The sequence below is a fragment of the Cucurbita maxima genome, unplaced genomic scaffold (genome assembly GCF_002738345.1).
Source record: "Cucurbita maxima cultivar Rimu unplaced genomic scaffold, Cmax_1.0 Cma_Scf00070, whole genome shotgun sequence".
Taxonomy (NCBI): domain Eukaryota; kingdom Viridiplantae; phylum Streptophyta; class Magnoliopsida; order Cucurbitales; family Cucurbitaceae; genus Cucurbita; species Cucurbita maxima.
Genome location: NW_019272086.1, coordinates 457,851 through 529,939, shown reverse-complemented (window position 1 = coordinate 529,939; position 72,089 = coordinate 457,851). Strand labels below are relative to the sequence as shown.

At 35.1% G+C, this 72,089-nt stretch overlaps 2 protein-coding genes and 1 non-coding gene across 4 annotated transcripts; all 3 read left to right on the top strand.

The window, feature by feature from the left end:
• Positions 1-25,328: 25,328 nt before the first annotated feature.
• TRNAS-GCU lies at positions 25,329-25,410 on the top strand. The gene has a single exon. It is a non-coding gene; the product is annotated as a tRNA-Ser (tRNA).
• Positions 25,411-40,441: 15,031 nt separating this feature from the next.
• LOC111472385 (DDT domain-containing protein DDB_G0282237) lies at positions 40,442-49,047 on the top strand. Of its 2 annotated transcripts, none has more exons than XM_023118076.1 (11): positions 40,442-40,566; positions 41,352-41,507; positions 41,646-41,818; positions 45,885-46,309; positions 46,391-46,466; positions 46,608-46,945; positions 47,067-47,512; positions 47,603-47,750; positions 47,840-48,001; positions 48,102-48,190; positions 48,481-49,047. In XM_023118076.1, exons 2-11 carry the CDS (start codon positions 41,395-41,397, stop codon positions 48,629-48,631), a joined length of 2,121 nt encoding a protein of 706 aa, XP_022973844.1. In that variant the 5' UTR covers positions 40,442-40,566; positions 41,352-41,394; the 3' UTR covers positions 48,632-49,047. The 2 variants fall into 2 exon arrangements, with proteins under 2 accessions (XP_022973844.1, XP_022973843.1); XM_023118075.1 differs by having other exon boundaries at positions 46,605-46,945.
• A 13,913-nt stretch (positions 49,048-62,960) lies between these two features.
• LOC111472379 (defensin-like protein 1) lies at positions 62,961-63,471 on the top strand. Its single transcript, XM_023118067.1, has 2 exons — positions 62,961-63,055; positions 63,151-63,471. Exons 1-2 carry the CDS (start codon positions 62,989-62,991, stop codon positions 63,327-63,329), a joined length of 246 nt encoding a protein of 81 aa, XP_022973835.1. The 5' UTR covers positions 62,961-62,988; the 3' UTR covers positions 63,330-63,471.
• Positions 63,472-72,089: the final 8,618 nt, after the last annotated feature.

Below are 72,089 nucleotides of genomic sequence, written 5' to 3'. Positions count from 1 at the left end.
CCTTTGGGCCAATAAAAAACGTACTCGTATTTTGGTCCTACAGCTCTTCTGAAGCCCTCAACTTTTAGTTTCAACTCTCGATATAAAAAAAAAAAGCTCGATAGTGCTACTCGGGAAATTTATAAATTTAAATGATATAGTGACAAACCCAAGAAATTCGAAAAGTATGCAATAATATCATCATAGCATCTCTTCAAGATGCACCAGCCGAGAAACGAACTCGGGTCTGTACCGTGGCAGGGTACTATTCTACCACTAGTTCACTGGTGCATCCAACATTAGGTCTGTCCATAATTTACTCGTAATTTGGTACTGCAGTTCTTCTGAAGCCCTCAACTTTTAGTTTCACCTCTCCATTGAAAAATGAAAGCTCCATAGGTCTACTCGTGAAATCTATAAATGTAAATGATAGATTGTAACAAACCGAAGTTTGAACATTTTGCGCTAATATCATCATAGGTATTCTTCAAGATGCACCAGTCGAGAATCGAACTTGGACTGTATCGTGGTATGGTACTATTCTACCACTAGACAACTAGTGCATGTACCTTTGGGCCAATACAAAACATACTTGTATTTTGGAACTGCAGGTCTTCTGAAGCCCTCAACTTTTAGTTTCACCTCTCGATTTAAAAAAAAGGCTCCATAGTGCTACGCGTGAAATCTATAAATTTAAATGATAGATTGTAACAAACTGAAGTTTGAACATTTTGGACTAATATCATCATAGGTAATCTTAAAGATGCACAAGTCGAGAATCGAACTGGGTCTGTTTCGTGGTATCGTACTATTCTTCCACTAGACCACTAGTGCATGTACCTTTGGGCCAATAGAAAACGTACACGTATTTGGGTCCTGCAGTTCTTCTGAAGCTCAAAACTTTTAGTTTCACCTCTTGATTTAAAAAAGAAGGCTCCATAGTGCTACTCGTGAAATCTATAAATTTAAAAGATAGATTGTAACGAATCGAAGTTTGAACATTTTGCACTAATATCATCATAGGTAATCTTCAAGATGCACAAGTCGAGAATCGAACTAGGTCTGAATCGTTGTATGGTACTATTCTACCACTAGACCACTAGTGCATTTACTTTTGGGCCAATAAAAAACGTACTCGTATTTTGGTCTTACAGTTCTTCTGAAGCCCTCAACTTTTAGTTTCACCTATCGATTTAAAAATGAAGGCTCCATTCTGGTACTCGTGAAATCTATAAATTTAAATGATAGATTGTAACAAACCGAAGTTTGAACATTTTGCACTAATATCATCATAGGTAATCTTCAAGATGCACTAGTCGAGAATCGAATTGGGTCTGTATCGTGGTATGGTACTATTCTACCACTAGACCACTCGTGCATGTATCTTTGGGCCAATAAAAAACGTACTCGTATTTTGGTCTTGCAGTTCTTTTGAAGCCCTCAACTTTTAGTTTCACCTCTCGATTTAAAAACAAAATTCTCGATAGTGCTACTCGGGAAATTTATAAATTTAAATGATATAGTGACAAACCCAAGTTTGAAAAGTATGCAATAATATATCATCATAGCATATCTTGAAGATGCACCAACCGAGAATCAAACTCGGGTATGTACCGTGGTAGAGTACTATTCTACCACTAGACCACTAGTGCATCCACCTTTAGGCTTGTCCATAATGTACTCGTATTTTGGTATTGCAGGTCTTCTTAATCCCTCAACATTTAGTTTCACCTCTCGATTTAAAAAAGAAGGCTCCATAGTGCTACTCGTGAAATCTATAAATTTAAATGATAGATTGTAACAAATCGAAGTTTGAACATTTTGCACTAATATCATCATAGGTAATCTTCAAGATGCTCCAGTCGAGAATGGAACTGGGTCTGTATCGTGGTATGGTACTATTCTACCATTAGACCACTAGTGCATGTACCTTTGGGCCAATAAAAACGTACTCGTATTTTGATCCTACAGTTCTTCTGAAGCCATCAACTTTTATTTTCATCTCTCGATTTAAAAACAAAAAGCTCGATAGTGCTACTCGGGAAATTTATAAATTTCAATGATATAGTGACAAACCTAAGTTTGAAAAGTATGCAATAATATCATCAAAGATGCACCAACCGAGAATTGAACTTGAGTCTATACCATGGCAAGGTACTATTCTACCACTAGACCACTGGTGCATCCACCTTTTTGCCTGTCCATAGTATACTCGTATTTTGGTATTGCAGTTCTTCTAAAGCCCTCAACTTTTAGTTTCACCTCTCGATTTAAAAAATAAGGCTCCATAGTTGTACTCTCGAAATCTATAAATTTAAATGATAGATTGTAACAAATCGAAGTTTGAACATTTTGCACTAATATCATCATAGGTAATCTTCAAGATGCACTAGTCGAGAATCGAACTGGGTTTGTATCGTGGTATGGTACTATTCTACAACTTGACCACTAGTGCATGTACCTTTGGGCAAATAAAAAACGTACTCGTATTTTGGTCCTGCAGTTCTTCTGAAGACCTCAACTTTTAGTTTCACCTCTTTATTTAAAAACAAAAAGCTCGATAGTGTTACTCGTGAAATCTATAAAGTAAAATGATATATTGTAACAAACCCAAGTTTGAACATCATGCACTAATATCATCATAGCTAATCTTCAATATGCAACATTCGAGAATCGAATTCGAGTCTGCATCGTGGCAGGGTACTATTCTACACTTAAACCACTGGTGCATCCACCTTTAGGCATATCCATAACGTACTCGTCTTTTGTTAATGTAGGTTTTCCGAAGCCCTTAACTTTTAGTTTCACCTCTTGATTTTAAAAAAAATAGTTCCATAGTGCTACTCGTGAAATCTATGAATTTAAATGATATATTGTAAAAAACCAAAGTATGAAAATTATGCACTATTATCATCTTAGCTAATCTTCAAGATGCTAACAGTCTGTTCTATATTGTGGCGGCAGGGTACTATTCTACCACTAGACTATTGGTGCTTCTACCTTTAGGAACATCCATAATATACTCGTATTTTTGTCATGCAGTTCTTCCGAAGCCCTTAACTTTTAGTTTCACCTCTCGATTTAAAAAGAAAATGCTCGATAGTGCTACTCGTGAAATCTATAATTTTAAATGATAAAGTGAAAAACCAAAGTTTGAAAAATATGCACTAATATCATCATAGGTAATCTTCAAGATGCACCAGCCGAGAATCGAACTGGGTCTGTATTGTGGCATGGTACTATTCTACCACTAGACCACTCGTGCATGTACCTTTGAGCAAATAAAAAACGTACTCGTATATTGGTCCTGCAGTTCTTCTGAAGACCTCAACTTTTAGTTTCACCTCTCGATTTAAAAACAAAAGGTTTGATAGTGTTACTCGTGAAATCTATAAAGTTAAATGATATATTGTATCAAACCCAAGTTTGAACATTATGCACTAATATCATCATAGCTAATCTTCAAGATGCAACAACCGAGAATCGAATTCGAGTCTGTATCGTGGCACGGTACCATTCTACCATTAGACAACTGGTGCATCCACCTTTAGGCATATCCATAACGTACTCGTATTTTTTTCATGTAGGTCTTTCGTAGCCCTTAACTTTTAGTTTCACCTCTCGATTTAAAAAAAAAATAGTTTCATAGTGCTACTCGTGCAATCTATGAATTTAAATGATATATTGTAAAAAACCAAAGTATGAAAATTATGCATTATTATCATCTTAGCTAATCTTCAAGATGCAACAGTCTGTTCTATACTCAGGTGGCAAGGTACTATTCTACCACTAGACTATTGGTGCTTCTATCTTTAGGAACATCCATAATATTGCAGTTCTTCTGAAGCCCTCAACATTTAGTTTCACCTCTCGATTTAAAAAATAAGGCTCCAAAGTGATACTCGTGAAATCTATAAATTTAAATGATAGATTGTAACAAACCAAAGTTTGAACATTTTGCACTAATATCATCATAGGTAATCTTCAAGATGCACCAGCTGAGAATCGAACTGGGTCTGTATCGTGGTATGGTACTATTCTACCACTAGACCACTGGTGCATGTACCTTTGGGCAAATAAAAAACGTACTCGTATTTTGGTCCTGCAGTTCTTCTGAAGCCCTCAACTTTTAGTTTCACCTCTCGATTTAAAAAATAAGGCTCCATAGTGCTACTCGTGAAATATATAAACTAAGTCCTTTAAGTGAAAGAGTGGAGTCCATTGTTCAAGTAACAAGATCAACACTTAAGAAAACTACTCATCTACCGTCCTTATATGGAAATGAGTAAATTCTATCTTCAAAATTCCTATTTGGTCAAGTCTCCAAATTGGTAGATTTATTATCTTGTATAAGATACATTAGACCAATATTATCTTGTATCTCAATCACATGGGTAGAGGATTATACTAATAACCTTCCATTTTTATTACTATGTAGATAACTTTACATTGCAAATAAATATAACCAAAACTATTATTAAATAATAAATGATATATTTAGATGTTTTAGGCATAAATTAAAACAAAAAAAATTAGCATACATTTTTTAACCTATTGGATGACGTCATACTGAGAGGATGAAAGTGTCTTCTTGCTGTTCCCATTCCCACCCGACACCCACCGTTGTTCCAATTTCAACTACCAAACCAACCACTTCCTCATGATCATTATATTTGGTCTTTAAATTTTTAACTATGTATTTGTTAGATATCGACATGTTTAAAGATTTTAGAAATTAATTCATATAATAAAGTGTAAATTTAATGGTATATTTAAAATAAATTTTTTTAAAATATCAAATACGTCAAAAATTTATTAGTCTATTAAATTTCAAATTTAAAATTTATGGACATATTGTCAGGTTATTGAGCCTATTACTTATTTATAGATTGTACATAAAAATCTACGAATAAAACTATATTGTTAAAGTAATATACTAAACTATGTATGTATATATATATATATAAAAGGTATTGATGGCCATGAAAGTTACCATCTTTCAACTGATCATAGAATTATTATAAGGTTTATTTTTAATAATATAAATAGTTATTTAGTACCACATTTTAGAATTGAAAAGACTTTGTTGAGAGCTAAGCTTTTACTTGCAAAGTATTGTGTTTAAAATTTGCATGCTAAGTCAAGGGTTTAAGGTGAGTTTATAGCACATAATTGTGGAGTGATTGATAGTGCTACTCGTGTCACCTTCCTTCAAATGGTATTCATCTACAACTAATTAGTGCTACTCGTGTCATCTATAAATTTAAATGATATTGTGACAAACCCAAGTTTTTACATTAAGCAAAAATTTCATAATTGTTAATCTTCAAGATGCACCAGCCAAGAAACAAACACGGGTCTGTACCGTGGAAGGGTACTGTACTATTCTACCACTAGACCACTAGTGCTTCTACCTTTAGGCATATCCATAACGTACTCATATTTTGGTCATGCAATTCTTCCGAAGTCCTTAACTTTGATTTTCACCTCTCGATTTAAAATAAAAAATAAAAAAAAGCTCGATAGTGCTACTTGTGTCGTCTATAAATTAGATGATATTGTGAGAAACCCTAGTTTTCACATTAAGCATTAATTTAATCATCGCTAATCTTCAAGATGCACCCGCCGAGAATCTAACTCGAGTCTATACCGTGGCAAGGTACTATTCTAGAACTAGAACACTGGTGCTTCTACCTTTAGACATATCCATGTGATGCAGTAATTCTGGAGTCCTTAACTTTTGGTTTCACCTCTCGATTTAAAAAAAAGTAAATAAATAGCTCGATAGTGCTACTCGTGTCATCTATAAATTTAAATGATATTGTGACAAGCTTAAGTTTTCACATTATGCGCTAATATCATCATATCTAATGTTGAAGATGCACCAATCAAGAATCAAACTCAGGTCTATATCGTGTCAGGGTACTATTCTGTCACTAAACTACTGGTGCTTCTACCTTTAGGCATATCCATAACGTACTCATATTTTGGTCATGCAGTTCTTCGAAAGTCCTAAACTTTTAGTTTCATCTCTCGATTAAAAAAAAAAAAATCTCGGTAGTGCTACTCATGTCATCTGCAACAAATTAGATGATATTGTGAGAGACCAAGTTTTCACATTATGCACTAATTTCATGCATAGCCTAATAGCTATAAACCAAGAGGGAATAAGTCATTTCACATTATGCACTAATTATTGTGCTATAAACCCACTCTTAAGAGCTATTAGGTGGGACCACGTCGGATAGCCTAATAGTTGGTTGGGGATCACATCCTCCAAGCTTACGTGTCTCTATGATACTAAGGGATGCACCAACAACCTCCTTTAGATCATGTTTAAACTAGAAATCATCATATTGTCTTATCAGAATTTTATGAAGTCCAACCACATCCTAGGTCACCGATCATTCACTGCATATATCAAGCTCTCAAGGCCAAAAAAATGGAAAGGTTGTAGGACCTCTACTGACTCCAATGGGGTAAGACTTAGAATAGAAACATGCTCAAAGCTTTGAGGAACCCCAGATGCTCAGATAACACAAGAGACCAAGCCCGGACTTCCTGTAGTCCAGATAAAAGCTCGTGGATATCTACTATGTTAAGGAAGCGATGAGAGCCTACAAGTCAGTTGCTTATTGAGTATATTTTTATACTCACCCCTTTTCCCTTTCTTTTTTTAAGTGTATTTAAGTTGCAGATCGGGGTGGAGCTTCAGTTTGTCTTTGTTTGTCAGTCTTTTGTGATTTATAATTGTATTCCACACCTATTTCCCTTGTTATAATAAACTTGAACAATACCGTCTTTTAACATTGGATTTTATTTTGTATTTATCTTTGGTGGTGTTGTCTTTATTTCAATTTTAATTTTATCGAATTTAATCTTTTATTTTTATTTGCTTTAGCCATTTTTAGAAAAAAAAGTAAGAATGGATTAAAATTGATAAAAAAAAAAAAAAAAAAAAAAAAAAAAAAAAAAAAAAAAAAAAAAAAAAAAAAAAAAAAAAAAAAAAAAAAAACTTATGAACAAAATAAAAAAAATGTTTAAATTGTTAGTCACATATAACAAACATATCTAAACATTCCCAGACTCAAACTCATGCAAAGTTTCTAATGTCCGCATGAAGTTTAATACGAGGGTCATTGTAAAATGTAGAGAAATAGTTTTGTTTGAACTTTAAATTGAAGTAATGGGCTCACATAGGTTGACTTGGATTTCAAAGGACAAAATCGAACTTTGATGAAGGATAAATTGGTGACACAAACTTGTAATGTGTTGAGGGACCTTTTATAGTTAGATAATTGAATGATGTATGATGGTGCATGCTCCATGGACCTTGCATGCACCATATTATTTAGTGATCACATTGTTTAAATCATATACAAAAGTGGGCCGGATCCATAGTGTCCCCGGGATAAGGTACTCAGCCTTATCCATGTACTATAGATCATTTTGACTATATACCTGAACTTGATCCTCTCTAATGTCTCTGCATATAGTTCAAGTAATCATACTATAGTCAGAGAGTTCTTAGTTTATTGGATTTAGATTAATAATCCTAAAATTCACTTTATTCAATAGCAATCAACATAAATAATAACTTTATTGAAAATAGAATATGTTTTTGTTTACAAACTATGAGTTTTAGGACATAAAACCAACATGTGAGTGATCAAATTGTAAATCTACTATTTTAGAGAGTCGTGGTGTGTTCTTACAAAATTAAAATACTTGTACTGGTTTGATCCTGAGCCGTGGAAAGGATTGAGTTTGCTCTTGAACTCGTAAAAAGAGCGGTGTAGCGGTTGGGCTCTGATCCGAGAAAAGAGTCGATAAAGGTTTGTTCAAATTTTCAAGAGAACTTGGGGAGTTGGAGTAGGTCGAGTTTGACCGGACCACTATAAAACTACGGTATTATATTTTCTAACTTTTTCTTGTTTATTGTGATTTATTTTATGTTCTAAATTTTCCATAATTGATTATTGTTATTTCTTGAACTATTTTATTGTATTAATTATCATCTACTACTTATTTTTAAAAAAGTTTCATAATAAAAAAAATTAATCACGCTTAAATACTTTTATTGTTAAAAAGTCTATTCACCCCTCTAGGGTTGTCATACCAATCCAACAATTGGTATGAGAACAAGTTGCTCTCATAGAATTTTTTATGTAAACTTTATTGTTAGAGCTTATGACAAACCTACGTGTTAATAACCGTTTTTATAGACGACAATCAACCTCTAGGCCTCCTTATTTTGATGGAACAAATTATATTTATTGTAAAACTAGAACGAAAATTTGTTTGCAATCGGCTGATTATCAATTATGGTTAAATATTATTAAAGACCCTTACACTTCAATAAAAATTGTTAATAATACTAAGGACCTTAAAATAGGGGATAAATTTGATGAGCATGATATGATAAAGTGTTCCTTTTAGTGCTAGTGCTACAATATCTTTATTGTGCTCTAAGTAAAGATGAATTTAATAGGGTATCTATGTGTTATTTGGCATATAAAATTTGAAAAACTCTTAGTAACTCATCAGAGAACAAATCAAGTTAAAGAAACAAAGATTAGCAGGTTAGTTCATAATTATGAACTATTTAAATGGGATGCAAATGAATCAATAGGTGATATGTTTACTAGATTTACTAATATTCTAAATGCTTTGAAAAATCTTGGAAAAGTATATTCACTTCCGAAAATGTAAGGTAAATTCTCAGGTCTCTACCTAAAAGTTGGGAAGAAAAGTGAGGCAATTCAAGAGGCAAAAGATCTTATAAATCTTTCTTTGGATGAACTTGTTGGTTCTCTCATGACACATGATGATAAGAAAAGGAACCACTACAAGGGGAGTAAGATTCGGATTACCTTGTTGATCGAATATCTCAAGGCAAGAACATTGTTTGAGATTCGAATCACTCCACAAGCAAGATCGATCATGTCTAGCTTGAATGATTCTTGTTGATCAAATATCTCAAGGCAAGAACACTTCCATGAGATTCGAATCACTCCACAAGCAAGATTGATCATGTCGAGCTTGAATGATTCTACATGCAACCTAAACTACATAGAATTGCAAAGAAACTTAGCCATTGGCTAAAGAAGAGCACAAATGCTTCTTTTTACTATATTTTTCCAAGTCCCTTACACATACAACATGCATGGCTTTATATAGCCTCAAAATGAAACTGCTAAAGTCAATCCAAAGAGCACAAATGCTTCTTTTTACTATATTTTTCCAAGTCCCTTACACATACAACATGCATGGCTTTATATAGCCTCAAAATGAAACTGCTAAAGTCAATCCAAGAGTTGTAACATTGATACTTAATGACCATAATTAACCATTATGTAATTGTAACCTATAGTAAATAAAGTCTTAAAATACATAAATGAAATACAATAACTCTAAATTGTAACCCACCCAAAATTTATAACAATCAAACTTCATTCTTCTTCAATGTGGCATGAATTGAAACATCTTTTGATAATTTTGACAACCTTTTCTTCACATCTTCATTGAAGTATATTGTATGATTGATGTCTTTTGGTTTATATCACATGAGATTACAATGAAGAAGCACATGAAAGAGGAATCCAAAAAGAAGAAAAGAATAGCCCTAAAGTCCATCACATTGGAAGTTGACTCCGACGATGAGGAAGCCCTTGATGAAGATGATGTTGCCTATTTCACACGTAAGTATAAAAAATTCATCAAAAAGAAGAAACAATTTAAGAAACATTTCACCAACCAAAAAGAGTCAAAAGGTGAAAAGAGGAAAAATGATGACATAATATGCTATGAATGTAAAAATCCGGGTCATATAAGAACGGATTGTCCTCTCCTCAAATCATCTAAGAAATCCAAGGAAAAAGCAATAAGGGCTACTTGGGATGATTGTGATGATCTCGAACTAGTGAAAACTCGTTCTTTTATTAATTTATTTAATAATCTTGCTTTTGTTTCTCAAATTAAACCAAAAAGACTTAGGATGCCGAAAATGATGAGTTTTGGATTTTATGTGTGCAAGAAGAACTTAATCAATTTTGAAAGGAACAAAGTTTGGGAATTAGTCCCTAAGGCCTCTAATATTTCCATAATTAGAAGTTTTTAGAAATAAAATTGATGAAAGTGAGAATATCATTACAAATAAAGTTAGGCTTGTAGCTCAAGGTTATTGTCAAGAGTAGGTATAGACTATGAAGAAACTTTTGCACCCGTTGCTAGATTAGAAACTATTAGAATGTTACTTGTTTTTACTTCTTATGAAAATTTATACTGTATCATATGGATGTGAGAAGTTCATTCTTAAATGGTTATATCATGGAGGAAGTTATATGCACCCTTTGCATGTGATAGTTTTGCGTAAAATCACACATGAAAAGCCTTTCCCGGTGCGTTTAAGTTTGTGTGAGTCTCTCCTTCCCCCGTTTGACCTCTATTTAACAATTTTTCATTTCAATATTAATACTAACCATGATAGTGCTTGAAATAGGACCTACAGGAGAAATTTAAAAAATTTTGGAACTTCTAACATGCCAAAAAGCTAGCTCACGCAAACATATATCATCCAAGTAAGTAACCACAAGAACTTTAGGCAAATAATACTTATAGGGATTGCTACAACGTGCTAACATGCGAGCATTCCTTACTTTTGGTGGTTAGAAAATGCATGTTAGGACTTCAGAAAGGTGTATTTGGATAAGTATGTACTGTACGTATGCGATGGTAAAATTACTATTATACCCTTGGTCGATATTTCTGAGAAACATGTTGTTTTATGTATTATGTAAAGCTAGATAGGCGATATGCATGACTAGAATATCAATTGAGCAATAAGGATGAGTATGTTTTTTTTAATGTTGTTTTATATGCTTTCTATTGTGTAAGAAAAAAGGATGGACTATTATGATCTATGTTGTGGGTGATCAATGGATGTTGTCTCCCCATTGAGTTTTTTTACTTGTATATATGTATTATACAGTATGTCATAACTCCAGGTGTTTAACTGTGTGTTTTCCTTGTAAAGCGTGTTTATCTACACAAAGCTGGATGTTAGATTTAGGTGTTAGAACAATTTGATTATGTAGAATACGGTTAAATAAACATCCTTTCTTTCCTCATAGATAGAGTATTTTTACTTATTTAGTTTATCTACTCTCTATTTCTCTTAGTTATTCACAAGGCTATAAAAGTCAAGTTCAGTATTCAATAATATCATCAAACTCAAATGGTTTATGTTTCTGGCTTTGTCATTCTTCGGTCAAAATTGGACTGAGAAAAATATTAAAATTTATGAGAACACAGCCGAAGAAGGAGAAATCACAGGGGAAAGGACAAAACCGATTGCTGAAACAATTGAACCAGTTGCTGAAAATGAAGAGGGAGAAATCACGGAGGAAACAATTGAACTAGTTGCTGAAAAGTTGAACTAGTTGCTAATAACACTTTTCCAGCAGCTATTGCACAAAATTTGTATAAAGGATGTGAGAAATCGACATCCACCTGTATGGTATGCAGACTATAATTTCGGTGAAGGCTTATCTGAAGAGGATGAAGAAAAGGAATCCTTAATGATTTCAGATCCTGTGCATTTTGATGAAGTTGTCAAAAGTCCAAAATGGAGATTGGCTGTGAATGAAGAAATCAAATCCAATGAAAAAAAATCAAACACAAAACTTAGAGGTTCTACGAGCAGGAGGAAAGAAAATAAGAGAGAAATGGATTTATAAGAGCAAGCTAAATGAATCTGGAGCAGTTGATAAATACAAAGCAAGATTGACGGTAAAAGGCTACACACAAGAGTAATGAATTGATTATACGAAAGTGTATGCACCTGTGGCCAGAATAGATACTGTTAGAATGATAATTGCTTTTGCAAGGTTGGAAACTCTATCGGTTAGATGTCAAATCAACTTTTTGGGAATTAAAAGAAGATATTTTTTTGAACAACCAAAATGCTAATTCCAAATGGGAAGTGAGGACTTTTTGGTGAGTTAAAAGAAGATATTTTTGTTAAACAACCAAAATGCTAATTCCAGATTGGTATGTTAGAGTTAGTAATTTTCTTATTCGAAATGATTTTAAAATGGGTAAACTCGACACTACTCTTATATTAAAATTAAAGAAAATGATATGCTATTAGTGTAAATATATCTAGATGGTATCATATTTTGTTCTACTAATCCTTCCTAATAATTTTCTAAATGGATGCGTAATGAGTTTGAGATTAGTATGATGGGAGAGCTTAATTTCTTTCTTGGACTTCAAATCAAACAACTCAAGTATGGTATCTTAAGAGAAATACACTAAGGATTTACTCAAAAGCTTCAAGTTCAAGGGAGGTAAGATTACAAAAACTCTAATGAGCACATCCATGGAGCTTGACAAGGATGAAAAAGGTAAATGTGTGGATATTAAATCTTATTGAGGTATGATTGGATCTTTAGTTTACTTGACCGCTAGTAGACCAGATATTATGTTTAGTGTATGTCTTTGTGCTAGGTTTCAATCTTGTCATAAGGAATCTCATTTACATGCGGTTAAAAGAATATTTAAATATTTGCTTATGACTAATAATTTAGGATGATGGTATCCTAGAAATGTTGAGTTTAAATTGGTAGGATATTCTGATGCGAATTTTATGATGATATATTAGAATGCATTGATATGATTATTTGGACATTTGTAATATTTTAGGTTTTCTGAGTATCATATTATTTGGACATGGCCAAAGCGACTTTTCTATTTTAGGAACGAATCTCAAAGAGGCACTAGGGACAACAAGGGTAGATGATTAATTAGGAATCAATTAGAACTTCGGGACCTACAAGGTAGCTTAAAGCGCAGTAAAGGGTTGGCCCGAACTTTCTATAGACCAAAGGAAAGTCGTGGAGATCTAGTAGAAGAAGGAAGCAATGAGAGCCAACAAGTAGGTCGGTTACTAAGTATATTTTTATACTTATACCTTTCTCCTTTTCTAGTTGGTCAAGGTGGAGAGATGCTCTGGAGCTCTACTATCATAGAGGGGTGTCGACCCGGAGTGTATGTTAGTTATATTCGACCTGGGACATCAATTAGTTGTATAATTTTTTCCGCTTGTAAATATTTTGAAATTTCTGACACAGGTGTTGTTTTAAATTTATCTTTTCATTGCAGTTCGATTTCTCGAGATCCAACATCGGTTTGAGAGGGGAAGGAAGCATTCCTTATAACAAGAGTGTGAATACCTCTATGAGATCGTGAGGTAACCGGCCAAAGTGGACAATATCTTATAAAAAAGTATTCTTTATAAACGAGTTGCTTTGCTAGTACAAAAAAATGAACTTTTCGTCGCCTAGGAGAGTCAAACTCTCGCGAGGAAATCCCATGTACCTAGTAGGCACACGCCTTAACCACTCGTTCAAAGCAACTTTTTTGTTTTAGGATTGAATCTCGAAGAGATACTAAGGACAACAAAGGTAGATGATTAATGAGGAATCAGTTAGAACTTCGAGACCTACACGGTAGCTAGAGCGCAGTAAAGGGTAAACCCAAACTTCCTGTAGACCAAAGGAAAGTCGTGGAAACCTGGTAGAAGAAGGAAGCGACGAGGGCCTACAAGTAGGTTGGTTACTAAGTATATTTTTATACTTACAACTTTCTCCTTTTCTAGTTCAGGTACTTGTCAAGGTGGGGAGATGCTCGGGAGCTCTACTATCACAAAAGAGTGTCGACTCAGAGTTTATGTTAGTTGTATTTGACCTCGGACATCAATTAGTTGTAAAATTTGTTGGGTTAATTTTGAATTCTTTTGTATTCCAAGCCCTTTTTCGAGTTTGTAAATAGCTTTGAAATTTCTAACATAGGTGTTGTATGTCTTTTGAAGTGTAAAATTTTTTATCTTTTCATCGCTTCCATCCCAGATCCAACATCGGTTTGAGAGGGGAATAAAACATTTCATATATAACGGTATGAATACCTCTATGAGATCATGAGGTAACGAGCCAAAGTGGACATGTTTTAGCAGTGGCCTTTGGCTAGTACAAAAAAATAAACTATTCGTCTCTTGAGAGATTCAAACTCTCGCGGGGAAACCCCATGTACTTAGCAGGCACACGCTTTAACCACTCGACCAAAATAACTTTTTTGTTTTAGGAACGAATCTCGAAGAGGCACTAGGGACAACAAAGGTAGATGATTAATGAGGAATAAATTAGAATTTCGAGACATACACAGTAGCTTAGAGCGCAATAAAGGGTAAGCGCAACGTCCTATAGATCCAAGGAAAGTCGTAAAAACTTAGTAGAAGAAGGAAGCAATGAGGGCCTACAAGTAGGTTTGGTTACTAAGTATATTTGTTTACACCTTTCTTCTTTTCTAGTGTAAGGGCCTACAAGTAGGTTGGTTACTAAGTATATTTGTATACTTACACCTTTCTCCTTTTCTAGTGTACTGGTCAAGGTTTCTCCTTACACCTTTCTCCTTTTCTAGTGTACTGGTCAAGGTTTCTCCTTACACCTTTCTCCTTTTCTAGTGTACTGGTCAAGGTTTCTCCTTTTCTAGTGTAAGGGCCTATACAAGTACGTAACCTACAAGGTCGGGAGCTCTACTACCACAGACGGGTTTCGACCCGAAGTGTTGTTTAAAGTATAAAATATTTATCTTTTCATCACCTGAGAAATTCGAACTCTCGCAGAGAAACCCCATGTACGCAAGCACACGCTTTAACCACTCGGGCAAAGCAACTTTTTTGTTTTAGGAACGAATCTCGAAGAGACACTAGGGACAACAAAGGTAGATGATTAATGAGGAATCAATTAGAACTTCGGGACATACACGGTAGCTTAGAGCGCAGTAAAGGGTAAACCCAACGTCCTATACACCAAAGAAAAGTTGTGGAAACCTAGTATTATAAGGAAGCGATGAGGGCTTACAAGTAGGTTAGTTACTAAGTATATTTTTATACTTACACGTTTCTCCTTTTCTAGTGTACTGGTCAAGATGGGGAGATGCTCGGGAGTGTTGGCTTTTTGGCCCTTAATCTCAAATTAATTAATTAATTAATTAATTGATGTTTTGATGATAACAAACCTACCTTCAATTATTAACAATTCTCAGTATTTTTGTCTATCGTGTAAGGTTGGGAATAACAATTTCAACGTTTTTTTGGTTCTCTCAAATTAGAGATAAAACGAAGAAGTTCCCGTCTAAACAAGATACCCGACATGATGATGTGGCAACAAAATTGACATCATGGACTAATCAAATTCAAAACAAGATACCTAAATTGATGATGTAGCGACAAAATTGACATCATGGACCAACACCAAAATTGACATCATAGACCAATCTAAGTATGACATTTATAACTTTGTTAACCTAACCCAGGGTGGAGTTTTCAATTACATTTATAAAAGTTTTTTATTCTTTTAATTTAAAAGATAAATATTTGAATTATAAAATCATTTCATTTAGATTAATAATGATTTCAATTAGATTTATACCCCTTTTCAATTACTCTTAAATTGTTACTCACATGTTTTTCATTAACGTTCTTTTATTATATTATTACATTTAAATATGTTATATATATAATAAAAATGAATTTAAAACGTTTTTAATATTTATTTAAAATTATATATATATATATATATATATATATATATATATATTAAATGAAACATGTGGTCTATAATTTTTTACAATAAATTTAAAAATAAATAAATATTATTTTTCGTGATCGACGTTTCAGTTGATGTTTTATTGGTCCATATCAATTCCTATTTTATCACTATTTATACTCTATCACCCCTCATATTTTTCAGAAAACAACACAGAACATTTCACAATACACAAGCGATCTAAACTTTTTTTAAAAAAGCCCCCATTGTTGCTATCTCCAAGTTTCCAATTTTATTTCTTGTTATCTTATTCTGAGAGAGTTGTCTATGGTAGTGTGAGAAAATTGTAATACTATTTCAGAGAGTTGTGATGTGGTGTGTTTCTATAAAATTTCAGACAGTTGTACCAGTTTGATCTTGAGCAATGGAAAGGATTGAGTTTGATCTTGAACTCGTAAAAAGAGCGGTGTACCGGTTTGATCCTAAGTCATGGAAAGGATTGAGTTTGCTCTTGCACTCGTAAAAAGAGCGGTGTAGCAGTTGGATTCTGATCCAAGGAAAGAGTGAGAAAGTTTTATTCAAATTCCCAAGAGGCTATTGGGGAGTGGAGTAGGTCAAGTTTGACCGAACCACTATAAAACTAAGGTGTTATATTTTCTAATTCTTTTCCTATTTAAATTTTAAATTATTGTTATAAAACTAAAGTGTTATATTTTCTAACCATTTTCTATTTAAATTCTAAATTATTGTTATGTTTTATTGCATGTATAAGTTTTATTGTTATTAATTTTTTTTTTTAATAATTAAATGATTGAAACCCTATTCAGCCTTCTAGGGTTGTCATATTGATCCAACAATTGGTATCAGAGTAGGTTGGTTTTATTGATTTCTTTTTATAAACTTTATTTTTAGAGTTTATGACAAATCTACTTGTTGAAACCCCTTTTTGTGAAGGACAATCAACTTCTAGACTTCCTTATTTTGATGGAACAAGTTATATGTATTGGAAAGCTAGAATAAAAATTTATTTGCAATCGATTGATTATGAATTATGGTTGAATGTTAGTAAAGGTCCTTTCATTCCAATAAAAATTGTTAATAACATAGAGGAGCTTAAATTAGAGAATGAATTTGATGAACAAGATATTAAAAAATGTTTTTTAATGCTAGTGCTATAAATTATCTTTATTGTGCCCTAAGTAATGATGAATTTAATAGAGAGTATCTATGTGCATATGAAATTTGGAAAACTCTTGAAGTAACTCACGAGGGAACAAATCAAGTTAAAAAAACAAAAATTAGCATGTTAGCTCATAATAAAATGTATGCAAATGAATCTCTAAGTGATGAAAAAAGTAGCAAATTTTTGTTTCATGGCTCATGGTGACAAAGAGGATGAAGTCATGGCTCAGGGTAACAAAGAGGATGAAGAAGACGAGGTAATTCTTGAATCTCCTTCTTACGATGAATTATTTAAGGTTTTTGAGGAGATGCAACTCGATTCAGAAAAACTTGGCTCAAAGTATGTTATGCTTCAAAAGAAATATAAGACTTCAATTATTAAAAATGAGTCTTTATTAAATGAAATTTCTTGCTTGAAAGAGAATAATCATACCTGTGAAAAGCATGTAAATGATTGTGATGAGAAAACTTCATTACTTATAAAATTAAGTTTCTTGAGCATGATTGTTATGAAAAAGATAATTAATTAAATTACTCAAAGAAAAGGAATTAAATACTATACAAGAACTTGGTAACTCTAAAGAGTCTATTCAAAAGTTAAATATAGGTGCTCTAAAATTAGATAAAATAATTGAAGCACGTAAGAGTTATGGTGATAAAAGAGGATTAGGCTATATTGATGAATATTCTACTCCTTCAAGTTCTAAAACAATATTTGTTAAACCATCCCCATTATGCCTAAGTCTAACACATGCAAATTTGTATCTGAGTATGATAAATTTAGATTTGTGCCTATATGTCGTTATTGTGGTGTTGAAGGTCATATTAGACCTAATTGCTTTAAATTGAAAATTTCTCAAAACATTACTTCCGGAAGAAAATTTTCTCAAAATATAAAATTTAACAATGTTTTAAGAAATAATTTTCTATTGAAAATAGAGTACATAAACTTAGTCCAAGAAATAAATTCCTGCATGATGTTGATTGTTTCTCGTGTGGTAAGTTTTTTTTAATATGAATGCAAGCATGATTCCTAAATTTGTGAAAACTAACTTGTTAGGACCCAAACAAATATGGGTACGAAAATGTCAATTTTGAATATATTTATTTATAGGTTTATTTGAAAACCTCCAAGAAAAAATAAGTGGTATTTGGACAGTGATTGCTCAAGACACAGGACGGAAACCAATCCAAGTTTGTGAGTCTTTCCAAGAAGGATGGTGGCTTAGTAACGGTTGGTGACAACAAGAAGGGTAAAATAATTGGAAAGGGTACTATAGGTAATGACTCGAGTATTCTATTTGAAAATGTACTTTTAGTTGATGATTTTAATTACTTGTTTTGATGTTAAAACATAAAAATGATGTGTGAAAAGATTTGCTAGTTTTGTAAAACTAGTTCAAAATGAAAAAAAGTTTTCTTTTACTAAAATTAGGAGTGACCATGGGGAGAATTCCACAGGGTAGCGTTTGAAATTTTTGTAAAGATAATGGTTTTTATAATGACTTCTCAAGTACTCCTCAACAAAATGGTGTGGTTGAAAGAATTTTTTTTTACAAGAATGTGCTAGATGAACATGATTTACCTAAATCTGTTATGTTTCAAATAGAGTTTTAATTAGACCCTGTTTAGATAAAACTACTTGTGAATTTTGGCATAATAAAATTCAAAATATTGGGTATTTCAAAATTTTTTGTTACAAATGTTTTATTTTGAACCACGAAGAAAAGCTATGAAAATTTGATTCTAAGAAGGATATTGGAATTTTTCTTGTTATTCATCCACCAGTAAAACTTAAGAGTTTTCAATAAGTGAACTTTAGTTATAGAAGAATCTATACATGTGTTATTTGATGAATCTTGTAATGATATTTCTAATGAGTCTATGTAGGGATGATTTAGAAAGAAATTTTTGGAGATTTACGTGTTAGTGGCAAAGGAAATGAGACTCTTTTTCAAGTAAAGAAGAAGTGAGCTTAATGAAAAGAAGGAAGAAAGTTCTTCATCAGTGCCAAAAGTATGGAGGTATGCCTCATCTCATCCCAAGGACTTGATTATTGGTGATCCTGAACAAGGTGTGAAAACTCGTTCCTCTATTAAATTATTTAATAATCTTGCTCTTGTTTCTCAAATTGAACCAAAAAGTCTTAAAGATGCCGAAAATGATGAGTTTTGGATTTTAGTTATGCAAGAAGAACTAAATCAATTCGAAAGAAATAAAGTTTGGGAATTAGTCTCTAGACCCTCTAATATTTCCATTATTGGAACTAAATGGGTTTTTAGAAATAAAATTGATGAAAATGGGAATATCATTAGAAATAAAGCTAGACTAGTAGCTCAAGGTTATTGTCACGAGGAAAGCATAGACTATGAAGAAACTTTTGCACCCGTTGCTAGATTAGAAGCTATTAGAATGTTATTTGCTTTTGTTTCTTACAAAATTTTATATTATATCAAATGGATATGAGAAGTGACATTCTTAAATGGTTATATTATGGAGGAAGTTTATGTAAACAACCTCATGTATCTGAAAATTTTGATTTTCCACATCATGTCTATAAGAAAAAGGCTTTTTATGGCTTAAAACAACCTCCAAGAGCTTGGTACGATCGACTTAGTAATTTTCTTATTGAGAATGATTTCAAAATGGATAAGTTCGACACCACTCTCTTTATTAAAATTAAAGAAAAAGATATGCTACAAATATAGGTGGATGATATTATATTTGGTTCTACTAATCCTTATTTATGTGAAAATTTTCTAAATGTATGCCTAATGAGTTTAAGACGAGTATGATGGGAGAGCTCAGTTTCTTTCTTGTTGGTATCTTCCTAAATCAAGAGAAATACACTAAGGATTTACTCAAAAGGTTCAAGTTCAATGAAGGTAAGATTACAAAAAAAAACTACAATGAGCACATCTACTAAGCTTGATAAGGATGAAAAAGGTAAATGTGTAGATATAAAATCTTATCGAGGTATGATTGAATCTTTACTTTACTTGATTGCTAGTAGACCTGATATTATGTTTAGTGTATGTCTTTGTGCTAGGTCTCAATCTTGTCCTAGGGAATCTCATCTACATGCCGTTAAAAGAATATTTAAATATTTGATATTATGTTTAGTGTATGTTTTGTGCTAGGTCTCAATCTTGTCCTAAAGAATCTCATCTACCTGCATTAAAAAAATATTTAAATATTTACTTAGGGACTATTAATTTAGAATTGTGGTATCCTAAAATTTTAAGTTTAAATTGGTAGGAAATTTTGATGCGGATTTTGTGCGGAATATATTGCGGTTGCTAGTTGTTGTGCTCAAATTCTTTGGATGAAACAAACTCTTTGTGATTTTGAATTAAAATTTGATAGTGTGCCTATATTTTATGATAACAATCATACTATTAATTTAACCAAAAATCCTGTTCATCATCCTACAGCTAAACATATTGACATTAGACAACATTTTATTAGAGTGCAGGTGCAAAATGGAAATATTATTCTTGATTTTGTAAATTCTAATAATCAATTAGTAGATATTTTTAACAACCCCTTTGATGAAGAAATTTTTTTTTTTTTTTGCAAAATTAGGCTTGGGCTTGGTATTATTGGGTGTGATATATCTTGAATTTTATAATCTTAATTATAGGCATGTTACTCGGGGAGCATGTCATTCTTTTATTATTTTTTTATTGTTCTCTTTAATGATGATAAAGGGAGAAAATTAGGAAAAATATGCTCTAAGTTTATTATTTTATAATTAATGAATCACTTTGTTGTTGTGATGTTTCATAATTCATTGAAGTATTAATATAGGGGGAGAATATGAATGTGAGTAAATTTCAAATTTCTGATGATATATTAGAATGCGTATGATGATGCATCGATATTGGTATCACGATATTATTATTTGGACATGTTCATTATTTTAAGTTCTATGGTTTTATGGATTTCATACTATTTTTCTTGAAATGGTTTGTCATCATAAAAATGGGAGATTGTTGGCTTTTTGGCCCTTAATCTCAAATTAATTAATTTTAATTAATTAATTGATGTTTCTATGATAACAAACTACCTTCAATTATTAACAATTCTTAGTATTTCTTAGTATTTTTGTCTACAATGTAAGGTTGGGAATAACAATTTCAACGTCTTTTTTTGTTCACTCAAATTAGAGATAAAACGAAGAAGTTCCAGTCTAAACAAGATATCCGACGTGATGATGTGACGGCAAAATTGACATAATGGACTTATCGAATTCAAAACAAGATACTTGAATTGATGATGTGGCGACAAAATTGTCATCATGGACGAACAACAAAATTGACTTCACAGACCAATCAAAATATGACATTTTTTAACTTTGTTAGAGTTCTCAATTACATTTATAAAAGTATTCCATTCTTTTAATTTAAAAGAGCAAGTATTTGAATTATAATAATTTCAATTACATTTATATTGATTTTATTAAATTTATACTCTTAAATTGTTACTCACATGTTTCATTAACCTTCTTTTATTATATTATTACATTTAAATATGTTATATATATATATATAATAAAAATGAATTTAAAATGTTTTTAATATTTATTTAAAATAATATATATATATTTATATATATATATATAGATATATATATAATTATTTATTTAAATGAAACGGGTGGTCTATAATTTTTTTTACTATAAATTTAAAAATAAATAGATATTATTTGTTGTGGTCCAAGTTTTAGTTCTCTAGTGGTCCGTATCAATTCCTATTTTTACAACTTTATCACTATTTAAACTCTATCACCTCTTCATATTTTTCAGAACAACACACAGAACAATTTTTCAGAACAACACACGGAACATTTCACAATAAACGAACGACCTAAACTTTTTTAAAAAAGTCTATCTTGCTGCTCTCTACAAGTTTCCAAGTTTTCAATTTTATTTGAGAGATATCTATATAAATTTTTTTTAAAAAAGTCTCCCTTGCTGCTCTCTACAAGTTTCCAATTTTATTTCTTGTTTATCTTATTCGGAGAAAGATGTCTACTGTGAGAAAATTGTAAAGCTACTACTTCAGAGAGTTGTGGTGTGGTGTGTTTCTATAAAATTTTAGACTGTTGTACCGGTTGCTCTTGAACTCATAAAAAAAGCGGTGTACCGGTTTAATCCTGAGCCGTGGAAAGGATTGAGTTTGCTCTTAAACTCGTAAAAAGAGCGGTGTACCGATTTGATCCTGAACCGTGGTAGTGTGGTGTACCAGTTTGATCCTGAGCCGTGGAAAGGATTGAGTTTGCTTTTGCACTCGTAAAAAGAGCGGTTAGTAGTGTGGTGTACCGGTTTGATCCTGAGTCGTGGAAAAGATTGAGTTTGCTTTTGCACTCGTAAAAAGACCGGTGTAGCGGTTGGGCTCTTGATATGGAAAGAGTAAGTTGAGTTTGGCCGAATCATTATAAAACTAAAACTAAAATTAAGTGTTATATTTTCTAACCCTTTTCCTATTTAAATTCTAAATTATTGTTTTTTTATTGCATGTTATAAGTTGTATTGTTATTAATTTTTTTTTTAATAATTACCTGATTGAAACCCTATTCACCCCTCTAGGATTGTCATATCGATCCAACAGGGAGCTCTACTATCATAGAGGGAGTGTCGACCCAGAGTGTTGTTAGTTTATTCAACTTGGGCCATGAATTAGTTGTATAATATTTTGGGTTGATTTTGAATTCTTTTGGTCAAATCTTAGAGAAAAACACGATGTGATTAGAAAGCACACACCTTGACCACAAAATGACTTAATGGTTTTATGAATAGTAGTCTATTACTTGTATTTTGTGGAACATCAATTAGTTGTATTCTTTGAACATGTGTTGTTTGTCTTTTTAAAATTTATCTTTTTGCCGCGGTTCGATTTCTCGAAATCTCAAAAATTGGGTCGTGACAAATCTAATTCATGGATTATTTCTAGTATCTACATTATCCATTAACTCTGTTAGTTCTAATTCATGAATTCTCTATAGTGAAGCTTCGAATCATATAATATCCAAAGCTTTTGTTATGACTTTACCAAAGGCGACAAACATTTGCAATAAAATTGCCTAACGGAGGAACAACAAATGTGTCACTTACAGTCAATTTTTTCTTTAATCATGACCTTAAATTAAACAATATTTTATGTGTGTCTTCATTCAATTTAAACATGTTGTCCATTAGTAAACTTACCAATGACTTGAAATGTTCACCTACTACCCTGATTCTTGTGTTATGTAAGACTTGGCTACGGAGAAGATGATTGGCTCGGGTAAACAATTTGGAGGTCTCTATCATATTTCTTAATCTCCAATCAAATCTTTAACTAATCAAGTATCTCAATCATCTAATTTGTGGCATTTACGACTGGGTCATTCTTTTTTTCTTGTTTTAAATTTCTAACCGATCAATTTCATCTTAATAATGCTACTTTTTCTCATAACGGTAGTATTTGCCCGTTAGCAAAACAAACTAGGTTGTTTTTTTCAAGAAGTTCAATAATAACACATTCTACCCTTGGCATGTTACATTGTGATGTTTAAGGATCTCATAAAATTCCTACCCATTCTGGTTTGTGTTTTCTTCTCACTATTGTTGATGATTTTACTTGATGTACTTGGGTTTTTCTTATGCAACATAAATCAAAAGTACATCATTTGTTAATGAACTTTGTTAAATTCGTTCAAACTCAATTTCATACTACTATCAAGATAGTACGATCAGACAATGGGACTGAGTTCCTGTCTTTACAACCATTTTTTACTTCTTGTGGCATTGAATTTCAGTGCACTTGTGTCTATACCCCACAACAAAATTGAGTCGTAGAGCGTAAGCATCATCATATCCTAAATGTAGCTAGGTCTCTCCTCTATTAGTCACACGTTCCACTTCATTTTTTGGGAGAGTGCATTTTAATTGTTGTTTATTTTATAAATAGAACAACATCACCATTTTTATCTAACAAGACACCACTTGAAGCACTCTACAAACAACCACCTGCATTTCATCATCTTAAACTTTTTTAATGTAAATGTTACACCCACTCCTGATGGTCTCTTTATCAGTCAATTAAAATATGCTCGAGATATTCTTACTCGTGTTCAGTTGCTCGATAGCAAACCAGTTCACACTCCCATGGTTGTTTCTCAACACCTGACTGCTGATGGTTCTTCTTTCTCTGATCCTACTCTCTACAGATCTCTTGTTGGCGCCCTTCAGTACTTGACTATTACGTGACCAGATATTGCCTATGCTGTCAATTCTGTCAGTCAATTCTTGCATGCCCCTACTGCAGATCACTTTCTTGTTGTCAAACGTATTCTTCGCTATGTCAAAGAAACACTCCACTTTGGTCTTACCTTTCGTCCATCCACTGTTCCTAGTACGCTAGTCGCTTATTCGGATGCTGACTAGGCTGGTTGTCCCGATACTCGTCGTTCTACATCCGGCTATTCTATTTATCTTGGTAACAATCTCATTTCTTGGAGTGCCAAAAAGCAACCTACTGTATCACGCTCCAGCTGTGAATCTGAGTATCGTGCTCTTGCCACAACTGCTGCTGAACTTCTTTGGGTTACGCATCTTTTGCATGACCTCAAGGTCCCTATTTCATAGCAGCCCTTACTCTTATGTGACAACAAAAGTACTATTTTTTTGAGCTCTAATCCTATTTCTCACAAGCGGGCCAAACATGTTGAACTAGATTATCATTTCCTTCGAGAACTTGTTATCGCTGGCAAACTTCGCACACAATATGTACCCTCTCATCTCCAAGTTGCTGACATCTTCACAAAGAGTATTTCTCGACCTCTCTTTGAATTTTTCAGATTCAAGCTTCATGTTCGTTCAAATCTGACGCTCAGCTTGCGGGGGGGTGTTAAGGATAGTTGACCGTTCATTATAAGGCAAATATCTAGATATTTGCCTTACATTACGGGTGACCATATTTGCCCTTTTATTAAATGCAAATATATTGTATTCATTTATTATTCTTTCCTTTTATCGCTATTTCCTTATTATTTGTAATTTACCTTAGTTCTGTATTCTGTAAATGATTATAAATAAGAGAACTCTCACCACCATTTGGGTGTGGTGGATTAATCAAACATTCACAGTCACAAATTTCAAGTTATTTACAAAAGGAAAAAAGGGCATGGGATACAAAAGAATTCAAAATCAACCCAAAAAATAATACAACTAATTGATGTCCTAGGTCGAATACAACTAACATACACACTGGGTCGACACCCCTCTATGTTAGTAGAGCAACCGAGCATATCCCCACCTTGACTAGTATCAAAACAAGAAATGGAGAAAGGTGTAAGTATAAAAATATACTTAGTAAACAACCTACTTGTAGGTGTCATCGCTTCCTTCTTCTACTAGGTTTCCACGACTTTCCTTTGGTCCATAGGAAGTGCGGGCTTACCTTTTACTGTACTCTAAGCTATCGTGTAGGTCTCGAAGTTCTAATTGATTCCTCATTAAACATCTACCTTTGTTGTCTGTAGTGCCTCTTCAAGATTTGTTCCTAAAACAAGAAAGTCGCTTTGGCCGAGTGGTTAAGGCGTGTGCCTGCTAAGTACATGTGGTTTCCCCGCTAGAGTTTGAATCTCTCAGGTGACGAAAAGTTCATGTTTTTTTTTGTACTAGCCAAAGACCACCGTTAAAAGATATTGTCCTCTTTGGCCCGTTACTTCACGAGATATTCACGCCCTTATTATAAGAAATGCTTCGTTCCTCTCTCCAATCTGTCATGACCCAATTTTAATTTTAGAGGTTTCGAGAAATCAAACTGCGATGAAAAGATAAATTTTGCACACTTTAAAAGACATACAACACCTTTGTCAGAAATTTCAAGTTCTTTACAAACGGAAAAAGGGTATCAAAATCAACCTAAAAAATTAAACAACTAATTGATGTCCCAGGTCGAATACATCTAACATACACACCGTGTCAACAGCGTTTTGTGATAGTAGAGCTCCAGAGCATCACCCCACCTTGACCAGTAAATGAACAAGGAAGGAGAAAGGTGTAAGTATACAAATCTACTTAGTAACCAACCTACTTGTAGGCTACCATTGTTTCATTCTTCTACTAGGTTTTCACGACTTTCCTTTGGTCTATATGAAGTTCGGGCTTACCCTTTTTTGTGCTCCAAGCAATCATGTAGGTCTCGAAGTTCTAACTGATTCCTCATTAAACATCTACCTTTGTTGTCCGTAGTGCCTCTTCGAGATTTGTTCCTAAAACAAAAAAGTTGCTTTGGCCGCGTGGTTAAGGCATGTGCTTGCTAAGGACATGGGGTTTCCCCACGAGAGTTCAAATCTCTCAGGCGATGAAAAGTTCATGTCCTCTTTGGCTCGTTACCTCACGAGGTATTCACGCCCTTATTATTATTATAAGGAGCTCGCCCTTATTATTATTATAAGGAGCGGCTTGACTTTCCCCCCTTTGTTTACTGTATGAGAATCAGGGAAAGCTATTCCATTGCCTGAACTCCGGAACAGGAAGAAAAGAGATGAATGATCCTCTGAACTTTGTAACCTATCCTATCGGTCTCATGGCTTCGCTCAATCACCTTTACGAAGCAAGATTAATGATCCTGAACCTCGGCTTCTTTTGGCTCCCTTCTTTCAAAGTGGCTTCGCACCTTCAACAGATTGAACAAGGTCAAAGAAAAAGAGAAGAAAGACTCCTTATTCGTTATCTTTCACCTTCAAACACAGTAAACAAGGTCGCTTCGTTCCTCTTTATTCAAAGACTCGGTAAATAGGTTCAGTAGCTCCTCGGAAAAGCCAAAACTCAAGATTCATTCTACTTCTTTCACTCGGTAAAGCATATGAAATTCATTCTCTTTGTCTTTTACCTTTTTCATAAAGCATATTATGTTTCAGTAGCTCTTTTCTTTCTAGGATTTGTAGTGAATCCACCAGTTAAGTAGTCATGCATTACGATAGGAACTCCCAATTCTCGAGCGTCTCTCCAACCCACGTTGGATCTGTCATGACCCAATTTTAATTTTAGAGGTTTCAAGAAATCTAACTGCGACGAAAAAATAAATTTTGCACACTCTAAAAGACATACAACACCTTTATGAGAAATTTCAAGTTCTTTACAAAAGGAAAAAGGACATGGGATACATAGAATTCAAAATTAACCTAAAAAATTAAACAACAAATTGATGTCCTAGGTCAAATACATCTAACATACACACCTTGTCGACACTGTTTTGTGATAGTAGAGCTCCCAAGCATCACCCCACCTTGATGAGTAACTGAACAATGAAAGAAGAAAGGTGTGAGTATAAAAATCTACTTATTTACCAACCTACTTGTAGGCTGCTATCATTTTATTCTTCTACTAGGTTTTCACGACTTTCCTTTGGTCTATAAGAAGTTCGGGCTTACCCTTTTTTATGCTCTAAGCAATTATGTAGGTCTCGAAGTTCTAACTGATTCCTCATTAAACATCTACTTTTGTTATTCGTAGTGCCTCTTCGAGATTTGTTCCTAAAACAAAAAAGTCACTTTGGCCAAGTGGTTAAGGCGTTTGCCTGCTAAGTACATGGGGTTTCCCCGTGAGAGTTTGAATCTCTCCAGCGATGAAAAGTTCATGTTTTTTTTGTACTAGCCAAAGGCCACCTCTAAAAGATATTGTCCTCTAAAAGATAATTTTTTCACACTTTAAAAGACAAACAACACCTTTGTTAGAAATTTCAAGTTCTTTACAAACGGAAAAAGGGCATGGAATACAAAAGAATTCAAAATCAACCTAAAAAATTAAACAACTAATTGATGTCCCAAGTAGAATACATCTAATATACACACCGTGTCGATACCGTTTTGTGATAGTAGAGCTCCAGAGCATCACCCCACCTTGATGAGTAACTGAACAAGGAAAGGAGAAAGGTGTAATTATAAAAATCTACTTAGTAACCAACCTACTTGTAGGCTGCCATCGTTTCCTTCTTCTACTAGGTTTTCACGACTTTCCTTTGGTTTGTAAGAAGTTCGGGCTTACCCTTTACTGTACTCTAACCTATCGTGTAGGTCTCGAAGTTCTAACTGATTCCTCATTAAATATCTATCTTTGTTGTTCGTAGTGCCTCTTCGAGATTTCTTCTTAAAATAAAGAAGTCGCTTTGGTTGAGTGGTTAAGACGTGTGCCTGTTAAGTACATGGGGTCTTCTGCGAGAGTTTGACTCTCGGGTGACGAAATTGTTCATAGCCTTTTGTACTAGCCAAAGGCCACAATCCTCTTTGGCCCGTTACCTCACGAGGTATTCACGCGACGAAATTGTTCATAGCCTTTTGTACTAGCCAAAGGCCACTAGTAAAAGATATTGTCCTCTTTGGCCTCGTTACCTCACGAGGTATTCATGCCCTTATTATGAGGAAATGGTTCGTTTCCCTCTCCAACCCATATTGAATCTGTCATGACCCAATCTTAATTTTAGACCGTTACCTCACGAGGTATTCACGCCCTTATTATAAGGAAATGCTCCGTTCCCCTCTCCAACCCATGTTGAATTTGTCATGGCCCAATCTTAATTTTAGAGCGTTACTTCACGAGGCATTCACGCCCTTATTATAAGGAAATGCTTCGTTCTCCTTTCCAACCCATGTTGAATCTGTCATGACCCAATCTTAATTTTAGAGCGTTACCTCACGAGGTATTCACGCCCTCATTATAAGGAAATGCTTCGTTCCCCTCTCCAACCCATGTTGAATCTGTCATGACCCAATCTTAATTTTAGAGGTTTCGAGAAATCGAACTACGACGAAAAGATAAATTTTGCACAAGTTAAAAGACATACAATGAAATTTCAAGTTCTTTACAAACGAAAAAAGAGCATGGGATACAATAGAATTCAAAATCAACCTAAAAATTAGACAACTAATTGATGTCCCAGGTCGAATACATCTAACATACATACCGTGTCGACACCGTTTTGTGATAGTAGAGCTCCAGAGCATCACCCCACCTTGACCAGTAACTGAACAATGAAAGGAGAAAGGTGTGAGCATAAAAATCTACTTAGTTACCAACCTACTTGTAGGCTGCCATCGCTTCATTCTTCTACTAGGTTTTCACGACTTTCCTTTGGTCTATAAGAAGTTCAGGCTTACCCTTTTTTGTGCTCTAAGCAATTGTGTAGGTCTCGAAGTTCTAACTGATTCCTCATTAAACATCTACCTTTGTTGTCCATAGTGCCTCTTCGAGATTTGTTCCTAAAACAAAAAAAGTTGTTGTAAGACCACTAGCCAAAGTGATGAGATATCCTTGTCCGAGTTATCCTCTGAAGCTTCTTTAAAGGAATCAGAGCATCGATCTTGGTGTTCTTAAATGTTAAAATTACCTTTATGGCGGAATCAACCAAATCGCACTTCAAAACTTCAAATTTTTATTCAACACATCCTTTTTATATTCATCACTCTATTTAACCAGGATATTCATTTTGTTCCAATCAAATTAAATGGGACAAATAACCAATGGTGGAGTAAATCATTTAGGTATAAACCAAGAAGCAGCTCTTCAAGTTCTGAGATACATCAAAGACAGTCTATTTCGGGTTTTGCATCTTTCTCGTGAATTCAATAATTTCTTGAAAGTCTAAAAAGCAAACCAATCAAAGTCCGTCTATTTCTCGGTTTTGCATTTTTTTTTTTTAGGAAATTCAATAATTTCTTGAAAGTCTGAAAAGCAAACCAATGTTCTCGAAAATTCAATTTTTTTTTTGAATTCTAAAAAGAAAACCAATGTTTCAACTTTTGTATCTTCCCCTGAAGTTCGTTTATTTTTAGAAGTCTAAAAAGCAAACCGATGTGTCCAGATCATGAGCAAATACTGTTTATAATTAACTTGGCACTTATTTTCACTATTGGGAAGACAACAATTTGATTATCTAAAACAAGTTGTGTGTTATTGACCTTTACTCTCCAACTTGAGACACTTAACTTGGGGGAGTAAAGACAAGTTGAGTGCTATTGACCTACATCCTCCAACTTGAGTTGGAGTATGTGAATATATTTTATATAGTCGTAATCAGTTAGAACTTTCAATCCCACTTATGTTTCTCATTCGTAACATGGTATTAGAGCTTTCTCATTCTTAACAGAAAGCAAGAATGAAATTTATGGTTAAATATTAGTAAATGACCTTTCATTCCAATAAAAATTGTTAATAACATTAAGATGCCTACAACATAGGAGGAATTTGATGAGTAGGATATGAAAAAATTGTTAATAATATTGAGATACCTAAAATCGTCGAGGAGGAATTTAATGAATAGGATATGAAAAAAATGTTCTTTTAATGGTAGTGCTATAAATTATCTTTATTGTGCACTAATTAGTGATGAATTTAAAAGAGTATCCATGTATTCTTGGGCATATGAAATTTGAAAAATTCTTGAAATAACTCAAGAGGGAACAAATTTGGAAAACTTTGATCCATTATAGGTGTCATGGTCATGCCTGTACAAGGCGTGTTGTTTATGACTGCATGTCGCGGGCGTGTTGTTTATGACTGCATGTCGGATGTTCGCGTCATATTTGTTTAGGACGTGTTGTTCATGGTTGCATGTCCATTACAAACCCATTTTACATGCTTTCATCTTAGATAGACCTTTACTACTTCATGTTATTCACAAAAATCATTTCTACACTCGCCAGGACTAAAAGGCCCCAAAATGTACTACAGAGAGATATGACTAGTCGTCAGTTATTCTTACTCAGGTTATATGCTATCAAAGTTGCTGTCATTGTCTAATCGCTCTTAGCTTGTAACATTACTTTCTTTCAAATTGTTTTCAATGTATTACCTCGCTCACGTTTTCGAGAACATCTCTCAAACGTGACTCGAGACTCGAGCATACACCGACGTGTCCACGAAGTCCAAAATTCTCAAGATCGACTTGTTCGTTAGGTTAGAATAAGTGTCGCACAATTTCTATAACACTGCTCCAAGAGTGCGATTGTACAATAGACATATAAATTGGGACGAATTTATGGTAAGTGGTTTCCATTGATCACGTCCATTAGAACTTCAAACCCGTTTTATGGTGTAATAGAAATTTGTATCAATTATGGATCACCTCTCATTTGACGCACATCGATCTACTCTAATATCATCAAAGCCTATTCGATTGGGTGTTTTTACTTAAATGGACTTCATCAAAGCTTGACTCAAACATTTATGTACTTCAATGGATGAAAAATTGCTATCACTAGATTTCAAAATCACAAGAAATTTATAAGTTGTACTATTAACTAGATATCCGAGAAAAATATGGATAATAGCTTTAGTCTCTAATTAGGTCATGTAGGATATGCTACCCTTGCAAAATCTATATATCTTGTAACTCTTAAATATCTCAAATTCAGCTTATACTCTGTAGATTAAAATATGCACCTAATTCTAACAACGTAACACTCTTATACATGGTAAAATAAGTTGTAGGCATGGTTATAACCATTACATGCAAGTCAATCATTCACACGATCTTCATAATTATAGTTAATTCAAAATTCAATTTTACCTTTCTAATTACATCTTACTTTTAAGTACCATTGATGCTCTAATAAATAATATGTTTATGATCAAATCATAAACTAAGTCCTTTCGGTCCATTATTCAAGTAATAAGATCAACACTTAAAAAACTACTCATCTATCTGCCTTATATGGGAAGAAGTAAATTCTATCTTCAAAATTTCTATTTGGTCTAGTCTCGTCCTCAGAGTTCATAACTCACTCAAAGTTAAAATCGAGTCACATATAATTATTGTGTGCAATAAAGAAGGATTAATTTTTTTGTGATCAAGTCTTATACAAACTTATTGTATACGATACTTTCACTCATATGTCTCTACGTGAACAATTTGAATGAAATTATTAGTAATTTTTACAAATTAGATAGTGTTAATAGTGTTATCAAGATAAAACACCCGATCATATCTATATACTATATACTATATAGACTATTTAAGTTATTGATATATTAGAACAATATTATCTCATATTTCATTCACATATTGTTCAAACTTAAACTAATAACCTTTCATTTTTATTACACTACATAACTTAACATTGCAAATAATTATAATCAAAACTATTAGTAAATAATAAATGATATATTTAAATGTTATGAAGTACAAGCAAGAGTTAATAGCTAAAGCAAAGCGAGTAGCAAGCCACTACTATCTGTTCCTATATAGTTTAGTTTCCTAATTGTCGAGGCTCAGTCACCTTCCCCATATCCCTTATGTTGAGGAGTGGGATCCGACTAGAGAACCCTCCCTTTTCAAATGCTACAAAAAGTGTTAAATATTGATTTCATGAGCTTGTGTCGAAACAACTTTATCGGAGTGCTGACTATAGTGACTTTTGGGTCTTTGAAAAATTTCATGAGCCCAATGAGAGTTCGAGAATGTTTGGGACGAAATTGCTTGATTTTTCCTTCTTTTGCACTCTAGTTCTCTTTCTCTAATTTTCCTTCTTCTTTGTTAAGGAAATATTTTTGATAAGAAGAGAATTTTACTTAACCATGTACAATTATTGCTTGTTCATTATTCTTTCATTTTCCTCATGTAAAAAAAAAAAAAAAAAAAAGGTTGGGACTTTTTTTGAAGTTAACCATAAGGAAATCGGCACACATGAATGAGTTAAATTCAATACGTCCCCAAAACACTTACAGATCTTGACGAATGCCGAAACTCCTATCTCCAACCCGAATCGACTACAACTTTCATCTCTAATTATGAGCATAATACTCTCTAGTTTAACATACTTAAATTTCAGAACCTAACTCCTAATATTTAGGTGGATATGAGGGAAATTCGAGAATAAAAATTCAAGAACTTACCTTCGGATCTTCCTCGTTTCTTGATGGTTTTGTGTGATCCAAGGGTTCAAAGTACTTCTCTTTGAGATTTTGTGAAGGTTTCTGAAGGAAGCTCAGTCGGAATCAGACTCCTCGTGACCGAACCGATAGTTACTTCCCTCTCTCTCTACTTTCTTCTCTTCTTTTATTTTCTGTTTTTTCTTTCTTTTCTTTATCTTTCACTAATTTTTTTTTTTTTTTTTGTATTTTTTATTAACATGCAATTGATCAGCTAGAAATTTAAAACAAGAAAAAGAAGAATGACCTAGGCATAAATGCCACAAATCAGATGATTGAGATACCTTGATGAATTGAAGATTTGATTGGAGATGAATAAATATGATAGAGACTTCCAAATTGTTTACTCGAGCTAATCATCTTCCTCGTAGCCAAGTCCTGCAAATACAAGAATTAGGATAGAAGGTGACACAACATTTCAAGTCATTGGTAAGTTTGCTGATGGACAACATGTTTAAATTGAATGAAGACACACATAAAATACTGTTTAGGCCCGGATTAAAGAAAACATTGTAGAAATGATTGCAGCCTTTGATTCAATCTTAACAGAAGCTTTGGATATTATATGATTCGTAGCTCCACTATCGAGAATCCATGAATTTGAACTAGCAGAGTTAATGGACAATGTAGATACTGAAAATAATCCACGAATTAGATCCGTCACGACCCAATCTTTGAGGTTTCGAGAAATCCAACCGTGACGAAAAGATAAATTTTGAAAAGACATACAACAACGGTCCAAAATTCCAAGTTATTTACAAATAGAAAAGGGCATGGGATACAAAGGAATTCAAAATCAATCCCAAAAAGAATAAACCCAATTGATTCTCACGTCGAATACAACTAATAGACATTTCGAGTTGCACCCCTCTGTGTAGTCCCTAGTGTCTCTTCAAGACTCATTCATAAAACCAAAAAGTCACTTAGATTGAGTGGTTATAGTATTTGCTTGCTAGTACATCATGTTTCCCTGCAAGAGTTGATGAAAAGTTTTTTTTTTTTTTTTTTTTTTTGTAACAGCCAAAGACCACCCTATAGAGATTGTTCAATCTACAAATGAATTCAATATGGTTGTAAGTCAACTGAGTTTAGTGGAAATTAATTTTGAAGTTGAAATTAAGGCACTAATTTTGATGTCATATTTACCCGAGTCGTGGGATACTGTTGTCGCCGCGATCAGCAGTTCCTGAGGATTGAGAAACTAAAGTCGTTGAAATCCAAGATGTAGCTCTTAGCAAAAGTTTTCACAAACAAGAAATTGGAGATTTATCTGGTGGTGCTCTTAGTGTTGACCAAAGGGGAAGAAGTAAATCGAAGGACCCAAACAAAGATCGATAAAAATAAAAAAACCATGAAAATTTTCCAAACATAACTGGTTAGAATTGTGGAGAAAAATGTCACTTTTGGATAGATTGTACAAAACCAAAAAGGGAGTAGAATCACAAATTAGAAGATGATCATGATTCTATAAATTCACCAGAAGACATTGGAGATTCCCTAATTCTCAACGTGGACAGTCTGAATGAATACTGAATTTTGGATTCAGGTGCATCTTTTCATTCATCTACCAATAAATAGTTGTTTCAAAATTTCAAGTTTGGAAATTTCGAGAAAGTATATTTTCCCGACAACAAAGATTTTGAGATTAAAGGAAAAGGGGATGTCTTCATAAAAACTCCAATAGAAAATCACTGGACATTAAAGGATGTCAGATGCATTATTAGTCTCAAGAAGAACCTGATCTCTATTGGTTAGTTAGACGGCACAGGTTATGCAACAGAGTTTGGGAAGAGTTCGTGGAAGATTGTGAAAGGTGTTATGGTGGTAGCACGTGGCACAAAATCTGGAACCTTATACACCACTGCAGGGTGCATGAACATGGTTGTTGCTGAGAGTGCTTCAAATTCAAGTCTATAACACAATAGACTTGGACATATGAGCGTCAAAGAAATAAAGATGTTGGCTGCGAGAGGAGTTTTGGAAGGTCTGAAATTTGTTGATATGAGTCCTTGTTGACTCTGGCAATTGGGAGGAAAACGTCGACGAAAAACAAACCGCTGAAAGAAAATTTCTTCGAAAAAAAAATAGCGGAAAGTAAAAGGAGAGAAGGAGAGATTTATTGAAGACTCGATTGGTTTGATTTCTGATTCATTTGGATATTTAAATAACAAATTATTTTAAAATAGAAAAGTAAATGACAACTTAACTAACGCTCATCCACTCTACATGTACTTCCCACTTACCTCAATTGTGTGGGTTTAGCTTACAAATAGTTACCTAACAAAAATGGTTAACTAAAAAACAGGGATCACTTCACTCGATAGGAATTTATCTAACAATCTTCTCCTAAAGCCCTGTCGTATATCTACCTTATTTTGTTTGAACTCCGATTTGAGCCCTATGGCTTGGTGTCCCTGGCGGTATGTCCTCCAGACTCCACCTCTTGTTCGAACTGGGGCACCGCCAGTCCAGGTGGTTCACCTCTTCCCAATAGGTCTTCCATCCTTTGGTACCTGGCCACCAGACCATCATCATAATCGGCATCTAGCGTCGATTCCGCAGTCCGTGGTGTTGCAAACTCCACTGGTTCAGGGAGTGCAGCTACTGGCGGCGGTAATGGTTCTTGATGCTGTGCTCCTCCTTCTTCCAGCTCGGTGATGAGGTACTCCACCGTGAATTGGTTTGAGTTGTGGTCTACCTTGAGCACGTCGTTCCACTACCAGAAGGTGCTCTCGTCGAAGATGACATCGCTCGACACGTGAGCTCGCCCCTCTATAGGATCATAGAACCTGTACACCTTGCTTCCGGGTTCGTAGCCGATGAAGACGACCTTCAGCTCCCTGGGATAGAGCTTGACGAGGTGGGGACACGGGTCTTTCATGTATGCGACGCAGCCAAACACTCGGAGATGACGTACTACTGGCTTCTTGTTGTACCAGGCCTCATGTGGCGTCTTCCCGTCGAGGCTTCACATTGGCGACCGATTGAGGAGGTAGACGGCAGTCATTACCGCCTCTCCCCAGAACCTCACGGGCATCCCGACCGTCATCAGTAATGACCTTGCTGTCTCGACGATTGCTTGATTTTGGCGTTCCACCACCCCGTTCTACTGGGGGAGTAGGGCGCCGTTAGGTGCCGCTGCATACCGAGCTCATCGCAGTACTTACCGAAGCTCACCGAGGTGAATTCTCTACCTCGGTCCATGCGTAGCACCCACATCTTCTTCCCGCATTTCGCCTCCGCTCGTGCTTGAATGCGCTTAATTTCCTCTACTGCCTCACTTTTCGCTTGCAGAAGAATTAACCACATGAAGCAGCTTTTGTCAACGACCAGCAGGAGGAAGAGGGTATTGCCGCCTGGGGTCACTGGCTTGATGGGCGCACAGATATCGCCGTGCACGAGCTCCAATAGCTCACCGACACGGTAGGATGTCTGAGATGGAAAGGGGGTGCGCCTCTGTTTGTCGATGAGGCACTCATCGCACAGCTTGTTCACACCTTTGATTGTCAACAAACCATGCACCATCTCCAAGATACCTCTTCGATCCTGGCCGAGAGGCTGACTAGTTGCTCTATCTCCAACTCTAGAATGTAAAGGCGGTTTGCCGTGCACCGAACTTGCGTGAGCAGCCGTCGTCGATCATCATGGATCCTAAGTAGCCCGCGCTCGATGGAAATGTGGCAGCCAGCCTCATCGAGTTGACCCAGGCTCACAATGTTAGCATTAAGCCTCGGGATGAAGTAGACGTCGGTCAGCTTGTGGTGCTTGCCTCCCTTGCCAAAAAACAAGGATGGTGTCACGCCCTTCGATCTCTCGATGATGGAGTCTTCGTCGAATTTCACCGACCCGCGAATCCCCGAGTCAAGCTGGAGAACGCAGACTTGGCCCTGGTCATATGGTTTGTTACTCCCGTGTCGAGGACCCATCGCCGGTGCTTTTGTTGCTCGCCTCTTTCACCGATTTGAGCAAACACTCGCTCCTCCTTCAGTTGAATTGGCTCCCCAGCCGGTGTCTTTGTTATGCACAGTTGGAGCTCTTCCTCGGGTTTGACGCTCACCAGAGCAATTATGCCGTCGTCGATTACCTCCGTGGATTTGGGAAGCTCTTCCTCGAGTTCGACACTCACCGAAGCAGTTATTCCATCGTCGATTACCTCCGTGGATTTGGAATCGGAATTAGGGACGTCAGGTAGGACTGGATGCAGTCACCATGAAAAGAGTCGGCTCGTCCTCCTCGGTGGAGCCCACATGGGCCTTCTCCACCATCTCCTTATTTCTGAGCTTTTGCTCCAGCAACTCTTGCTCAGGTGACCTCTCTTTCCACAGTACGAGCACTGGATTGGCCCGTCATTAGTCGGCTCCTTCTTTTGATCCGCCTCTTTCCCACACATTTTTCTTCCTGCCGACAGCTGAAGCGGTATTTTTCTTCCGCTACTCGACGTTACGTAGTCTTCCGGTCACCTCTTCCACCATTAAGTCATTCACGTCAATCAATGTCTTGATTGAAATCGCGACTTGCTCAAGGTGATCGGGGGGACGACCTGCAACATCTTCCTCACGATTTCTGTCTCGTTGATGCTACTGACGAGAGTGGTGATGCTGTTGGCGAGCCCCGTGATCTTCATTGAAAAATCATCGATGGATTCGCCGTGTCCTTAAAGCGGATCTCCAAGAGCTCCCCCTTCTGCAGCTTCACGGTGCACTCGTGATCTGCATTGAAAAATCATCGATGGATTCGTCGTGTCCTTAAAGCGGATCTCCAAGAGCTCCCCCTTTTGCAGCTTCACGGTGCATTTGGTGGAGACAACATCTTTAGGGACACAGACGGTAAATATGGCAGAGCAAACGCCAGCTCTCAATCGACCCTCCTTCCTCTCTGGGCTCGACAACGTGCCATAGCCATAACCCACTCGTCATAGTTGGACCTTATGTAAAAACATCGAGGTACAAACACAGTGGCAGTATTCATGGCAGAGATAGAGCACGGGATGGACACCACACGACGTGTGTATTTTTGCGCCTTGCATTTTCTTCTACTCGAACTTGATACCTGTGTGTTGTTAGGTCAACGCTATAACCACTTAAGCTATTCAACTTGACTATTAATAAAATTGGCTCTTTCGCAATGATATACCACCGATGGCTTCAATCTGGCTCTGATACCACTTGTTGACTCTGGCAATTGTGAGGAAAATGTCGACGAAAAACAAACTGCCGAAAGAAAATTTCTTCTAAGAAAAAATAGCAGAAAGTAAAAGGAGAGAGGGAGAGATTTACTGAAGACTTTGGTTTGATTTCTCATTCAGTCGGATATTTAAATAACAAATTATCCTAAAATAGAAAAGTAAATGGCAACTTAACTAACGATTCACTCTAAGGGTACTTCCTACTTACCTCAATTGTGTTCGTTTAGCGTAAAAATAGTTACCTAATAAAAATGGTTAACTAAAAACAGGGATCACATTCAGTCGATAGGATTTATCTAACCGTCCGGGTGAGAAATGAGAAAACAAAAACGAGTTTTCTTCACAAAGACTACTAGAGAATTGAAGAAAGTGCAGTTGGAAATGATCCATACAAACGTTTGGGGACCATCTCTAGTTTTATCACTTGGGGAATCAAAGTTTTACGTCATATTCATCGATGAATTCAATAGGAAGGTGTGGATTTATTTCTTGAAACACAAGTCAGATGTGTATGCCACCTTCAACTGAAAAGCTGAAGTTGAAAATCAGACCAGCTTGAAGATCAAATGCCTAAGGTCTAGCAATGTAGGAGAGTAAGACAAGTTAGAATTCAAATTATGTTGTGCAGTTGAGGAAATTCGATTAATGAAGACAGTTCCTAGTAAACCAATACAAAATAATGTTGGTGAAAGAATGAACAGAACATTGAATGAGTGGGCAAAGAGTATAAGAATTCATTATGACTTCCAAAGACATTTTAGGCCAATGCTGTAAATAAAGCAGTACACTTGATCAATAGAGGACCGTCAATACCCTTTGAGTTCAAGTTGTCAAAAGAAGTATGGACAGGAAAAGAACTAAGTATTCTCACTTGATCGTTTCCTTAACATAGTATGTATCCACGAGCTTTTCTCTTGGTACTAGGAAGTCCGAACATGGTCTCTTGTGCTATTTGAGCATCTAGGGTTCCTCAACTTTTCGAGCATGTTTCTGTTCTAAGTCTTACCCCATTGGAGTCTATAAAGGTCCTACACACTTTCTTTTTTTTGACCTTGACAGCTTGCTGTGGTGAATGACTGGTGACCTAAGTTGTGGCAGAACCTTATAAAATTTTGATGAGACAATATGGTTATTTCTAGTTTGAACATGATCGAAGGATATGATCCCCATGTCCCGGCCAACTATTAGGCTATCCGACGTAAAATTAAAAATACCTATCAAATTTTAAAAATAGCATTAATGTTCTTAACCTTTATAAAAAGAAATTCAATTTTTTTTTATCGTCAATAATATGGACGGAAACTATCTATCTATACCTCGTCAATCATCTCCAAGTTTTCCTTTAAAGTTTAAAGTATTAATGTTACTTTTGAAACTTTATCGAATTTTTTTTAAATGGGATACTAACCGTTCATACCTCAGTAAAGTTTTTTAAAAAGCGTAAAGTATTAACAAAACTTTTAAAAACTCCCATAGTTTTGAAATAAAGAATATTAATATTCCAAAATTAAAATTTTAAAGATAAACTATACACGTCAACGTCGTTCTTGGAATCATTTAGTCACGGTATAAAAATGGGATGGAGTACAAAATAGCTCTAAACTTTCAAAAATTTTAATAATACCCTTCCACTTAAAAAGAATGGTTAATTTTAGATAAAAAAAAAAAAAACATTAGTATTTTATTTAAAAAATATATTTAAACTTTTCAAAGCATTTACTTTAATAAATTTTAAAAATAGTTTTACTGTCGAATGTGTTGGAGGAAAGTCCTAAATTGGCTAATTTAAAGAATGATAATGGATTTATAATCAAGAAATACTATCTCGATTGTATGAGGCATTTTGGAAAGCTAAGTCAAAGATATGAGAGCTTATGTTCAAATGGAACAATATTATACCATGGTAGAAAGTCGTGAACATTAACATGGTATCAGAGTCATGTCGATAGAATCCTCAAATGTTGAACAAAAGATTTAATATATTTAAATTTTCAAAAGTAATATTAAAAATTTTAGAGTTAATTTATAATATGACCCGAGATAAAAGAATTTTTTTATAAAGGTAAAATGTGTTAATGCTATTTTTAAAATTTATGAAAATTATTTAGATGTTGTTGGATGAAAGTCCCGCTAATTTAAGAATGATCATGAGTTTATAATCAAGGAATACTATCTTCATTAGTATAAAGCCTTTTGGGGGGATTATACCACTGTGGAGAGACGTGTTCGTCTAATATAGAGTATTTTTTTAATTTTTATAAAAAAAATAGAAGAATAATAATGGAGGGAAATGGCCCTTCCACTCTTAAACGTTAAAAACACATGAAAATCCGTACAGCAACGTAACGTAATGAGAGGGGAGCCTACTTGAGCCGATATCAAGAACCGGAGCCGGACCGAACCGAGCCGAGCCGAGAAAAGTAAACGCCAGTTTTTTGTTTTTTTTTTTTTCAGTTTCAAATAATGAATATATATATTATATATATAAAGGAAAAAAGAAAAAAGAAAAAAGAAAAAAATAAATAAAAAGAAGCAGAAAAAATGACAAAAAAAATACAAATGTGAGAACCGCCCTCTCCTCTCGCCTTCTCTATAAGCTCTTCTCTCTTTATTTCTCTACTCCGTCTGTCGCTCTTCTTCCAGGGCTCCAGTGGCATTCGCATTCCTCCGCCATTACTCCTCTCTGTACCACTGTAAGATTCTCCCCTTTTCCCTTCTTCTTCTTGCATTTTATCATACCATTCTTCCCTCCCAATGCTCCTTCTTCCCCCAACTACCTCACCGATTTCCTCCTCACTTTCACGTTTTCCAATTTCCATGCACTTCTCTCAATTTCATTCGCCTTCTCCCTTCATCGGATTCCGCCATCTACGCTCAATGCCCATTCTATTACCGCCTTACTCCTCCTCTGCTCCATATTTCATCATTCTCATTCTCTTCGTTTCTTTCTTTCTTGGTTTTCCCCCTTTCATGGCTCCAATTCATGTGCTCTAGGGTTTCTGTTTGCCCTTACCTGTTTTGTCTTCACCGCCTGCTTCTTCTTACTTTTAGATGAACTGGGTCATACCTGGTTTTCCTAATGTTTGATTACTCAATTGCATCTACTTCTTTATGACTACTTCCTGGGTTTCTTTAACGTTAATTTCCCAAACAATTTTGGGAAATTGTTTTCTATCTTAACGTTAATTTCTTGGGTTTCTTAACTTTTATGTGCATTATCCATGTTTAAGTTGTTTTGTTCTTGTCATTTTTCCTTATGCTTGATTGGTTGGACGAGAGGAAGACAGAAGGACGTTCAAATTTTTAGTTTAAACTGCATATTTCTTTTGTTGTTAATGGAAAATTTTGATTCTATTTGACAGGTAAAGGTCCAATTAGGTTCTTGATTTTCTCTGTTATTTGTGGATTTTTACGATTTGGGGAAGATCTAACGTCCATAACTAAGATTAATCGGTTATTAAACCTGTATGTCTTACAGGTAGATAACTCGTGATACATAATTTAGTGGCCAAGTAATAGTTATGCCCCTGTTGAAAAGAAAGCCGTTTCCCTTGGCTGATTCGCCCAAAGATTTGGAGAACCATGAGCTTGTATATCAAGTTCGGTTCACTAAGGAGGTATTCCGCGATTACAGGTATCCTATTATCCATTCTGCTCATTATCTATTGTTGTTGTTGGTTATAATGTGGAATTTAGGAATGTTAATTTTCTAAAATCTGTTTCGTTTTGGGATAACGAAATTTTTGTTTTTTTATTCCTTAATATGCATCAGTGAGTATCTGAGTAGGATAAATTTATACCGTCGAAGAGTTTGGATGTGTAAGTTCACTGGAAAAAGTAATTTGACATACGAGGAGGCTCTAGTGTCTGAAAAATGTGCTGCAGAGAAGGTTCAGCAGTTCCCAAAAGATCTTATCGTCCCTGCTCTACAGATTATCCAATACAGTGAGAACTAACTTGCTTTACTCAAGAATTGTATTTGTGCATGTGTTTATTTTGTTTAGCTTGATGATAGGATGGTTAAATATTTGCAAATTGAGAACATAGACCTATTGCCTTGAAATTAGCCTTTATGAGTTCTTTTATGTTTCAGGATTCAAGAGTAGGCAATAATACGCAAGTTTTTACTTTTTTCACTTTTACTTTCTTTTCTTCAACCTCAATCTCTATTTAGAAGTTTATAAGCTGAATTGAAAGAAAATTAGTATCATTCGTGTTATCATATCCTCAGCTATATCTAATGCATGATTTGTAACACAGATACGGGCTTCTGTTTTAAACCTTAACTAAATAAGCATGAATTGTTATTAGAATCAATGTGCTCTTGTTCTTCTTCCTCTTTGCTTGTTCTCTTGTTCTTGAATTCTTGCTCCATCCAATTCATCAATTAGACTTCAGCGTTTAACCTGGTACAGGTCTCTCCCATATCTTTCTCCTTTTTTCTAGTTTCTTGTACTTTCCTTTGTTCCCCACTTCTACTTTTTTCACTTTAATTTTCTCGCCAAAGGCAGACCTATAAAAAGGGCTCGAGAAACCCTAACAATAGCTTCCATTGTTACCCATTATTCATTGCCACATCATTTAGAAGGACGAAACCAATTGGCAGTATAGTATTTGTAGGGTGTTCCCCCATACTATTGTGCTTGGTCGTGAGCACTTCAGTAGTCACCAGTTCAAGCAAAAAGCATAGGTGTTGTGGGAACGTGCAGTCAATTGCCTTTTGTGGAGGATGTTTCTAGATTTTTTGGTATTCTTATAGAGACGGGGGTATTTGAGATACCATTTAATTCCAGGGTTCTCTATGGAGCTTTTTCTATGAATACTTAGAGATTATGATTGTTGTTTGGTTAGTGTCAATTGGAAGAATTTTTTGTATCACCTTGATCTTTTTGGGTAGAATGTAGATGTGACTTTTTCATCATCCTTTTTCTTCTTCTCTCTATCAGGATCATTTCATTGCAAATTGAATGTCATTGGCCATAGAACTTCCATTTATTTTGATCCCATCTTTAGCCAACACCAAATTCCTGTAGTGTTTCCTCTCCATGAATTGTTATCCTAATCATATGCTCACCTCTGGAGTCTGGTCCTAAAATCTCTCAATGCCCCATCGAACATAAATCATGTCCTATCATCTTTCTTTTGAATATGTATTGACATATTTTTCTCTTATTGTACTTATTTTCTTTAAATGATGCCTCAGACAGGTTGTTGGTGATAATATAGGTTGCAACTTAAGCTGTTTGATGAATCCGACACCCTCTTATCATTTTTTTTTTTTTTTTTAATGATATCTAACAAAAAGATCGTTGACTTTCTTTCTATTGGCACAAAAATGGAAAACAAAAGAGGGGAATTTTTTTCAACTTTTGGAAAAATGTTTCAAAGCAATTGTGAATACCTTGGAGGAACATTTGAAGTAAAAATGTGTTGGCATTATTATTCAGTGTATAAGTCAAACATGAAACATGGGTAAACTATTAGTGTCATTAGAGGTTTACTCTTTTTAGTGGTGAACTGTTCCATTGGTTGAGTTCTTGATTCCAGGTTTTGCTGTGTGGAGGCTTCATTTTCGGTATTAAACACCACCAGACATGGGAACACTCTGAACATGTTGAAAGAAGTGTCTTCTTTTTTCACTTTATTTTTAAATTTCAAATAATAGACATTTCTCATAGAAAAGAAAATAAAAGAAACGTGGAAAAAGGATATAAATCCATTGCCTATTGTGTTAGATTCTTTGCTTCTACATGGTGTAATCTCACTACACCCTTTGAGCTAGTTCACATTTCTGCCATTTGGGAGCTTTCTTTAACCCTTTTGGTGGGATGAGGATATTTCATCATCCAATTTGTTTGCTTCTCTTTGGTACTAAATTTTCATGTTGCTCACAAAAAAACCAAAAAAATAATAATAGCCCAAGCCCACTGCTAGCAGATATTGTCCGCTTTGGCCTGTTACATATCGCCGTCATCCTCACAATTTTAAAATGCCTCTTTTAGAGTTACACAACGAAACCGGTACTCATCCATATATTATTCTCTTTGGACTTTCCCTTATGAGCTTTCCCATTACGCATCTACTAGGGAGAGGTTTCCACACCCTTATGAGGAATGTTTCATTCCCCTCCCCTACCGATGTGGGATCTCACAATCCACCTCCCTTCGGAGCCCAGTGCTAGTAGATATTATCTGCATAGGCCCAAGCTCACCGCTAGAAGATATTGTTCGATTTGGCCACTATGTATCGTCGTTAGCCTAATGATTTTAAAATGTGTCTTTCAGAGTTACGCAACAGAACTGGTACTCATCCAGATACTGTTCTCTTTGGGCTTTCCCTTCCAGGCTTCCCCTCAAGGTTTTTGGGCTTTCCCTTCCAGGCTTTCCCTTCCAGGCTTTCCCATTACGTATCTTTTAGGGAGAGGTTTTCATACCCTTATAAGGAATGTTTCGTTCCCCTCTCCAACCGATGTGAGATCTCACAAAGAGACTACAATTAAAAGTTCTGTTAGTTATGATTAAGATTAATGGAGTTATCTATTAAATTGGAGACGTGGGGATTTGTCAAAAAAGGGGGAGAGATGATGTGGGGTGGAGGAGGAGATGGTCGTGTAGTGAGCTCTTGTCAGAGTAGGTATAAATAGAAGAACCACATAACTCCACCTTCTCTTTTCGCCTAGTGTCAGTGTAGGACATGTGTCCATGTGTTGGAGACGGACATACTCCAATATGCACACAACAAGTATTCAATACATGAAAGAAGTGTCTGATTATTTTATTATTTTTATTTTCCCAACATGTTGGCTACTCATTCAAGACATGCTAAGGATATGTTAGGGACACATCTAGGACACATTTAAAAGATAAATTTAAATAGTAGACCATTCTCTAGATTAAAAATTCTTATGCCCATTAGGAGTCAAGGTAATAAAAAAGCTTACTTTAAAAAGAAACCTAAACTGAATTTTGTACAAAGAAAAGCACTTGTTTGATTCAAATTTCAAGTTTATTTTGTAAACTTTATTAGGTAATAGATAGGTGGTGTTGTTTATCTCTCATCTTTTATGTCAGCGTAGGGTGTCTATCTCTGTGTTTCTTTGGTATAAAGTATAAGGTACCTATGGATAGGATGGACTGTAATGTGATGATAAGGAGGACATGGGAAGTACAGGTTCTAAAGTGATATTTCCTCGTTTACTAAAGCCTTTGATTACTTGAATCCGATGTTTTAAAATGCTATTCAGAATTAAGCCTTGAAGCTTGCTTCAAGGCAAGACTCTTAACTTCTTAGTGTCAAGACTTACAGCTTCTTTGAACCGTAAGAGGTTCATGCCTTTCATAGAAGAGGCTTAAGCCCTTGTGAAGCCGTACCGAGGCTTAAAGTTTCTACGTCTCGTCTAATGTTTATAAAAATAATATTAACTTGCCTCATTCTCAAAAAATAAAGGTTGAGTTGTGACAACTTGAACTATTACTGTTTTTACTATTGCAACTTCAAAAGCGTTGAAGATTATTATTTTTAGTATAAATCAATCCTACTAATAGTGATAGTAGTGATTTTAAAATATCCTTTTAGAATTTTTATTTAAGTGGCAATTGACGGGAGGTGATTTCTTTTATATTTTCATATGACTATTGCATGTTTAGCGATACTTAATCATCCTAATTTAGGATTTATAAAATGCTTTTAGTTAAATTCATGACTTGTGCCTCATACTACCTCGAAGTGCCGCCTCTTCAAGAGGAAAAGTCCGAAGGCCACCTTTAGCCTTTTAAAACATTGTTTGATCCCAAGTTAGAATTGTGGAACAAATTGTTTGATCCCAATACTGTTATTGGTTAATAACCAGGAGCTTGGTTTTAGGAAATTTAGGTTATGCTGATTGGTGATTGATTATCTGCTGATTAGTTTCAAGTTGTTAGGGCGTTTTGATTCAGTATCTGATTTGATATAATGCTTTTTTTTTGTTTGCTATGAATGATGGAATCTTACTCTGCTACTTCATTTGCAGGCATGTTGTCTCTGAAAGATCTTGCAGACACAATTGCCGTGAAGTTACAGGAGTTTCTGTTTGTTGGTACAGAATTGTATGGAAGGAGGGAAGATCAGATTTATCCATGCAAAATTGTCAAAGTGCTTGAGAATGATGCTGAGGAATTACAATATGAGGTAGTTTGGCTTGACAAAAATAAGAAAGTAACAGAAACGGCATTATTGAATGTAGAGGATTTAGTACAGAAAAAGCCTCCTTTGAGCAGAAGGTTTTTGAAGTCGTTCATTCGGGAATCTACATATCGCAGTGCTCCTTGGGTACTTCATGACAAACTAGCACAAAATCATGGAATTTCAACTGATCTTCCCCAAGAATTAAGAAGCAAAGCCTTTTTCCGTGATGGGCTTTTAGTTTGCAATAAAAAGAGAAAAACTAACGACATGGTAATTTTTGAAGTTTGAATTTGAGGTTTTTAAAGTTTATGGTATTCTCCTGTTGCTATTTCTCATATTTTTCGTCTACAGGAAACAAGTAATCCTGGAAAATGTAAAAGGAGGGACAGGGCGAATGGCTCAACCGCAGAAAATGGTGCAAAGAAAGGTCTGTTTTCTACTTAAATCTCAAGTCTTAGCAAGAAAAGTCCTTACGATTTGTCTTTTATTCTTACTCTCTTCCAACGGTTTTGTCGCTTTCCGTGTTACAAATTTTGAATTCACCATTTTTGCTCTTCTGAATCAGCAGAAGGTCTTGATGAAGATATCAAATATCCAATTGATGATCTCTTAGTGCAGCCTGGTGCGGATGATCCAGTTTTCTCAGAACGACCTTCTCCTTCGAGGGAATTCAAAGTTCCAATGAACTGCGTCGGAGATCTTTTGATGGTTTGGGATGTTTGCTCGTCTTTCAGTCGACTTTTGAACTTGTGGCCATTTTCTCTTGATGATTTTGAGCGTGCTATCTATCACAAAGAAAGTAATGTACCTCTCCTTGTGGAAGCACATTCAGCATATTTCCGTTTGCTTTTAAAAGATAATGGAGAGTATTCCTCACTTGTTGAAGGAAAAAAGCGGAAGATGAAGGTCAGTTCATCACATTGTCTATTTATTTTTCTTTTTTTGAACTTTTTATTTTTTTCGCCGAGAAAAAAGAACTGACATACATTTTTTTTATTTGCAACTTTTCTTTTTTTAAAAAAACCAGATTACATTAGTTAACTGGACAGAGTACCTCTGTGACTTCCTAGAAATGATTGGGAATCCTAAATTATGTGCCAACACTGCAACTATTAAACGAGGTCACTATGGCCTTTTGGATACTTACGTCAAACTGGGAATCTTATGCGAGCTGGTTAATCATTCCCTGGAATCAAATATATTCAGGGAAAAGTTAGATGAAATTATTGAACAGAGGCAGGCACTTGGAGCTACCAGAAGAGGGGAAGCCTTGGAAGAAGGCCGAAAGAGAAGAGAAGAGAAAGAACGCTTGAAATCCGAGCCTATGTCCAATGGACATGTAAATGGGCATCTTACAGATCCCGAAAAGAGCGAAATATCCAAATCTGATCCTGGAAGACGGAGTAAAGATTCATCAAAAAATAGGAATGGAGTGGTTATATCAACTCAAAATGGTCTTTCCCCTGTAAAAAGGTTCGACTTTCTCCATCTGTTTCATGTTAAAATGACGTGATATTCAAGTACTCGACCGTTCTATTTCTTATTTTATTTTACCGTTTTTAGCGAGGATGATCATCCTATTGCTTATTTGAAGAAAATGGCCAAGAAGCGGAATAGTGATGTAACAGTTTCTACTTCTACAAATTCACCAAAGAAGGAAGCAAAGGATCATAGGATGGAAGTTCTTGATAAGAATACCATAAAAGAGAGGGTTCGTTTCATTGGTGTGGGAATTTATGTTTTTGATTATGTGCATGTTAATACAAGCTCCCTAAACATGTGTTCTTATTGTGAAAACAGAGGGAATATTACGAGCGGGAGTTGGAGAAACGCTCGATAAAAACGAATCCCTTGGGTAAAGACAGAAATCATAACAGGTATTGGTGGTTCCGTCGTGATGGAAGGATTTTTGTAGAGAGCTCAGACTCCAAGGAGTGGGGATATTACAGTAGCATAGAAGAGGTATCAGAGCTTTGTACCGTAACTCATTCTTCTAATACTAGGGGCTTACCTATGACTGCTTCATTTGATGTTCTGTTCTCCACTCGACTTTTCGATGCAGCTTGATGCATTTATGGGCTCACTGAATTGCAAGGGGGAGAGAGAGAGAGAACTCGGCAAGCATCTCGAAAAATCTTATAGAAGAATTTGGTAAGTTAGCCATTAATAGCCTGAGACTTATGATACATTTCCCCCTTACATATCATCATGGTGTGCTTGAGATGGGCGAGCATATGTGCAATCTGACGAGATGTATTTTGTTATTGTGGTGTGCTTGCTTGTAAGTCTTGTGTCCATATGAACGGAGAACTCAGTCGGACAAAGCATTACAATCCACTTGGTTCTCTCGTAAATCACTAAAGTTAGAATACATGACTGATGTTACTTCGATCTGATACCTCTTGATTTAAAGTTTCATATTTTCAAATTTGTATTGGCAGCGTTGAACTCAACAAGAGATCGAAGGATATAACTAACCAAATTGCAGCGGAGGAGGCGGTGCTACGACGATCCACACGCGTTCGTGCTCCTCCTAGGGAAAATCCGGCTACTGCGTATCTTAGATATGTTAACAGGTGGAAGGAGGATTGATTGATTGATCCAAAGCTAGTTGAGATATTTTTATGTTTTGTTTCTCCTCAACTTGACATGGTTGGTGGAGATGTGTGTGTGATATAGCGATGGTAACTGAAAGAGAGTGAGGGTGAGAAGTGGGGGAGAAGTGGGGGAGCAGTGGGAAGAGAAGGGATGGGGCAATTTTTTTTCTTCAGCTCATTCCATTAAAAGCTTCACCGTATGATTAATTTTTTTTTCTTCTTTTTTTTTTTTTTGTAAAGGATCGCCTTAGGCATTCTTTATTTGTAGCATCAAACAGCTAACAAATTACTATAACAGCCAAACATCTGAGTTACTGAAAGGGCTGGTGGGTGCCCCCAGGATTGTTCATGGTTTAGACTTGTATATGATAAGATATTTAAGGATATTAGATAAAATAGAACGATTTATTACACATTTTTCAAACATTTTGATAAATGACAATTTAAATTTACATTTTGATAAATGACCAAATGACAAGAACGTGAGGTGAAACTTGCTCGTCTCTTCATAAATAAAATTTTATTTTTGTTCCCACGATCTTCTCGTAAACTCTTTTTAGACGTAAATGTAGTTGATGAGATAATAGGTGGGTCACACGTTTCACTGTGTAGAGATGTAAGGTGTAGGTGAAGATGATATCCTAGATATGTGTGGGGGTACTTGACAGGCACTCTAGAACTTATCCACGCTCATCAAAACTCGGATTGGTCTTCTATTCATTTGACTAGAGATGTGGACAACGAGAGGGCACCTTCACAACCTTCTCCCTTCTGTCCCTATGTTGTAGTAAGGTAGGGCGATTTGTTTAAATAGCTCAATTGGTCCTTAATCCAGTGCTTATGATGTGTTACGGAACCTCCACCATGTCAAGAGACCAAACAAGACATAGCTAGCAACGTAGGAGCCGACTCAGCATCTAACTCATAAAAGATAAGAATGTTGTATATTGCATTGAAATGGCACAAAATACCTTTTATACAAGGTAAGAATGTTTGATCCTTGATAAAAGGTAAGAAGGTTGTATAAGCTACGATGGCTCCTGTTTTAGTATAAATACACTATTTATATATCTCTTAGGTACTATTTTCATGGTTTGAGAATATTTGTAATGAAAATATACCTATGGTAAAGTAGGACAAATATCTAAATATTTGTATATAATAAAAGATCAAATATGATATATATATGGTAAACTATAATTCAGTACTAAATATCTTTAACACTTCTTGCAAACTGAATGTCAGATTTGAACGAACATGAAATTTGGATTTGAAAAATTTAAAGAGAGGTCGAGAAATACTTTTTGTGAAGATGTCAGCAACCTGGTTCGAAGAAGACGTCGAAAAATGTAGTAATATTATATTATATTACAATCATTATGTCATTGAATGCTTCAATAACAAAACTTACGAAAGCATATGCAATGGAGCTTCGAATATGTATATGTTATAGAAGTATTTTTCTAATAAAAATTAATCTATTTTCGATCGGATGAATTCTTTTATCGACTTAGTTTTAAGAAGATAAATAAATCTTTCTAACACTTTTAAATTAGTCCAAACAAACAAAATTCTCTTTCTCTAACCATCTCGACTAGAACTCTCGATTCAATGTTTTGAAAACATGTCATGCACGACCACTTGCCAGAATATATATTATCGTTAACACAAGAAAATATTTAGCCTTAAGTTATGGTTTAACATAGATATCATATTTGATCTTTTTATTATATGCAAATATTTTGTATCCATTGCTCTTTTCATTTCTTTTATATTTTATTTGATCTTGTAAATGATTATAAGTAGAAAACTTTCCCACCATTAGTTTTAGCAAATATTCTCAATTTGGTTGCACAACAATGTGAAGGTGTTAACATGCAACCTTGGGTAATGATCCTGAACAGTAAGGTCACTGGGTAAACTCGTTCACCTGTCGGTTGAACAATCCCATTGCCTAAACTACTGAAGGAACCAGGACGGGCTATTCTTCTTTCACTCTTTTACGCTTTCTCCTGCCTGTAAGAGAGATTAATGAGACAGCCGGAACTAATTAACCTCTATTCCTGTGCCTTAATACTGTGTTATTAGTGTGTTTGTTCCATTTCTTCAACAAAGAAGTAAGAACTTTGATGAATTAAGTAGTTGCAAAGGATCATCATTAAGTGTCATTTGTGATTGTTTTCCATATTCTTCATGATAAACTATATGAATCCCTTTTATCTTTTCTATACATAAAAGTATTTTCCATAGATGGGATGAAATTTATGACATCTAAATTTGTCAAATTAAATAAGCGAAACTCTATATTATACTTATATTCTCAATATCTAAAAACCTACAAATATTACACTAAGCAAAAACAATGGAGGTTGATAGAGATTACTTGACCAAATAGAATGGATGGATGTGAACAAATGAGATGTAAGGAGACATGCTCTGAATTAGAATTCGAAATCTAGATTCAACACCTTATGGTCCTGCATCCCTTGTGACATGGTCACGTTACTTACTCTCTTAAGAGTGAAAACTATTCCCACAAACCAAAACACGAGTTTTTTTAGCATGATTTGTCCTCACTCACATGCATTCTAAGCAAAACACGCCTAACCGTGGAGTTCCTATGAATGGGCCACCAAAACGGAAGGTGCACTTTATTGGTATAGGTAGTAACTTTCATTTCTTTTAATGCTTTCTTAGTTAACCAATCATGAGGATCGCTCTCATTCAGATGTGGTCTTGGTTCGTTCATATACCCTTTTTTAGTCGGATGTTACGCGGATGTCTGAAATTACATTTTGAATATATATATAATATATAATATAATATAACTAAACAAATTTAAATGATAAAAAGAAATTCAAATTAAAGAAAAATTTTAGGATCGTAAATCTAAGGTTTGAAAGCGCCACCGAAGTAGCATGAACATGATTCTATTGCTACGCAAAACAAGATAGCATTTTGTGCCCAAATGTTTGAATTTGAGGGTAAAAAGCTCACTTGTTATACGGGATCCAGGACATCCAATAGAGTGAAGCAGCATTCCATTCTGTTCGTTTGTCTCCTTTCCATTAGCAGCGGGGATGTGTCACAATCTCATTCATCATTTTAGATCTACATAAGCCAATACCCATAGCACTCACTCTCCAACATTTAATGTTTGAGACGAATAAAGAAATTTCAAATAAAATGATCGAAACTCATTCATAAGAAAGGATAGAAAAACAAAGCTTTTGTCAACCCACTATTCATTGATAGAGGAAGCTCACTCTTTACGGTATCATTCCATACATAATAAAGGATGAGTCATTTTTCCTTCTTACAAACTACGGTAACACTAAGAGTCTAGAGGAGTAAAGCTCATTTTCATTTCAGGGTAGAGTAGTGCCTAAAAAAGGGGTTTGGCCTGTCAAAAGTTTGATTCCTTCGCACACGAAGTTCAAAATCAACACAGGTTTACAAAAGGAAGGGAGTGCCCAACTGGGTGCAGCCCCACCGAGTTTCTTTCGGCCTCACCATCTTCTTGAATGGGGTTCTTCAAGAAGTTTGACAACAAGGCCTCCTCGTTTTGAGACATTGTGGCTTTGGGATTGACCTTAGTAACAAAAAAACAAATCCATAAAATTTAAGATCAAACATTATGATAAAATGCTACCCTCATGATGAGACCATGTCCATAAGATTTGATAAAAGATAGATGCATTCACAGTCAATAACTTATCAATAACTCATCAATACGTTGTAATTGGATAAGTTATTAGGAATATGACTAAACAAAAGACTAAGAAAGAAAGAAGAATAAATCAAAATGCATGTGTTGTACTAAACACGGGTGGTTGTTAAGTGAATACAACGAAAATACTTGAAAATTTCCCATCATTCAATAATTATAGGATGATTCATAAGAAAGGTGACATGATTTGAACCTATAGTCGGCTTGTCCCTGACTTGTTGGGCTGGGTTGTCGGGTTAGCACCCTTCATCACCTCTATACTCAAAACAAATGTGATGTGCTACCTAGCGTTGGGCTGGGTAGTCGGGTTAGCACCCAAACAATTGTGATGTGCTACCTAGCGCATTACCTTGTTTCCCCTACCCTCTTTTGGTTATGTCATCCCTTAATAAGAATCATTATCCTTAGGGCCAAACAAAGACCCGCTTCTCAAGCGAAAGTTTCCTGATCTTGACCAACAACTTGCCGATGTTGATTTTTTTGGTCCTTAATCTCAAATTAATTAATGTTTTGATGATAACAAATGTACCCTTAATTACTAATAATTTTAGAGTTTCAAAGTAGCCATAGTGTAGAACTTGAAATCCAATGGCCTTTGAATCACAATAAGGAGAAAGTTATGGCCGAAATAAAATTGAGCACTAAATATCGAATATGATGACAGGGTGACTGAGTTGACATCATAAACCAATCAAATCATAACACATCGAAGTTTGATAGAGTAATTCTTCCGAGAGTTTGGGTTGATTTTAAAATAAAAAACTATAATAATAATAATTAGAATATAAGAATTTGAAAATTAAAAAAAAAAAAAAAAAAAAAAAAAAAAAAAAAAAAAAAAAAAAAAAAAAAAATCACTAACGTTACCATATGGTAGTTATTTAAAAAATTATAATTATTATGATAAAATAAATATTTTCAAAATACTATATTATTATTGTTATTTAAAAAGAAAAGAAACAAATTCAAATTTTATTGTTATCATTATTATTAATATTATTATCATTATTTTAAAAAAAGAAATTTAAATTTATGACCATTTACTATAATATTATAATATTATTTTAAATTTAAAAGAAAGTGAAAAGGGAAAATTTTCAAATTTAACGATCATTTTTTCCCCTCCTCTTCTTATTTAAACTTATCATCTTCACCATAATGAGTACACACTAACACTAATCAAACAAGAATTAATTTTCTTGTTTTCCTTTTAAGATGAACTTCCAATTTATCCCTTTACTATTTTTGGGGTCTAAAGAGAATATGGTAGAATAAAAGTAGACAGACGCTCTGGAACGATCTCCTCTGTGAATGCACAACTCTCTAACACTCCTCCACCTCAATCGGTAACCTACAAACACATGAAAAGAAAAGGGGAAAGGGGTGAGTATAAAAATATACTAAGTAAACAACCTACTTGTAGGCTCTCTTCGCATCCATGACCTAGCAGGTGACCACGTGCTTTACTCTAGGCTCTAGGTGCATTGCTCTTGTTGTGCACAGTCTTAGGTAGCTAGCTTAGTCTATGTAGCAGTAGTTGATACCCGAAGATGAGGCGTTACTTCCATAGGTTCCGTACTAGGTGGGGACAACATGGTGAGTGCCAACCTTCCGTCATTCATGGGAGGTTAGCTAACGAACTCATCCCACAAGCCATGAAGTCGCCCAAGGTGTGGGGGCACTACCCCCAAGTACATGTCAGCTCCATTGGCTACTTTCATGATCAACGTCCTCCCATAGGGCGAATCCTCTTTATAGGGTAACCACTGACTACTCGCATGATCAACGCCTTACCATAAGACGAATCCACCATGTAGGGTAATCCACTGACTACCTGCATGATCAACGCCCTACCATAGGACGGATCCATCTTGCAGGATAATCCATCAAACAACCGAGTCACACATCCCTAACTAGCTTTACGCCTAGCTCAATAGTAACGTATCAGAGTGGGAAGGGAAGTGGGGGTCCTCAAACACTATACCAGCTGTTGTCGGCATAAGAGGCTACCTTTGTCATTTTTGGATGTCATGGAGGTCTGCTATGTTCTTAGGGGCGTCCAAGTGTTTTAAATCTCATCCGTTTTCCTAACGTTCGGGTTAGCTCCTCGGGACAAACAAATCTTTGGGTGCACACAAGTCTAAAACTCTTATCGTCCATGATTCTAAGGTGCAAGGAATTCCTGCATTTGTAATGATTTGATCCTGAGGCGTGGAAAATATTGAGTTTGCTATTGAACTCGATAAAAAAGTGTTGTAGCTGTATTGCTCTGATCCATAAAAAGAGTTGAGAAAGATTTTATTCAAATTTCCTATAGACGTTTGGGAGTGGAGTAGGTCGAGTTTGATCGGAATCACTATAAAAACTACGATGTTATATTCTTCAAATATGTCCTATTTAATTGTAAAATTATTATTGTAATTTATTCCATATTCTAATTATTTCATAATTATTCGGAAAATTTATTGTTCCAAATAGAATTATTATTTTATATACTTGTATTGGGTTTTAAATAAAAATGTTTTTTAACTATGCTAAAATTTTCAAATTATCAAAACATTTTAAATGAATTAAAAGTCACCATTGGTATTTGAACTTATGCAAACCTACGCGTTAATAACGATATTATTATTATTATTATTATTGAAAGATAGTCCATTTCTAGACCTCATCATTTTGATGAGTCAAATTATACTTATTGTAGGCCCGAATTAAAATTTATTTTTAATCAATTGATTATCATTCGTAGCTAAAGGTTTGTCCTTACATTCCAATAAATATTGTTAATAATATTGAAATGCCTAAATTATAGGAGGAATTTAATGGACAACGTGTTCTTGAGCAAATGAAATTTGGAAGAAATAATCTTGAAAGAATAAATTAAGTTAAAAAACAAGAATTAGCATGTTTTAAAATGGATGTAATTGATTTTATTGGTGATATGTTTATTAGATTTACTCATTATAACCGTCTAAGCCCACTGCTAATAGATATTTTCTACTTTGACTTGTTACTTATAGCCGCTCCTCACGATTTTAAAATAGGTCTACTAGAGACTACTAGGGAGAGGTTTCCACACTCTTACAAGTAATGTTTCGTTCCTGTCTCCTACTCATGCTTGGTTCCTTCTTCCTCTTAAACCCTAATTCTTTTCTTTCTTTCCTTTCTTTCCTTTTCTCTTTTCTTTGCCTTTCTGTTTTCTTTCTCTCCCGTTTCTGTCCCGGGTCTCCTCAACCCCCAAAAATGGTATCCTCGGTTGACTTTGACCATTTTTTTTAATTATTTTATGTGATTTTATTTTATATTTTTCTAAGGTTTTAGGGAACTTTTCAAGCATTATCTTCTTCTACCATATTCCAAAATTCGACTTCTAAGTTCTTCAATAAAATTTTAGAAGCTTGATCGAGAAAATTAATTCTTGTTGGGGCTCTGGTATTACAAATTCTCCCCTCCTTTAAAACTTTTATCCTTGAAAGTTGCTTACGCCTAAATCTAAGGTAGGTCAACCATATATCCACCATTCTCAATCCAACACCGCCTCATTCACATGCTTGTTTCTCTGAACACCACCTTGAGTTTCTCAACTACAACGTAAGAATAATTCCTAAAGTAGAACTTCATGAAGTTTAGACTTTTTAAGCTCTTATCCAGATGTATGTTTCACACCCTCAGGGCTTGTCGTAACCCGTAAAGGGTCTTTGAGAACTTGTATACTTTGTGCTCTATGTTTTTTTATGACGAACCCTTCAGATTGGGCAACATACACTTCTTCTTGGAGGTCACCATTTAGGAATATTGATTTGACGTCCAAGTGATGGAGCTCCCACCCGTGTTGAGCTGTGACGGAAAGAATCAACCTTCCAGTGTCCAATCTAGTCACAGGCACAAAAAATTCCTCAAAAGCAACTCTTTTAACTTCTTCTCTTCTTCGAATACAACATTCTGTACTTCCATAAATTTTCTCATGTTGTGGATCATACAGTCTATGCACCTTGGTCCCATCCTCTAGCCAAAGTACATCATCTTTTAGCTTCTGTCATTAAGCTTTTTGAAATATGACTTTGTAATCTTGAAATGTGTTGTACAACCAATGACTCTTAGGTACTCGAAGTGAGGTGTTTTGCCAAATCATGTTTCATAGGGGGTGCGAGTGTCCAATGCCTTTTTCGGTAAATGGTTTAGAAGGTAACGAAATTTTAATAAGAAAATTCATTTTAAATGAGTATTTTAGGTATGATCTACGATTGAAATACACCTAAAAAATAAAAATAAATCAAAAAGAACAACTTGGAAGAATAATTTTTTTAGAACACAAGAACCTTAATCACTTGCTTTTCAATTTTTCAATTTTCTTATGAATAGAGTATAAAGTATCTAGAGAGGAGAAATTCTTCTAAATCACTAACAACTAAGTCACTAAATTTGGTCCTAACTCCTAACCATTCTCTTAAACAGCTTTATATGTTAGTAACCTTCTACTAAAAGTTAGTAACAATTTTTCTAAGTCAAATTACGAGTTTCTATGCATAGAGCATATATAGAAAACACTAATAAAGTTTCTTAAACTACGTACCTTGAGCTAATTACCTAAGACAAAGTGGTACGCCATGCATGCCTCCACACGCTCTTTTATCTCTTCTCCGCATTCCAAAACCATTTATATATATAACAGTAAGCGTATAGTATAGAGTGTTATATTCATTGCATAAAATGAAACGGTGTTCTCGGCCATCCCGTGGGCTCCTTTTGATGCTCCTTCTTGTTCTCCTCACCATGCGTACTTCTCCTCTAAACCCTCTCTTCTTCGTTATAAACTTCCTACTCTCTTAATCTGATTTAATTTGATTGTGTTACTAATTATATTGTTTTGTTTGTGGGTTGTTGGTTTGGTAAAAGCATATGAAAAGGTGGGAATTAGGCGATGCGAGGGCAGGATTTTGGAGTCAAAGAGGCACAGGTTCCATGAGGGAGGCGTCATTGACCACAACACCACAGAAGCCGCCCGCAGAGAAGGCTTCACCGGAGGCCACTTTGGTGGGTTAACTCACCGCTGGTGGTGTTGTTAATTCTTATGCTTTTCATCTATTTAATTTCGTATGCTTTTGTTGTACTAATAAATAAGGTTTGTACTTGCAGTGCGAGTATGCATCTTTTTCATTCATCAACAGCTCCTCTCTTTCTATTTCGCTAATAATATCACTGTTTTCTCTTCTCCAACCGATTGTTCTTTGATGCTCAATAAGTTAGATAAAAACCGTCCGGCAATTTCTTTATTTAGCTCTTACACGTTTTTAATAGCAAGTGAATATTTTCTTTTGACCATTTGACAAACAGGTCGAATGATTACCATTTTTTAGGATAGTACTGTTACGAGTAGCTAAAAAGATTTGCAAATCTTCCATGGTTTCTTAAAAGTGGTAAATAACCAAATTGATTTTAGAAATCTAAAAATTAATATAAAATTGGTTCCCATAAATGAGTGTCATTGTAAGAATTCAAAAAAAAAAAAACAATAATAATGAAAAATGAAGTAAAAACATGTTTGCCAATCCTCAAACTCGCGTTGTCAACCTCAAAGGAAAACATAAGTTGGGTAGTGAAAAATCCCGAGGATAATCGAAGGTGCTATACTTGTTAAGGCTCGAATGTGACACTTGAGCAAAAGGAGGGGTACATGAATGAATGGATATCATACCTAAATAAGGGTAATCCTGATAATAGAATAACTAAGAAAGACTTCAAACAATTAAAAAATTAAGTGGATGACTAATCGAGACCATGTCACAAGGATGCAAGGGAATGTCAGTGTCAAATCAGGATTCTGAATCCTGATTCAAATCTTAGGCATGAGTCATTACAATTGGTGTTGGGCAGAACGAATGGGATCGACTTTGGTATGCACAAATAAGTAATTGACCAATATCCCGTATGAGTATGAATTGCCCTATATAGCAAGAGAATGCATAGTTATGGTATTTGAATGAGCTAGATTATGAGTATATTATAAGTGTTTAAGGACTAAGACCCCAGTAATAGATTTATATTCATGAGAGTATGCATAGATGAATTGAGCAAAGAATATGGCGTTAGAGGTAGTACGCTTTCATGGCAACAAAGGTCAATATGTTTCCAATAGAGCAAACACCTAAGAATCATAAGAGTCAATCAAAGAATTTAATTCTAGTGCTCCCAAAATAAGATTAGTCGAAAGAGTTAGTCTTGATAGAGTCCAAAATATAAACCGTCAAGATGTTATAAAAAACTTAATTGACAACTACGACATTCAAGAACTAAGACACATTTCATGCACGTTGCTAGTTTTACTCACAGACATACAGGTGGTCAGGCCGACTCAGCAATTCAAGTTGAAGGTTGATGGAGCAAATCACACGTTAAACGAACTATTTGGGTCGTACATACTAAAATTTCAGAAGTTGTAAGAAATCTTCCTTATATCATCATACTAAAATTTTATAATCGAATTCTTCAAAATTATCTCAAATTTGAAAAAAACACTATAACAAAATTTTAAAATTCTCCCTTCTGGTTCTTACTTAATTCTCGATGAATTTGAGTGATGGAAGTGGTTGATGAATTTGAGTGATGCAATTGCCAAAATGAGTAGTAGTTATTGTAAGTTATCACTAGAGCAAAACTCTTCCTATTTCCTCTAGTATATCATGAACAGGACTAGATAAAATCAAATATAATAATATATTTAAATAAATGGGGTAAAATTTAAATCGAATTAAAAATAAACAATACCAAAATAAAAAAATATATATATCCAATTACAAGCGGGTGTGTTTGAGTTTATTACAAATAGAAAATGAGTTTGGGATACAATTTCATATAAAATATAAAAGACTAAAATTACACAAACGACCTGACGTGACCTTTTAGGTCCAAAAGGCTTTCTCACCTCAACTGGCAGCTAGCTAGAGGTTTACACAAGTTTTCCAACCTTTCAATTCTTTAACTTAGGTACCTTGTTTTGTTTACACATTGAATGACTAATGTCCTAGATTCAAAAGCGACCTCATAATGATCTAGTAGCGGAAGGTTAACAGGACCAGGACCATAAAGTTGTCCTCGTTTAGAGGGAGCGACCAGGAGCAACCACCGTATACCAACTAGATATTCTGTCAACCTTCGTGGTCCCACACTCCCTCCCATGACGAGTTTACAATACAACGACCTTGTTAGGGGGTACTTGGCCATTTTTTTTAGTCAATAAATTTAAATTGTAAAAATATTAGTAACTTGTGCATGGAAAAATGGTTAATGATTTATTTAAAAGAATGGTTAGTAGTTGAACAATTGTGGAACAAGTTTACGCAAAAAATTATGATTTATTTAGGAAAATTAAGTGGTTTTTAACTAGAAGATAAAAGTTAAGAAATCTTGAAACGAGTTGTTTTCTATTAAGGGTCCAAACCAACAATTTTCATAAGTTTGAGGCACCTTTTTACCTCGATGCACTGCATGCCTGGTCTGGTCTAAACCTTGTTGGATTTTATGTCCTAAAACTCATAGTTTGTGAACAAAGACATATTCTATTTTCAATAAATTTATTATTAATGTTTATTCAGTAAAGATTGTTATTGAATAAAGTGAACTTTACGATCATTAATCTAAATCCAATAGACTAAGAACACTCTGGCGATAGTATGATTACTTGAACTATATGTAGAGACATAAAAGTGGACCAAGTTCAAGTATATAGTCAAAATGATCTATAGTATAAGGATAAAACTGAATACCTTATTCTGGGGACACTATGGATGCGCCTGCTTTTGTATAATGATATAAACGATGTGATCACTAAATTGTACATGTGAAGACATGTGGTGGGGGCGTCCTATGCAATGAGTATTGCATAAGTTCGGACCATGAAGAAAATCACTCTCTTTTTATAATGTCATTTACTGTTAGAGACTGATTTTCTTTTCATTCGATGACCTAGGTAACTCGATCTTAATCCTGAGCTAACCATGAACTCCTGTTCATTCGGAATTATCCTTAGATTTGCATGGGTGAGAGTGGCTCGAGTTCACCGACTCAATAGGCCTCCCATTTCAGGGGTAAGACTGGATGAATAGCTGGGGACGTGGAGTACAAGATGCAATTCGCTCCTACCCACTTTTAGGGATAGAAGAGAGGTAGTTCCCTTAAGTACTGACTCCAGGTCTTGAACAAGAGGCCCCACCCACTCATTGGCCTGAGAGGAATTTAGTTTACTGGTTGGACCACAAACCAATTGTTCATAAGAGGATCAGTGGAACATAAGGAACAAGAAGTAACTTTAGGGGTAAAACGGCTAATTGACCCGGCTCTAGTTACGAACAACCTGTGAATGATCGACTTACTAATCATGGTTATATCAAATGGACAGAAATATATCTATAGTGAGGGGAGTGCAACTACTAGGCTATAGTGGAGTGTCCTAGTAGTTAACGAATGTTGGTTAATAAGGTTAATGAGTTTAACCAGTTAATCTTGGATCGTTGGAGCCCATGATCTATAGGTCCATTAGGTCCCTCTGCTAGCTCATATCGAACTAAACCATAGAACAGTGTGACGAGTGAGTTCGAAGTGTTCGAATTCAAATTAGGGAATATGCGCTACATATATACGACATATTTAAGTGCATTTTTATTTTATTTACGAATTAAACAAAAAGAGAGAATTTGAGATATTTAAATAAGATTTAAATATCTTAATCAATTATCTGTCGGAATTGATTGGGATTGGCATTTAAATTAATATTAAATATTAATTCAATAGTTTAATTAATCATTTAATGTTACTTTAATTTGAAATTAATTGTTCAAATTAATTGTTGAATTAAAATGAAGAAAGTAAATGTTGACTTCATTTAATGGAAAAATCCTTAGTGGAATTTTGAGGTGTCAAAATTTGGTTTAACCAAACTTGCATGCTTGCCAAATAAACCCCACAAATTTGAGTGGAATTTTGAGTGTCAAAATTTGGTGATCTCAAATTTGCATGAACATGCAAACATGACTCTTTTAATAGAGTGATCGTGGTACATGGAAGGTCTTCTTCCTTGGAAAAGACCTTGAGAAAATTCTCACAATCTCTCTCTTCATATATACTAAAATCCCTCACAAGTTTAGTCACTCACCAGATTCCACAATCCCGTTCTAAGGCCGGAGGATAGTGGAGAAGACACTAGTGGTGGTTCGAAACCGGTTCGTGAGGAAAAAGGAATTTGAACTACAAAACGTTAGTATTCAAATTCATTAAGTTTTAATACATATGAACATGCTAGTTATTTACTATAATTGATGTTCTAAAAGTGCCTAAGATCCAAATTGCTTCCGCATATGTTATATTAACACCTTCAAACTTAACGCAACGGTACTGCTCCTAGAGGTCGCCTAAACCTAACTCAACGATACTGCTCCTAGGGGTCTTCTGCTTGGCAAGAGTTATTGGGTTCGACCTGGTTTGTTGATAACATTATTGGAGTATTGGAGTTGATAGATTGGCAAATGCTCTTGTGACACTATTCATAGATGTCAAGAAGGTCTAATATGTTCTGAGGGGCATCTAGACAGTTTAAATCTCATCTCACAATTTTAGGCTACTCGGGACTAGCTCTTTGGAGTTAATTCAATCTTTGGGTACACTCAAATTTAGATCTCTGATTGCAGCTCACGATCTTGGGGTGCACGGTCTACTAAAAATGTATTGACTTAGGTTAACATGAACCCAATCTTGCTCAAGCGTCCTAATCTTAGCATGGTTCTCTCATGCATGTTTTGTTAGTGAGATAGTCTTATTAATCACCTAAAGTACATCATAAACTAAATATTGTCTTGATGATGCCGCAAGTCTTTCTTAGTCTAGAAGCACTAGGGTCTAGACCCCTTGATCACCCTAGACTTAACTGTGTGTCGATAAATACGCTTTACGAACAAAACACACAATCAATCGCTGAACATATTATATCATGCATTCATACAAAGCTCAATAAGGAGATAACACCCATCAATTCTTGAGCATACCACAATATCTCATTTTCCATTATTAAAATCAGCACGTCTAATTTTTCTTAACATACATAACATTCTCATCCAAATTACCCTTCTAAAGTTCTAAACATGCATGCATTTTACTTGAGTTTCTCAGATTTTTCTAAGCATTTTTCTACCTCATCTTGAAATTCGGTCTCTAAAGAACTCAATAAAATTTAAAAAAATTCGAGCTTAAAAGGAAAAAAAAAAAATCAAATATTTAGGTTTAAACAATAGTTTATTGTCTAGGTTTAAACAAAGGCAAGGCCTAAACGGGCACCTCAGCCTGAGTGGGCATTTATGGACAAAGTGGAGACCTTAAGGTCAAGGTGGGTGGAAGGCCTAGATAAACGCCATATCTCAAAAACCTAGCGTCAAAACGTCAATGTGTCACCAGGAATGAGTCCCAAGTTCGACAAAGTAGAATTGTCATCATCATTCTGAAGACACTGCAAAGTGGTACACCATGCATGCCTCCACGCTCTTTTTATCTCTTCCCCACATACCAAAACCATTTATATATATATATATATATAACATTAAACGTATAGCATAGAGTGTCATATTCATTCCAATATCATGAAACAGTGTTCTCGGCCATCCTGGGGGCTCCTTGTGATGCTCTTTCTTGTTCTCCTGGCCATGCGTAATACTCTCCTCTCAACCCTCTCTTCTTCATTATAAAACATCCTATATTTTGTTACTAATTGTCTTGTTTGTGGGTGGTTGGTTTGGTAAAAGCATATGAAGAGGTGGGAGTTAGGCGATGCGAGGGCAGGATTTGCGAGTCAAAGAGCCACAGGTTCCATGGGACATGCATCATTGACCACAACTGCGCAGAGGTCTGCCGCAACGAAGGCTTCAATGGAGGCCACTGTGTTGGGTTCCGTCACCGCTGCTTTTGCACTAGGCACTGTTAATTTCATATGCCTTTCGTTATAGTAATAAGTTAGGTTTGTACTAGGATTGTGAGTATGCATCCTTTTCATTTCGTGTTCTTGGTTCTATTTTAATGTGAACAATAAGATCTCTTTATAACGCTTTAGAGTTTTACTTTGATTCGCATAGATTAATTCTATAGTTCCAAGGGTCAAATAAAAATATTATGATTATCGTTATTTTATGGCTTCCATTATTTGAAATGTTTTCACAATTGATGAAATTGTATGAAATTAATTGCATTGGATTGAAGGAATAAGTTGAGAAATATAGATAAAGATACGAAAATAACGAAATGGATTCTGGAAATCTAGAAATTAATATACAATTCGTTGCGCACCACTAAGGTTGAGTGTCAAACTTGCTTTGTGGAACTCGAAGAACTATAATAATAAAAAAAAAAAAAACCATGAAGTAAAAACACGTTTTCCAACCCTCAAAACATATATGTCGAGGATATTGTCAGCTTCAAAGAAAGACGTGGTGAATGAATTGTCAGCTTCAAAGAAAGACGTGGTGAATGAATTGAGATGGATTGAGTTCGCTAGATTGAGAGATTCTATTAAGAAATAGAAATAGGTTCTTCATTCAAAAAATATAACTAAATCTTTTAAATAAATAAAATACAATTAATCAAATTTATACTAACAACTCCCTAATATTGCATTTTGGTCGAAATATAACACGGTTTGATGATTCCAGCTTGTAACTTTTCTCGAACTATATGACAATCTATTTCAATGTGTTTCGTACGTTCGTGAAAAACTGGATTGGCTGCTATATGTAATACTGTTTGATTATCACAATATAATAATGCTGCTATATGTAATACTGCTTGATTATCACAATATAATAATGCTGGTTCAGACAGTGGAACATTCAAGTCTTGAAGAATATATCTTAACCAAGTTAACTCTAAACAAGTATTTGTCATAGCTCGCTACTCGGCTTCTGCTGATGATCTGGACACATTAGTCTGCTTTTTAGACTTCCAAGAAATAATTGAATTTCCAAGGAAAATGCAAAACCTAGAAATAAACCGTCTGAAAGTTTGACAACCACCCCAGTCAGAATCGCAATATGCTTGTAATCTTAAATTGTTTTCAGATGGCAGTAGGAGTCCTTGACCAGTAGTGCCTTTGATGTACCTCAGAACTCGAAGAGCTGCCTCCCAATGTGGTTTTCTTGGTTTATGCATAAATTGGCTAAGCATACGAACTGAATAAGCTATGTCAGGCCTAGTGACAGTCAAATATATTAATCTGCCAATCAACCGTCTGTATTTACTTGGATCGTTCAATTTCTCTCCTTCAGTTAAAGAAAGTTTCAGATTTTGCTCCATAGGAAATTTGTCTGGACGTGCTCGTGTAAGGCCTGTGTCTTGAAGGATGTCTAGAGCATACTTCCTTTGAGACATAAAAATTCCTTTTCTAGACCGAGAAAATTCAATGCCTAGAAAATATTTCAAATTTCCTAAATCTTTGATAAGAAATTTCTGGAGTAAACTAGTCTTGAGATATTGTATTTCTTTGAGATCATTGCCTGTCAACAGAATATCATCAACATAGATTAGAACTGCAGTGAAAGAAGTACCTTTACTCTTGGTAAACAAAGAGTAGTCTGCTTTGGACTGAGTGTAGCCTGCATTTTGTATAGTTGTAGAAAATATGGAGAACCAATTGCGAGAAGTCTGTTTTAATCCATAAAGAGATTTATGGAGCCGACATACTGTATTCTCCCCCTGTCGGCGAAGACCTGGTGGTAAAGACATATAAACTTCCTCGTCTAGATTACCATGGAGAAAGGCATTTTGAACATCCAACTGATGGGTGAACCATTTTCGAGCAGCAGCAACAGTGAGTAAGCAACGAAGTGTAGTAAGTTTCGCTGTAGGGGAAAATGTTTCTGTGTAATCAATACCTTCAACCTGAGTGTATCCCTTTGCTACAAGTCGAGCTTTATGACGTTCAACAGAAGCATCAGAGTTGTATTTAATTTTGTACACCCAGCGACAACCAATAGCTTTATGATCAGGTGGTAGAGGAACGAGAGACCATGTATGATTACGTTCCAAAGCTGCAATTTCATCATTCATAGCCTGCTGCCATAAAGGGTCGCCAACTGCCTCGTCATAGGTTTTAGGTTCTGTCTGGGATGTAATAAGAGCTAGAAAAGCACGTTGAATAGGAGAAAAACGAGAGAATGAAAGGTAATGATGAAGGGGATACCTGGTGCCAGTGCCGGGACTTGAGCTAGAGGTTAAATGATTTGCTCCAGAAGACATCTCATAATCCTTATGCCAAGCTGGAGGCTGTTTAGTACGAGTAGAACGTCGGAGTGGAGCTGATGTATCAGGCGGGATAGGATTAGAATCAGTGGGCAAATCTGGAGAAGGTGGAGGAGACGACGAAGTAGTAGGTGAATGGATAGGAGGTGAAGGAGGAATGGAAGGTGGAGGATGGATGCTTAAGTAGGATGGATCATGAAGTGGAACAACAGGAGTCGAAGGAGCTAATGTCGAAGTTTGTGAAGCTGATGAAAAAGGAAAATCATCTTCACAAAATTTAACATCACGGCTGATAAAGAATTTGTGAGATTGCATGTCATACAATTTGTAACCTTTATGACCACAAGGATATCCTACGAAAACACAAGGAATTGCCCGAGGTTCAAATTTTTTCTTAGGATGTACTATAGTTGCATAACATTTACAACCAAAAACTTTAAGATAATGAAATGTAGGTGATCGTTTGTAGAGTGCTTCAAAGGGTGTCTTGTTAGATAACACTGGTGATGGCGTTCTATTTATAAGATAAACAGCCGTTAAAACGCACTCTCCCCAAAAATTAAGTGGAACCTGTGACTGAAAAAGAAGAGACCTAGCTACATTTAGGATATGGCGATGCTTACGTTCTACGACTCCATTTTGTTGTGGAGTATAGACACAAGTGCGCTGAAATTCAATACCACAAGAAGTAAAGAATGGTTGCAAAGATAGGAACTCAGTCCCATTGTCTGATCGAACTATCTTGATAGTAGTATGAAATTGAGTTTGAACAAATTTAACAAAGTTCATTAACAAATGATGTATTTCTGACTTATGTTGCATTAGAAAAATCCAAGTACATCAAGTAAAATCATCAACAATAGTGAGAAAAAAACGCAAACCAGAATGGGTAGGAATTTTATGTGGTCCCCAAACATCACAATGTATCAGATCAAAGGCAGAATGGGTTGTTATTGAACTTCTTGGGAAAGACAACCTAGTTTGTTTTGCTAACGGGCAGATACTACAATTATGAGAATAACTCGCATTATTAAGATGCAATTGATCAGCTAGAAATTTAAAACGAGAAAAAGAAGGATGACCTAGACGTAAATGCCACAAATCAGATGACTGAGATACTTGATGAGCTGAAAATTTGATTGGAGATGAAGAAATATGATAGAGACCTCCAAATTGTTTACCCGAGCCAATCATCTTCCCCGTAGCCAAGTCCTGCATAACACAAGAATCAGGATAGAAGGTGACCTAACATTTCAAGTTATTGGTAAGTTTGTTGATCGACATTAGATTTAAATTGAATGAAGGCACACATAAAACGTTGTTTAACTTAAGGTTAGGGCTAAGGAAAATATTGCCAGTATGTGACACACGTGCTGTCTCTCCATTAGGCAAATTTATTGTAGACATGATGGCAGCCTTTGGATCAGTCATAACAGAAGATTTTGATACTATATGATCCGTAGCTCCACTATCGAGAATCCATGAATTAGAACTCGCAGAGTTAACAGATAATGTAGATATGGGAAACAAACCTGCAACATTGATGTGATTGTCAGAATTACCAGAAGGGTTTTGATTGATTGCAGATAAAGCTTGTGTTATTTGTCGTAATTGCTCAGAAGAAAAATTTGGAATGGAATTAGGTGACTGTTCTTCTGTATTCAACTGTGAAACATTGGCCATATTTGCAGATGATTGGTATCCACGATAATTGTGTTGATTGACTTGTCTTGTCCTTGTAGAATTATTTTTCTGTCGACACCGATCTTTTGTATGTCCCCTTCTATCACAAAACTTACAATGAAACTTAAGAATTCGACACTCTGATTATATGACCACTTTTATTGCAGTGTTCACACGATTTGTCCTTGGCGAATTTTGAATATGTTGTTTTCTTCTGCACTGCTGATGCAATCGAGAAATTCTCAGTAGGTTTAGAAGTTACCTGTCGCTGCATCTCTTCTTGTACAAGTAATGAATAAGCTTGCCTCACATTAGGTAATGGAGACATCATCAATATGTTAGATCTCACCGTTTTATAAGACTAATTGAGCCCCATGAGCAATTGCATCAACTTGTCTTCTTCGCGTTGATCAATATGTATTTGACGTTGATTACACGTAAATGGTGTGCGGTACGCTTCCAGTTCATCCCAGAGTGCTTTGAGCTTGGTGAAATATGTTGACAGTGCCATGGTTTCTTGTGACATCGTTGCTATCGAGTTTTGTATTTGAAAAATTGCTGGAGCATTCTTTTGTGAGAATTGATCGCGAAGATCAACCCACACTTGATGAGCTGTCTTGGCGTGAATAATGCTTTTAGCGATATCTGCTTCAACAGAATGAGTTAACCAATATATTATCATACTGTTGCACTGATCCCAGAGTTCGAATTCGGTTGAATTTGCATCTTGGAGCGGTTCCTCAATTGTGCCATCAATGAAGCCAATTTTCTTCTTGGCAATAAGAGCATGCATAACTGATTTACTCCAGGATTGGTAATTTGCTCCATTTAATTTGATTGGAATAAGTGAATATCCTGGCTGATCAGAGTGATGCATATAGTAAGGATGTGTTAATTATCAACATCTGAAATTTTAAAGTTGGATTTGGCTGATTCCGCCATAAAGGAAATTTTGATATTTAAGAACACCACGATCGATGCTCTAATACCATGTTAAGAAATAGAAATAGAAAATAGAATTGGAAAAATGTATGATCTTCATTCAGTTTGCCACGTTTAAATAGATACAAACTATTAACTAATACCTAAAAATAGAAAAAAAATATATAACTAACTAAATCTTGTAAATAAATAAAATACACAATTAATCAAATTTATACTAACAACTCGCTAAATATCTGAGATATATTCTAACTAATATATCTCCAAAATATCCTCTTAATAGATTGAGAGATATATGAATGAATTGAGAGATTGAGAAATATATGAATGAATTGAGATTCATATAGGGTGTCTCTCAATTGAACTAAGAGACAATTGAGATATATCAATTGAGAGATTGAGAGACAATTGAGATATATGAATGAATTGAGAGATTGAGAAATATATGAATGAATTGAGATTCATATAGGGTGAAGGAATGAATTGAGATTGTCTTCGATAGAGATGAATTGAGAGATGAGATGAATTGATGAATTGAGAGATGAATTGAGATGAATGAATTGAGATATATAAATATATATGAATGAATTGAGATATATGAATGAATTGAGATATATGAATATATATGAATGAATTGAGATATATGAATGAATTGAGATTGAGTACGTTTAAATTAGTTAGAGATGTATGAATGAATTGAGTTAACTAAAGATATATGAATGAAAATGGTACTATGTACCCGAAATTTAAAGGATTGACTAATTGAGACCATGTTAGAGAGAGACGAAAAAAAAATCATTTTTTTTTATTCTTCACGTCCTTCGTTACATAAATTGTGTGATGTTGGGCTAGAACCACATTCGCATGCACAAATAAATAAGTAATTTATTAGGTAGAAATATACTAATATCAGGTAGAAATCTCTAGTATATTCTAGTATGTGAGTATGAATTGCCTTATATATTTCGAGAATGCATAGTTATGACATTTGAATGATCTAGATTATGAGCAAGAAACAAGTAATAGATTGATTTATATTCGTGATAGTATGTATAAATGGATTGAGCAAATAAAAAGGTGTTAGAGTTACTACACTTTCATGGTGACAAAGGTCAAGACGTTTTCAATAGAGCAAGCATCTAAGGATCATTAGAATCGATCAAAGAACTGAATTCTAGTGCTCCCAGAATAAGATTAGTCAAATAAGCTAGTCTTAAAAGTCTTGAAAATGAGAGTAGAACTTAGTTGACAACCATGACATTTAAGAATTAAGAGACATGTCATGTGTACTGCTAGTTGTACTCGTGGGCATATAGGTGGTCAGATCAACTCAACAGTTGAAGTCAAAGGCTGATGGAGCAAACCACAGGTCAAATGAATTGTTCGGTTGTGCATATTAAAATTTTAGAAGTCGTAAGAAATCTTCCATATATCAACATATTAAAATTTTATAACCTAATTCTTTCCGATTATCTCAAATTTGAAGAAAGGCTCCGGCAACATTTTAAAATTCTCACTTTCCATCCTTTCTTGATTCTCGATGGATTTGAGTAATTCAAGCACCCCGATTAATAGTAGTTTTGTAAGGTATCACCCGAGCTAGACCGCTTTCTATTTTCTCTAGTACATCATGTCACTGCTCGATTTTTTTAGTGTTCAAAAGCAAATAAAATAAAAATATAGTATAATATAAAAAATATGGTAAAAAAAATATTGAATTAAAAATATAAAATACCACAATATAGAAATGAAATCCAATTACAAGCAGGTGTGTTTGAGTTTGTTACAAATGAAAAACGGGTTTGGGATACAATTTCATACAAAATATAAAAGACCCAAATACACAAATGGACTAACATTCTAAGGCGACCTCCTCTATGACCTTGTAGCTCACGAACGCTTCCTCATCTCAACTGGTAATCAGTGAGCACTTGAAAAGGAAATAATGAAAATAGTGATTATAAGTAAGAAACCTATTTGTAGGCACTCATCGCATGCATAACCTAATAGGTACCCACAGGCTTTTCTCTAGGCTATACAAAGTTCGGGTCTAGTCTCTACTACAGAGCAATTGTGAAGGCCTCGAAGTTTTGAGTAGATTTTAGATCTGAATCTTACCCTACGAGACTACACAGGTTTTCTAACATTTTAGTTCTTTGACTTAGGTAGCTTGTTTTGTCTACGCATTGAATAACTGACGTCCTAGATTGAGGCCTGACCTCATAATGATCTAGTAGGATACTATGGTGTCGTCAATTAATCTTAACATTATCCATGAAAAGATTAGCTGGTTGGCCCTTCTATAAGACCATTAAGTTATCCTAGTTTAGGGAGAGCGACCATAGTATACCGACAAGCTATTATGTCAACCTATGTGGTCCCAGCCCCCTCTCATGTCGAGTTTACAACACAGTGACCCTGTTCAGGAGGCACTTGACCATTTTTGTGTGTCAATGAGCTTCGACTCATAAAAATATTATTTCTTGAGGATGCTTACAAAAATGGTTAGTGATTTATTAAAGATAATTGTTAAATTTAGGAAAGTGATTTATTTAGGAGAATTGTTAGTGGTTTTTTTTAAAGTAAAGAGAAAGTTAAAAGTAGATTTGTTAATATTCTCTTATATAAATACTCCTAAGATGAATGTTCAATTCAAAACAACAAAAAGAATTGAAAATCACATTGTTAAGGTTATTAGTACAAAGAAACTCTCCCCTCAAGTTACTACTTCTACTTCGATTATTTATTTTGGTGTATTTCGATTAATGGTCAAATCAAACAATTTCCACAAGGTTGAGGCTCCTAACCACCACGATGTACTTCCCTGTCTGGCCTAGGCCTAACTCGATGGTATCACTCTTAGAAGTCTACTGCTTGACAGGAGTGCTATTGGGTTCCTGATAGCGTTATCGAAGTATTCGAGAGAATGGATTGGCAGAGACTCTTGTGACACTATTCATACTATTAATAGCCTAGTGAACTATCTTAGTCATTCTTAAAAGTCGTGGAGGTCTAATGCGTTCTTAGAGGCTTCTACGAATTTAAGTCTCATCTCGCATTTTCAAGACGCTCAGGACAAGCTCCTTGAAGCTAATCCAATCTCTAGGTGCACTCAAATCTAGACCTCTGATTGCTGCTTATGATCTAGGGTACACGGTCTACTAGAAATGTGCTAAGTTACGTTAACATGAAACCAGGTATTGCTCAAACGCCCTAATCTTAACATGGTTCTCTCATGCCAGCTTTGTTAGTAAGATAGTCTTATTAATCACCTAAAACACAAAATTCATAAACTAAATATTACCTTGATCATCCCCAGGTGTCGAGGTAGTCTACTAGGTTCCAAGAGTAGCTAGATGGCTTAACACGAACTTTCAACTCCAGAGTACTCTGTTCTAACTCCTCGAGTATTTCTTTGTTTAAGAACACTAGCTTCTAGACCCCCTAGTCTTAACTTGTGTCGATAAACACGCTCTATGGGAAAAGCACACAATCACCTATAGCTAAACATGTTATATCATGCATTCATACAAGCCCAATACGGAGATAACATCCATCAATCTTGGAGCACATACCACAATATCTCATTTTACATTCTAGTACAACAAAAAGTATTAAAATCAGCACGCATCATGATTCTCATCCTAGGGCATTTTAGTAATTTTCCTTAACATACGGAGCATTCTCATCCAAATTACCCTTCTAGAGTTCTAAACATGTATATTGTAATGACCTAAGGTAAGATATGCTTGCATGCTATCATGTCCTAACGACCCCTACAAGTATTACTTGAGAAAAGTCTGGATAGCCATTTACATAGATGACACAT

Coding starts and splice junctions, on each gene's coding strand:
- LOC111472385 (XM_023118075.1), top strand. CDS start 41,395: ATGCCCCTGTTGAAAAGAAAGCCGTTTCCCTTGGCTGATTCGCCCAAA. Junction 41,508..41,645: donor GAGGTATTCCGCGATTACAG/GTATCCTATTAT, acceptor AATATGCATCAG/TGAGTATCTGAGTAGGATAA. Junction 48,002..48,101: donor ATTACAGTAGCATAGAAGAG/GTATCAGAGCTT, acceptor TTTTCGATGCAG/CTTGATGCATTTATGGGCTC.
- LOC111472379 (XM_023118067.1), top strand. CDS start 62,989: ATGAAACAGTGTTCTCGGCCATCCTGGGGGCTCCTTGTGATGCTCTTT. Junction 63,056..63,150: donor TCTTGTTCTCCTGGCCATGC/GTAATACTCTCC, acceptor GTTTGGTAAAAG/CATATGAAGAGGTGGGAGTT.